Below are 72089 nucleotides of genomic sequence, written 5' to 3' on the forward strand. Positions count from 1 at the left end.
CACCCTCTGTAATTGTCTGCTCCCCTTCTCGCGAGACTAATAATAGTCTTCTCCCGTGGTATACCCTAAACAACACTTTCGGTAGTAAAAAAAGATGGCTAAACACAATTATACACATTTTCTTAATAATTTGGATATGAAATTTTGTTAAAAATCTCAATGGATTCGGTTATTCTCAGCCAATGAATTTTTGTCATACAGGAATGAAACTTTTTGTGTTTTATTTTCTTAACAAGTACAAAAATTTTCTAAATATTTAAGTACTGGGATCGGACGAACGTGTAAAATGTTAGATTTAAGAATACAAAAACGCGAATATTAGCAACATTTAAAACATTTTTGTAACCCAGAGTATATGTGTACGAGTAACGGTTAAGAAAATAAAGGCCTGGGTATGGACTTTTGTGGAAAAGTTGTATAATTCTTCTATTTATATGTTTTTATTAACATACTATTTCAAATTTAACTACATAGTGAAATCTGCTCAAAATAATAATGCATGGTTGCTGACAAACTTGATTTCCTGTTGAAGTGGTCACCTTAGACAATATGACTATCCACAAAGTTCAGTAGTTTCTGAGAACGTTTACTGTCACCCAAGAAATTATGATCACTTTCAGGAGCGGATAGGTCATTATGAGAAGTTTTTCCATTTGAAACTATTAATGTTATCCTAGATATAAAATGTTCATCTTGCTTAAAATTGTCATTCTGAACTGTGTAATATAAATTGTTCTGTAAATAACTATTGCATATAAAAACTTCTGTTCTAAAACTTAGGGAACTATTGTGATTTTATTTTAATAGTTAATATAATAGACAAGTCAAGAAATTATTTGGTAGGCAAGTGAATGTCTTAAATTTTCTATTATGAAATTGCTATTTATGCAAACTGTGATATTTTAATAAGCTTCAAGTGTTAAATACTTGTGACTGAATATTATGTCTAGTTAAAGAAATTTTTAGCACCTCAAAAGTTTTATTCAGCTTATCTGATGCTTCTACACCCTGGTATCCTATGTCTTGATAATTTTGTAGCCTCCTAAATTCAGCCATATTGGCTGCCCTAGCTTTGGCACTAGCCTGAGCATAACAAAGAAGTCATTATTTATTGTATTATATGACGTGACTGCAGAAAAATGTTTAATACCCACATGAAGTATGTAAATACAAAATTTATTTCAACTAGCTCACCAGCTAATGATCACGCAGTAAGACCAGTGAACTCAAAATTTTGAATACATTCAACTGTAAGAGTTAGTCTGGCATTTATGACAGGGTGGTTTTTTCCCCTTTCTCATATGAATATAAATACAAGAGAATCTCTCTTAGAAAACAGTCCATGGCACATTTGTGTGATTTGCTAAAAACAGTTACATTCAGATAAAATGTAGCTGGAATTAATCAGTATACGCTGTTTAAAAACTATGATGATTAATTTACATAATTCACTTGTGATTATCTTCAGTTTGATGTATAAATGATGTTTTTGAATTATCATAATAATAAATTTTTAAAAAAATCAGTCCATGTTTTCAGTTCAATTTTAAAATAATATACTCAGAAATGAACTGTTCTAAAAATTAGGCATTAAATTATAAGTAAATGAATATGCCATAATATATACTTATAAATCAACAATGTTACTAGGCAGACTGAAGATAAACCACATATCTAAGTCATTCAAGTAATACACAAGTTTTATTTATAATAGAATTTTAATGATATATCATGGACTAGCCCATAACACATTCAAGAAACATATCAACATTTATTATTAAAAGAAATATTTTTAAAAATTTCATATAGAAATTAAAATATTAAAACTAAAATAAATAACAATTCTCAGTATTAAACATACCAGACCAGCTGGCTTAAAATCAAAATGCATTAAAATTAAAAAATGTACATACACTACAATTTTTAACACATTGTTGCTCATGCCTCTAGCCACAGTTAAATGCAAACACATTATGTATAAGCTAATGTTACAATTCTCATAAATAAAAAATAATTTCAAAACCTCTACTAATTATATTATACTTTTTTCCAGAGAAGCAAATCATCTAAACATTTTAACTATCTATGCAACTCAAAATTTACAAAAATGAAAAAAGAGGGATAAAGAATAAAGCTATATTTCTAATACAAGGTTTGAGCAACAAGAGTTAAAAAAAATTCTTATTGTACTTTTCAGCAAAAATAATGTAAAAAATAATGTAATGCATAGTTCTTAAATAAAAATTGTATTAATATAATTTACAATACATAATTATTTATTACACAAAACATTTTTTAAATAAAATCTATTAAAATATTAAAACATACAATTCTTTCTCGTACATATTTTGCTTAAATAAAAGTGCATCAATTAAATTCATACCTACAGAGAGTGCAAGATGTTAAGTACAGTATAAAGGATAGTAAATGCTTTTATTAAATATTTGAATAATTCTCTAAAGAATATGATTTCATAATCTGGACAGTTCTCTTAGTGCAGACATTAATTACTTTCTCCAGATGTGTGACATATGGTTTATATAATATAATAATACATTTAAAAAATATGTCTTACATACATAAATTTATGCATTCAAGACCACATTACATGCAAGACACAATAAATATCTTTAATTCCCTAAAATATTGATAATACAAATGCAAATAATATATTATAGCCTACTAATATACATCAAAAATTCAAAAAGGACTTATTTGATAAAAATATTAAAGATCATCACCCAGCTATGAGGTTTTCATATAAATAATTTTATTTCTAAAATATTAATCTTCACAAAGCAAAATGCATAAAAAATATTTTGGAAGCATCACAGGATAAAATTTTTTTAAATCCTTTTATATTACAGGTTGCATTACACAGTGTCTTTCTTTAATATTACAAAATTATCAACATATAATGGACACTAGTTATTGCATCAACAATTGCCAATTATGAAAATACCAACACAGATCTCAAACTATTAACTCCTATTCAAAATCTAAACATTACAATCATATTCATTCTTCAGGCTTGTTCTTCAAGAATTTAATGTTTATTAATGTGAAATCTTCTGGTAAACACAGTATTACAACTTACAACCCTTAGCCAGCCATCAGCTGTTCAGGATAGCAAGTTAAATGCTTCTTTACAACGTAACAGTACTTCAACAATTACAACAATACCATAATTTTGTGATAATTTAAATTTTACATTACCATCAGTTACAATGAATTGGAACATAAATGAGGCTATAATAATTCAGCTTAATCAAGTGAGTTTTACCTATTATCCAAAGTTTGAATTCTAAAATATAAAGAGATCAAAAATCAATCTAGCAGTTTTTAAAGCTATGAATTATTTAAATGAATGCTATAACACACAAAAGCATATAGTTAAAAAATTTAAATACCTTGCGTTAAAGTAATTCCACTTTCCTTTTGATAATCAGAATACATTTCAGCCTTTTTAGCCTTTAAATACATTTAATCATGTGTCCTTACATAAAATAGTTACAATTTTATGTAACAAATATACACACATTTCTCTAAAGTTACTTCTAAAGAGAAATTCTTTTAGAAGATTATATAGAATACTTAATCTCCATGGCATTTTGATAAATTGCAATATCATAGACCAATACAGACATCTACTGTACAAAAAAGGGAGAATGGCTTTCAAAATTTCTTATGCATGAAATACAGTCATAACAACATGAAATATAGTCACAACAAATAAAGTCCCTCACACAAATTTTAATACATCAGCAAAATTTCCTGATGAAATACTAAACAGCAGCATTTGAAGAATTTCTAAAGCAGTTGAAAATAACAAAGTCCAAAATATACTTTTTTAATGTTTATAAATATAAAAATAAATGTATGTTATCTGGTTTTACGTATTGTAATTTTTTAAAAACTGAAAATGCACTTAACTGGAATGAAGCTTATTCTAAAGTGATGAAACTCCAATTAAATAGCATATTGTCCCAAATAAAGAAAATATAGATGATTTAACAGGCTTCCATGTCTTTAAAATTTATACAATAGGTGCTTTATAAACTGGAATCAGAAGTATTTAATAATAACTTCACACTTAACAAACATCTCTTTATAGAACATTCATTTTCCAGCACCAACAGCAACTCAATGCAAAAATTATGATTGATATTATGCAATACAAAATATAAAAATTAATTAATTAATTAATTAAAATAAAAATAAATCTATCCCTAATTTATGAAATATTCAAAGACCAACACTTCAAAATAATTTTAACTCAATAAAGAAGATAATCTAAATTGCATTTCAAAATATTTTAACTAAAAAAGAAGATTCAAACATAATTAAAATGTATAATAATTAAGTTTTAGCAATTTTGGGGGATATTCATAAACTGATTATATTACATTTTGTTTCTGATAAATTATTATGTAATACATGGTGGATAATAAATAATATTATTTAATTACTAAAGCAAAGTATCAAAAAACAATTATTATGCCAAACAAGAAATTCCTGTTCCCTACTATACAACATTCAGCATTTATATTCTCTCAAGTTAAAAATTATGATTCATAAAATCACATTTGTTAATAAAATGCTGGCTATTTGAGTAGATGTCACTTAACAATGAATGAAAATGATATAATAGAAAGATCTCCCATTTTCCACTTGAATTGATAAAGAGTGAATACTGTGAAATGACTTGCTTGTGCAAAAAAACATATTACAGTAAACCACTGCCAAATGTGCTTTCGCATGTACATATGATCTTAATTGTCTTCAATTGTCAAATGCAAGGATTTCAACTATACATGGTAGACTGCAGAGCATCGGCTGCATTGTGATAGTCCTCTTTAATGACTGACTTTGTGACTTCACTCATTAAGGAAGTTAGACATTACTTAGAACAGCAAAAACTAAGCTTTAAAGTTCTAATTCTCAGTAACGCTCCAGGATACTGTACTGAAGCCCTCACCACATTGCCTTGAAATAAAGAGGTTTCATTCCTTCCACCAAACACTTGATCCAATCTACATATCAAGCAATCATAAAAACATTCAAAGCCTATTATGTCAGGCATGTTTACTGCAAATAAAGCACTACACATTAATGTCATCTGGGAAGCAATTCAACATAAGCCACTGCACAGAAGTGATTAAACTCTCATAAGACTAAGTGAATTCATCAACAATGAATGCTTGTTGACATCAGGCCAGTTGTCTACAATTTTAAATGATCTCCATCAACTGAAAATGAAGCGAAAGAAATTGTACATATTGCAAAAGCAATAGGCAGCAAAGGACTTTCAGGTATGGATGGAAGAAAAATAAGGAATTAATCAAGACTGACAATTGCAAAATGAGAAATGAAGAATTGGATAATCTTATAACACCAGCCGATGGTGAAAGGAACAATAGTGAAGAAGATCAAGAGCCTTTAGTGTAAATTACACATTATTTGCTTAATTTGAACTATAAATCCTTTTTTTTTTTTTTTCCCCATAGAAAGTTAATGTTGCAGAAAGCAATTTTGCTGTACATGCAAAAATCAGAGGCTATTTAAAAAAATTATTCTATCATGTACCTACTTATTAGGCAGTAATAGAAATCCTTTCAATTAACATTTGTTTCCTTTTCCTCTTTCAATTACAATAATATTTAGTGAAATTTTCTATTAAATCAGTATAAATTACACATAATAGCTTAATCCGAACTATACCTAACCATAGAAAGTTAACTTTGCGGAATGTATTTTTGCTGTACATGCAATGTGTTAATGATGTAACCCTCCGACATTCAGCAAGGGTTTACTATACAGTGAAATTCTAACTGAATGATATCAAAAACAGATAACAAGTGCAGCATGCATACATCTTTACGCAAACTGATTGTACAAAACTCAAAATTTATATCCGAAATTCCTGATAAAATTGCTTTGTAAAATCCTCTATTAGTGAAAAGTTAGAATCACCCATGACAATATGGTCCCACTAAAATGAGATCTTGTAAACATATGATTTTCCACATTACTATACCGCATTAATCAATTTTAAGTTACACATAAAAAATATTAAATTATAAATAACAAACATAAAAAATTGGTTGTTAATGAAATAACACATATAAAAATTAATTTGCTTATTAGATTCCTCTAAGATATTCCCATCAATGACATCAATTTTAGTGAAATACTATACAAATCATATAAATTTATTTTTAATTAATGAATGAGCTTCAATCAAACCAATAATGATTTGCACCATGCTCAGGAATACTAAGGAGTAAATGGAAACTGAACAGATAAATAAAATAGAATAGTAATTTAAGAAATCCAAAAAAATAATTTAATTACCATTACAAAATCTTTAAGGGATGTTTTAGGGATATAAATATAAATAGTTCATTCATTCATTAATTTCATCTGAAGTGCAACTTCAAAACTATTTTTAAAATGTCCCTTATCTAAAATAAATATGTGAAAATTAATATTCTTTTCAATATTCAACTCGCAGTAAGATTTAAGAAATAAAACAATTTTCTAAAGAGTCCTCTTTCGAAAATTTAGTTAAATAAGCATCCTAAGTGCTCTTTGCTCAGAATATTATATATGAAGTTTTAAGTCCCTATTATGTAAAATGTAACTAAGAGATAATGAAAAACTTTACATAAAGCTTCATATTCATTCCAATAAATAAATACTATATTTCACTTAAATAGCGTAGCATACAATTTTCTTGATGTCCATCTGCAATAAATGACAAATAAAATCATTATGAGCTAGAATTATGCAAATTCTTCAATTATTCAAAGGTATGGCACAAAAATTTTGCTTTCCATACATTCATGATCACCATCTGTTTTACAAAGCTTATAAATTTTTTGAACTAAATATGCATTTAAAACATAAATATGCAATTATTACTGAAAGTAAGCATCATAATCTTGCGATAAAAAATGGTATATGTTTCTCTTTACAAACTTTTGAATCTTAAATAATTAATAATCAAAAATTTATTTCAAAGATTTCACATTCTTTTAAATAAATGAGTTATTAGGTCCAAAAATAAGTATTTTCTCTGATTTATACATGCAGGCATTTAAGTAAAAAAAAAAAAAAAAAAAAAATCAATAACATCTACAGCAATATGAAAAAAATAAAAACACACCATTTGATATGGAATGTTGCAACAGCATTTTAGCTTTTATAAAAAATAAACTAAATTTTCAATGAAAAAGATGTAACACAAGATATAAAAAAGAAAAAAGCACTGAATAATCAGCATATCACATAATAAACAAGTAGTAAATACAAATGGAACTATTATACAATCAGCAATATCTATTAGCTTTAAGTAATATGCAAATACACAATTACAATATATATATAATAACAAATTACTGTGAAATCTTGATTAAACGTACTATACAAAAATAGCTGAATTTCACGAACATTAAAATAGGAAGTAGTGGCAGGCTGCAAGTAAATAAATAAATAAATAATAATAATAATTTTCAGATGTATTGAAAATTAACATATAAACATAAAACATTTTTCTAAACTAGTGTTTAAACATCTAACTGTGCAGCTCTAATTCCAAGAAAAAAATTTTAACTGCATTCCAAACTTGACTTTTCATACTATATTTTATATATAAATGTCTACATATTATTGATTATTTTAATTTAATTAAACAGACAAGCTTAATACACTGATAAAGTCTGCATTTAATTGATAGCAAGATATTTTTATCACATATGCTCAATGTGGAAACAATATTGTAATCCATATAGATTTTTTCCAATACAATTTGATATTATCATTTTTTACATAACAATTTTATTAGCCTAAAACTATATTAATTGTCGTTAAAATATTCATTACTCATTTCCAAAAATATTCATTAGCTGATTTTTTTTAATTTAAAGAATACTTTCACATTAATAAAAAATTTAACAAATATAAATTTACATAAAAAAATAGTTTGAAGAACAAAAATAGTACAAATAAATTTTATGTTTGGCAGTATCTTCATTCAAAAGATTACTTCACAAGAAAAAATTCAAAAAAATTTGAAAAGCACTGCTAGAAAAATATAATTTTCTATTAAATCAGTAAATATTAAAAAAAAAACATTTTCTTAATTAATAATATAATCATTCAACCAGGATTTCACAGGATTAATCTTCACACAACCTATTCCTTTTTACTAGCTTCAATTGCTCTTTCGTTGGTGTCAATAATGCTTATATTAATGCTCGCAATAACCATTTGTAAAAGGCTTATGAAAGTCTTGACAATAGCAATCGGTGTGGAAATATACAATATCAGGTAGAAAAGTCCAGTTCCAAGTACTGTAATAAAAATTTGAAATATAATGCATGAGAATTATGAAATAATGACAATTGCATGTTATAATGGTCACCATGAAAGAAAATTACCACCTTTATGATTAATTAATCACCAAAATTGACCACTGACTCAAAATGAACCTTAATTATCAGTCACCTTAAACAAAAACCTATATTTTCAAGAAAAGGATTTTACATACCAGACACACTGAAAATGCATATTCATCATTCTTTTACATGTGAATACATTATAATTTTTTATTTACTATGAAGTAAGAAAATAATGCAGTATTCTTTTTTTTAAAATTTTTTTACCTTGTTATACAGTACAAAGTCCATAATCCGGACTCATTGGGACTTTGGTGATTCCGGATTAAGGTTTTTTCCGGATTATAGATCATCAATTTAAATCTGGTAAGATGGTATGCAGAAATTATACAATTAAAAATATGAAACCGTAATTTATGAAATAAAGAGCAATTATGATCTAAAGAGTATCAAATTTTACAAAAAAAAAAGCTTAATATTTCTTCTATTTTGTGAAGCTTGACTTTCCTTCGGTGCCATGTGCTCCTACGCATGCACAACAAACTTTCTTCTTTTTATTTAATTACAGATGCATTTCCTCCACTCCATAGAGAAAATATTTGTTTACTTTATTAAACATTTCTTTCAATGCACACATGCATAAAGTGCACATAATGTATGCACATTCTTTACACGCATGCATAAAAAAAAAGTTTGTGGCTTTGAGGTCCAGATTATAGATCATTTCGGATAATGGAGGTCTGGATTATGGACTTTGTACTGTACAATATATACAAAATTGTCATGAAATGCATCTATATCAATGATTCTCAACCTGTTTTGCTCCATATACCCCTTTCACCACTGCTAGAAGATAACTTCCCTTCTCCTTTCCAAAATTTGAAAAATGCATATATTTACTTAGATTTAGATTATTTTTAAAGTATTTTATAAATTAACCCTCCCCCAAAAAAGTATAGAAAATGTTGATACATACTAAAACTTGGATATATATAATTTTTTATATTCATAAAACTAAAACTAAATACATTTTCTTACTACTTTCAGGAAGAAACCATCCATTAAATGGAATAAAAAAAAAAGGTTAAAAATGTGCTAAGTGACAACTAGTGATAGGGATAATTACATAAGTGAGGTTTGCTCACATCACTTAATAAAACAATCCAAAGATAAGCAGATGCTAAAGGCAAAACTGTAGCAACAGACCTTTCATTCAAGTCTTTTCATTCAGTGTGAAAGGAATACTAAGAGAATTTTCAGCAGGATTTGCTGAGAAACTTACGAATGTTTTTTTTTGTTGAAGTACTAAACAAAGATATAAGAATTCTCATGGAAAGATCATGCAATACATGCAGGATGAATCAACTAGTATCTATGCAGATTATTGGTAGCATAGAATACACAGCCTATTTGTCACAGCTCAAATATTTTGCTATTGCTATTATTTCGTATTTTTGCCATACCATTATTATTTTGATATAAATGTTTATATTTACCAGACAAATGTGAATTATTTGTAAGCTTAATATTTCTGAAAGGTTAACAGAAGTAGCAACATTGTACTTCAGATGTAATTGGGGCTACAGTAAAAATGTTGCTTTAGAATTTCTTCAATGGCTATGTGAATAATTAACCACTCAAAAACAAAAGTAAAGAAAAAGTTTTGTTATCAGATGAAATGTAAATAATAAATTGCCTAATGTCAAATAGTATCCCTTTTTATTATTAAGAAAACTTAATGCTGTTAATAACAAATACAGTAAGTATAAGAATAATTTTCTTACACTTCTTTCCGTAATGGCTTTTATTATTTCAGTGAATTTTCTATTCACTGAATTATTTTCTATTCAATTAATTTCATATGTCATGAAATTAACATGAAATGAAAATAAATTAAACACAATATTATTAAACATTACTATGCAAATTTTCAATATAAATCCATAATGCTAATTCTAACTTCATGAGTAATTTTTGCTAAGCTTTAATATAAATACTTTTTTAAACTTTAATATTAAAACACCTCAAGAAATAACTATGCCAACATCAACATCCAATATATGTTGTTAACAAATTGGGTCCATGACCTCACACCAGAAGTTAATCCTATAACTCAGACTTACTAAAATATCAGTTATTAAGGGTTCATAATAACTGATACCATAACCTTTTCTAATCAGGCTTCTATTTTTTCATTTTTATAAAGCTCAATAAATCTGCTCACAAAAAAATGTCAAAAGATGTTTCCAACGACCTGCTGCTCACAATGCCATTCTGATGGGCTTTCTGCCACAGGGCTGACTCCAAGCATAAGCAATATAAGCACTCACCTAGGGCAGTGGTCTCAAACTGAAACTGTGCCGACTACACAATCTAAAAACAGCTAACTGGCTAGATTTTTTTTTCAACAAAATGAAAAAAAATTATTAACACATAAATAAATTAATTAATTTTAAATTTGACTTACTAAATATTTATTAAAAATATATAAACAATAATAATAATAGCATAAATGAAAAAATTCAAATTTAGTTTTATTTTCTATCTGAGATCTAAAATGTGGTACCTACAAAATATTTTTGTTAGTAATACTTTTGTAATTCAAACACATTCACAACTAAGTATTAAATTTTTAGAATGATGTTTATTTTAAATAATTTTAATATGATTCATTAATCATTAAATAACCTACTTTAAACTAAAAACAAAAACTTCCTAAATTTTCAAAGAAAACCTCCCAAGTGGGGCAAAACTTGGCAGTAAATAGTTACAACCTAGTCAACTTCTCTTATTCATTAAACTTTTTTCAATGCATAAATAAAAATACATATATTTGTATGCAAATAATTATATATATATTTTTTTTCATACTACAGCTTGACACTTGAGGATACTTTGATTCTGATAAAGTTTCTAGCCTTCATCAGTCAACAGGTTTCTTTTCTTATTAATGTTCAAAACTTCATAACTGAGTGTATTTACATTTTGACAAGTACAAATGAAAGTTAATAAAACTTATATATTCAAAACTTTGAATAATATATAAACCACACTGTAAATTAATTAGCTCTATTTATAAATTGTACTGATTGCAATAAATATGTAACTGAAATGTATTTGTGGGCCACATAAAATTGTTCTAGGGGCTCCTGACAGTCGGCAGTTTGAGTCCACTGGCCTAGGGCATCAGTTTTTGAAGGATGCTAGTTAAGTTCCTTTCCCAAGTCACAGTTAATTAAAGCTATTTCCACTTATTATTATTTCCACATATTATTAATATGTTTAATCTACATGAAATCTTAATTGTGATACCAGATAAAAGTGCAGGAGCCTGCATATTTAGCTGGTGCAGGAGAGCTGTTCTGCCACATTCTAGTAAAATTCAGTAACTTTATCAGGACTTGTTTTTCTCTTTATTTGCTTTGGAAACATGAATGGTCCTGAATAGGAACAGGGAGCTTACTCAAGCTATGTTCAGGAAGGTGTGAAGTAGACAACACAAGCAGGAAGGGTATACGAAACGCTTTATTTTCAATACTTTACAGGTATATCCGAAACTTCGGAATACAGAGACCAACCACTTGTGGTCTGAATGTAAGAATATAAAAACTACTAACTAAAACTCTAACTAAAAGCTAACTTTGAATTAGTATACAAATGTCTAGCATTAAGACTGGCCCTTATTTAAAAAAGTTACATATGTAGTACGCCGAGCTGCTAAAACTACGATACGTCTGCAAATATCAAGAGGGCTAAACCTCTGGCCTTAAAGGCAACCGGCAACAGAGTGAAAACTCTAAAACTACAGTGGCAAGCGGCTTGCTTCCTATAACTCCTTCCCTCTCTCTTGGCAAAAAGCCACAACTTAAGTACTTGGTGTTAGCAAGACAATTTGCATAAACAAGTTAAAGCATTTAATTCTGGCCGGAAGTAGAAAATAAGAAGTGATAGTACAGTTTTAAAATAAAATAAATGTTAGTACAACTTAGGATCCTTACAACTTCAAAGTTATTTTAGTACCTCTAAATATACAAGGTTCATACACATTTCTGCACACGGAAATTAAGTACTTTTAAGGACCATTAATGAAAAAAATTAAGGACCTATGAGCAAATGGGAACTGAATAAATTCAATTAAAAATATTATTCATGCTGAATTTCACTTTTGTAATACCATCCTAAAAATGAAATAGATCCCTTAGTATGCATTATTACTAAACATGAATTAATTAACATAATTATTAATAAGTTTGAGAATAAAATAAACTTTATGCAATTTATCAAGTAGCTTTAAAAATTTTACACTTATAACAGTTGGACATATTTGAAAGAAGATAAGTGACATTTACGTTTTACTAACAGTTAGCTTTATGTTGATTTTTTTTATATTTCATTTTGTCACATACTTGGTCAGTCTAGACGTTTATAAATAGCAGGTAAATTTTATGTCAAACGGCATAGTTTAAAATGAGAAGAAAGATCATAATCAGCATGATTCATAACAAAAGACTGAATGTTGTCACCACTGCTGCTTGTTTAGAGAGAGAGACCTGCTCATTAGAACAAACCTGAAAGGCCTGACGTAGGCACGGTTGGCAAGTGTTGAAAGTTAGTCAGGCTCTGTTTGATGCAGTTAGTGTCATAGCTTCATGTACAGTTCCAGGGATTGTAACCCTGTTGATATACTTTAAGGTTCCAATAAGCCATTAAAGCACCAGAGGTGATGAACTGTTTTGTATTATTTTAAGTCTCACTTGATGCAAAGAAATACTTTTACTTCAATTTTTACATTTTTGTATTTTATCTTGCGACCACAGTGAGTATTAATGAAAGGCAATAACTCGCTTTTATATGTACAGATAATTTTTAAGGGTAAGCAGTTATAAATAATTAAATTAGGTAGTTTGATAATCTTAGTCATTATGGATTTACATGGCCACTATTAAATTTTATTTTTTTAACAATATTTGTTAAAAAAAGCCCTATTAAAATCAAAATCTAATAACATTTTACAGTTTAAAATACATGTAATTTATGACATTAGGATAATTACGCATTAAAAGATACAAAACATTATCCATCATTTCAATTTGAAGCCTTCGCAAACATTTTGGTTACTTTATATCGATTTCTTTCTCTTTAAGCATCTTTTCTAACAATTAAAGATTTGTCTCAATATGCAAACCAATACTCTCGCTGGTTTCTGTATGCTTTATGTATTAACTTGTCAACCTCTCCACAATGTACCTATGAGAGTTTACTTGATCTGGTAAAAGTTAAATAGCCCAAAACCCCTGACAGACGTGAAGCATATTATCGCTTATAAGGTTTAAATAATAAGCTTCTTATTTAAAAAGAACATAAACTTAGAACATAAAGATATTTTTTGAACATAAAGTTAGAATAAAACTTAGAACATAAAGGCATTTTCTGATGCTAACAAAATCAATTACAGCTCACGATGACGTAATTAAACAAGAACAGTCTAATTCAAACTAAAAATGTGGACTAGTGGTCAAAGATTATACAATTTAATTTGGCTCAGTAACTCTATCATATGAGGAAATAGAAGTGGGAAATTATAGTAAAGGCTCATTTCATAAATAATTGGGTAATTTACATAATAATAACTGCACATATCTTTGAAGAATAATTTTCTTTATGTATTCAGTTTCTTTCTTCAACATATTTCCTTTTTATTTTAGAATTTTTGGATTTAATTAAACATCTCTATTATTCTGAAAAATCTGATGTGTACACCACATGACTTCCTTGTACGGAATATTAAATTGTACGCATTTTTTCTTGCATTTCATTTAAACTTATTGCATTGAATTAAATCTACTTTGCCGACAGCGCATAAACCACAATAGAATAAATGCATTCTTTAAAATTCACTCTAGTATTTGTTTACAATAGCGACACTCTGGCGCTAGATTCACTTAACAGTAGACTAGAAGAGAAACATGCTAATGTGACAATCAAAATCGTAAAAACAACCTTGTATTTAGCGTAAGTATATTGAAACACTCAATCGATTTCGAGGGCAGCTAAAGGTCCCTCCTCATCAGGAGAAAGAAATACCTAGAAAGAAGAAAATAAAGGGTAAAGGGAAATTCTAGGTATTTCTTTCTCCTGATGAGGAGGGACCTTTAGCTGCCCTCGAAATCGATTGAGTGTTTCAATATACTTACGCTAAATACAAGGTTGTTTTTACGATTTTGATCACTTAACAGTATTATATTTTGTTCATATTATAACTCATAATGCACAAAATTTATATCATTTAAAGAATAGAATTATCTAATCGTTGCCACATGTTCTATTCAAATACTATAATAAAGCTAGAATGATGTATAAAAGAAATTAAGCAAACAAAACAAAAAAGAAACAGTTTTTCACAGACGATTGAGTATTTCTCATTCAATTAATTCAGTTCTCACTTCGCAAGAAGGCAAAAATACATAAAAACTCAAAATATCTCTATTAAAAATTACGAAGTAAATCTTAAACACTTATTTCTCGAAAAAATTCCAGAAAGGATTAAGCATGATTTAATTGGCAATAATAAATGACGACGTTGTCTTTGTTGTTGCGAAGCTAAGTTTCTCTAGATTGGCAAAAAATCCACTAGTCTCCTGTTTCAAATGTAAACATCAATGGCCGCCATAAAAAAAAAGGCTTAGCGGCACTTAGACAACTTTAAAATTGTTGATAATTCTAAAAATATTGCACACAGATTTACTAAAGGCATAAAAAACCTTAACCGGAAGATAAAAACAACATAATCCAATCATTTTTAAAGCAAAAAATGTACGATTTACAAACACATAAGAGTAAAGAAACTGATATCACTGAGCCGGGTAACAGAGTGGATATATATATAAATATATTTATATACGTTTGGTGCGGCTGATTGCAACCAAAATATGAGGTGCACATCTACATTTTATAGCAGACCTATATACAAAATTTCAAGGTTTAGAGACTACTCGTTTTTGAGTTATGTGAGATACGTTCGTACAGACGCCACAAAAAATTCTCTTCAGAATTAATTTTAAAGCAGTTTTATAATTTTTGGAGAAAACGAGTCTTTTATTCTGTTCTTACATACAGATATCACACGAAAACATCATTAAATTGCATTCGATAGAGGTCAAAATGGATATTTTCGTTGAAATATGCTGCCTGAAACTTTTCGCGATTACAATACTTCCTTTTTACTTCGTACAAGGAAGTAAAAACACTAAATGCATTTAGAATTTATACAAAAAGTGGCTAATTTTATTTCTTTAGTAATATGAACATTCAGAAGAAACATGAAATATATATAGTAAAGGCCGGTTACAGAGATGGATGGCGTGGCAGAATTTTTAGAATTTAGTGACACACCGAACAACAAAATCTAGAAATGACAAAACTTTTAGAATTTAGAGCAGGCATTGGAAGCAGAATTTAGGATCCACAGAGATTGCATCAGGTAGGAAAATGTGTACCAGCTCTGTGTAAGATGCATTAAGACATATTAGATGAATCTTTTAAATAGAAAGTTTACAATTTATTTATTAATAAAAACATTCCTATCTATAATGCCTGCCCATGTGATAAGACTGGAAGTAAAGAGACTGCATCAGGTGGGAAAATGTGTACCAGCTCTGTGTAAGATGCATTAAGACATATTAGATGAATCTTTTAAATTGAAAGTTTTCAATTTATTTATTAATAAAAACATCCTTATCTATAATGCCTGCCCATGTGATAAGACTGGAAGTGTTTTTGATATTTTCCATGCTTGTATCTAGTGAAAAGTAGAGAAAATAAAGAGAAGATAAACATGTTAAGATTCTAGTATCAGAAGTAAAACATTCAAATATTATGTTTTCATTGTTCTTCCAGACATTCTCCAAAAAGTAAGAAATTCATTGCAAACTTTCTGTAAAATACATCCATTACGTGTTGATACCATGGAAACATTTTTTATTTTGTCACATATTTCTCGAATCTTCTAGAATCATGGGTCTATAAATCTTGCCTTCAAATCCTTCTAAATTTTCCAAGCTGCAGTGTCTAAAATCCTAAAGAAAAACTATCCCTACGAATTCTGCAACAGCAAAAAGCCAGAAATATTTTGGAAAAAGAAAAGGGGGGGAGGGAAAAAGTGTAAAATTAATTTTATAGAGAAAAACTGCACATAAATAGCAGGTAAATGCATAGTCTGAGAATTAAATTAAATGCATAGTCTGAGAATTTTGAATATTCTGAGACAATCACATGGGAAATATTCTTACTATAAAAAAATTAAAAAGAAGACATTTTTAATTATTTACATAGCTAATTTTGCTTTTGCTAAGAGCTGTTTCATAAATTGTGCTTTATAGCATATACCTCATTTATTTTTCAAATTAAAAATATTGTATAATAAATTGTAATAATTTGTAATATTGTATAATAAGATTAAAAATATTGCCAAAATGAAACTTTATAATATGACAGCAAAAAATAATAATGTTTTATTTTAATGTTATTTTTTAAATATAATTTTAATATATTACCATTATTTTAATGAAATTTATCAATGTTACGATGTTTTAAAAAAAATCGTCGAAAAATTCTCAGATCTCGGAGTTAAAAATTTTCTATAGAAACCAATCTTAAAATCGCAGAAATGTTGATAAGTCGCCAAATTTAGAACCATTTCATAAAAAAATTCACATCCCCAAAGCGAAAAGTTGTTTAAGAGCTCTTTATTAGAAAAAATGAATCTTGAAATGCTTATGTTTCACTTCTTGCTTAGAAATTCGAGTATCCCATCATTTTATTAGAAACAGAAACAAATTATAAACCATGAACCCATTCAAAAGATAACCATATATGCCAGTGAATCGCCAAAAATATTCCTCCAAAATGCTAATTCACACTCAAAATGGCAGTCGTAAAAACAGACAGAAATTTCAGATGATTAAAATTAAGGACCTTCTGCCGGTTTTGGTCAAAATTAGACTTTTAAGGACCAAAAATTGATTCCAAAAAACCTAAGGACTTTTAAAGACCGTACAAACCTTGATATAAAATTCAGTTTTTGTTCTTTTGCCGGTTAGAAAGGACAATTCTTGTTAAAGGTCATTGGTCATGATCATAAAGTATCTATGGTAGGCCATAATGTGTGGTCATTTCTTCCATTAGGTATTTTTTATAATCCATGACACTGTGAATCAAAGAACACTGAATGCCCCACCCCATAAAAAAATTTTCAGAAAATTAATTACATGTGTATCTAGTTTCAACCATCATTCTGCATTCAAAAGATAATTCCCATTAGCTGTCATACTCAGGTCTGCAGCTAGTTCATAAGACTCAGAAGATTACAGCTTTTGGCATTAATGAAGCTTTTGCATCCCTATGCATCATTTGAAACTACTAATTTTGACACTGCACTTGAAATTTCCATACAAAAGTCACGATTTTTGGCATTTAAATGCATATTATTCACTAAAGTGCATGACTTAAGTAGCAAACCAAAGACTATTTCTTACTTGAGTATTTTACCTTATACTATTTATATTGATAAGATAAAACTAGATTCAAATATTTAAAAAAAACATATGCTTAAATTATTAATAAATAAGCAGCAGTTTTGTCAACAGAGGAATCACTGAAGAATCATGCCACTCACATTGGCATATGAAAACCTGAACAGTTAAAACATTTTATTAATGATTAACATATAATCATTAAATACAAATGGTTAACTAACTAGTTATGATGTATATTTATAATGATACAATTAAACAATATAAAATTGAATGGATGTAAAACTTTTTGATTAAATATAAGGTAAGTAAAAAATTCGTCCATACTTGGCTATAACACACCGTTAGGTTTGTTACACTGCCTCGAATGCATGCATGCATATGAATTGGTACAATAGTGATCATGTGACCAAAACTTGATCTCAGTTGCATCATTTTCCTTGCAGCTGTAGTAGTGTAAATAAGGCCTCTTTGCTACTAATATGTGCACCATGGCGGAGCACAAAACAGAGATCTGATTTCTCTGGTCAGGTGTGTCAGGAATAGAAATCCATTATACAGTTTCAACACAATATGGAGACAGTGTTCTAGTATATAGTAACATATATGAGGGAATCGAGAAGTTTTAAAATGACCACATAAGTATGAAATGCAAAAAAGGAGCATGACCTTCTCCACATATCAAGAGATTCAAGAAGCTTGGAAGATGATACTGGTGAAGTGGCAAATTACCATCAATGAGACAACATGTACCGTATATACCCGCGTATAAGTCTTCGACATGAAAAATTCGTATAAAATAAGAAACCCGTGTATAAGTCGACCCCCCACTTCCGAAATCGATCAAGAAACTTCGGAAAAAAATTTTTTAAGTACTACATTTATTCAAAATCATCTGAGAAAAAAAAAAGTAAATATACGATAAAAAATACCTTGGTAAATAAAGAAAATCAAAATCCTTCAACATCCGATTCATGGTCAGATTCGCCAAACATTTCATAGAACTCTTCTGTCATCATTGGATCATCATCATACTTTCAGTCTCGAACTCTGTATTGTTACAATCACTACTAGAGCCTTCGTCGTCATTTTCACTTTCAAAAACAGCATCATCTTCCGTGTCATCTAATTCGTTGCTAATACAACATTTTTTAAATGATTCTATAATCATTTCAGAGGGTATTTTGTTCCAAGCATCTTTAACCCACTCAGCAATTAATGTAATATTGGGCTTTTTACTGTTGCCTCCCTTTGTAAATGTTGGTCGACCGGAACTAATCCACTCTGCCCAATATTTTCTAACATTTACTTTGAAGGGCTTATTGAGGCAGACATCTAGGGGTTCAATGACGGATGCCAATCCTCTCGGAATTACGGCCACAGTCGTTTTTAGGTGTTTTATCACTTCTTCAGAAAAGTGTCCACAAAAAGAATCGCATACTAAAAGAGAAGGTTTTTTTGAAAGCTGCTCCCGGTCTTTTATCACACACATTTTTAAGCCAATCGACTGTTCCATCAGCATCCATCCATTCCTTTTCATGGGTGCAAACCAGCACACCTGATGGAAACCCAATGTTTTTCGGTAAAGTTTTTCTTTTAAAAATGATCAACGGACGAAGCTTTCTGCCGTCAGCCAAGCACGAAATAACGACCGTAAAATGGGTTTTTTCATGCCCGGTAGTTTTTATCAAAATGCTTTTTCCCCCTTGCAGTCAATTGTTTTATTTTCTGGTAGATCGAAACACATGGGGGTTTTGTCCATATTCCCTATTTGGGAAAGTTCAAAAGAAGTCCTTTTTCTTACATCGATAATGTATTTTTGAAACTCCATAACCTTTGCTTCCATATCAGATGGTAACTTTTGCGCCAGTTTGGTGCGTTGGCGTAAACACAAACCATGGCGATTCATAAATTTAGTGCACCAATGTGTTGATGCACGAAACGTGTTTGGAACACCATACTTTTCTTCTTTTGCAAGCTTCATTGCTCGTAAACGTAGGCCAATTATTGTGTGGGCTATTTTTTTAAATTTTGATGTGTACGCCTGTTAACAAAAGTATTTCATGAATGAACAATAACTATTATAAAGACTTATACGTACGTAAAAATTATCTGCATTTCTCTTTTCTTGGCATGTTGGCGAAACTTTTTTATTGCTCGATATTAATCGGTTGTTCGGGGGCCGAAAATTCTTTGGTTTAATTGAAACTTACTCTAGTTAAAGTATGAAACTATGATTAGTTCGTCACATAATTTAAGTCATGAAATTACTTCAAGTAAGTTACTTATTTGATAAGTCGTCCAATTTGAGTGCAGGAAGAAAACAACTGCATTATATAAAGAAATTTTTGAACTTCCGATTCTTTTAATTTTTTATGGCCCCGTGTATAAGTCGACCCCCCCCCACTTTGAAGTCTTTTTTTTTTTTTTTTTTTTTTGTCTTTTTTTCGGCCCTTCCTCTGTGTGAAATTTTAGAAAATCACAATGACAAAAGGTGATATCGCAAATGCATTATATTTCCTTGAAGAAATATTAGAAGGAAAGTCATCTGTGTACAATTTTTTAAAAGTACATGAGTATTTGACCTTCTTTGCAGATATAATTGATACAAAATATCGCAATTTCTTAAACTATTTCTCGAAAGCACGTATGTTCACACAGCAACAAAATGAACAAAATAACAACCTTGATCTTATTTGTACTCATTGGGTAATATGCGTCAGATAACATGCAGTGGCACTCGATGCTCATTGGAGAAATGGAACATTATGTTTTCGGACATGCGTTCTCATTCACAAAGCAGAAGCACGTCATAATTTCTCGCTAATGAAACTACTTTGGCTTTCTATGTAGTCTAGAGAAAAACCAGGTGCTTCCACACACCCTAAATCACTTTTTTGACAATGTAAATAAGGAAGTATTAATACAAGCCACATAAAAATCGTGAGAAATTTTAAGAATAAGAGAACATCGGGAGAAATATGTTGTAAATCGGGTTGATGGGAGAATGGTCGAAAATCGAGAGTCTCCCACCTAAATCGGGGGAGTTGGCAACTCTGTTCAGGCATCACTCATTGAGTCATTAGGAATTTTTTAAGAAGGAGACATGAAAAATGAGCAGTGTTACCTCTTGAAGAATACGCATCGAGTATTATTCCAGTTACACCAGGAAGGCATACAGAAAGGAGGGAGAAAATACCTAATATCATTTTATGAAGGGAAACTTTTAAGAAGGGACTGTATAGCATTAGGCAATAAAGGTACTACACACTCCTATTACCAATCTATAATTCTGATCTATCACACAAATAAGTAAAACAAACTACTTTAAATAAAAAACGAATAAATTATTTTCTCATGGTGTTAATGAATTCACATTTGATAAATTAACTTTTTATTAATTATATTATTTTTCTTTCATATGACCCATAAGCAATAAGCATATTCCAAAATAATTTCACTCATTTTTAAAAGAATGTATGTAAAATTTATATTTTGAATAAATTTAAAACAAATTTTACTTACATTCTGGAATAAAAACTTGCTTATCATCTCAAAAAAGATAATTTTAGACATATTTCTAACACAATAGAATTTTTATATTTGGAAACACATGCCAATTACAATTTTTGTACTAATTTTTTGCATACACATATGGTATGAAAACTCTCCACCAAAAAGAAGAAAAGCTTTTTGACATGAATAAATAAATATAGAATTACTTTGTTTATAATATCTTTGAATTCATTTTAAGCTGAATTAAAAGAAACAAATAAAAACGAAAAGGTTTTAAATAACAGTGGTTACCTGTTGGTCCAGCACTAAAATGAACTAAATACAGCGTACTATAGAAAAGCTCATTTCCAGCACACATGACAAATAATACAGGCTGCAATAAAATTATTAACAGATTAATATGTTGAATTGAATTACACTGTTGATGAAGCTGAAAAAAACTGATCTTGTAAAATAACAAATAATAAATTTCAAATTTTGTTAGTTACATACAAAATCTTGTTTTATTAATAACTTGATAATTTAAACCAGCATTTCCCAACCTTTTCACTCTTATGGAACCCTTCTAACAATTTTCAAGTACTAAAAAACCCCAGTGCCCTCACAAGAATATTTTTCCATAACAATTTATTAATGGTCATTAATGGAAACAAAAATAATGACTACAGTTTAGTCATTTATTTAAAAATATATATAATTGCATGCAATTGGTATAATTCTGAATACACTAATGTTCATGAAAATTGCAACACCATGAAGGAATTATGCAAATTGAACTTAACTTACAGGAAATATAAAGTGAGATCAGACATGCAAATGATTAGATTTACAAAGTGATTGTAGATGCACAGAATGAGAACCAGTCGCTTGTTTCATGTACATCAAGGACTGTATAGTTGTACTAAAATCTGTTTATTTTCCTCTGTCTGCGGTGGGCATTTAATTAGTGGTCAACATGCCTCGTCAACAGCGGAGGGTGACATATCAACAACTAATACAGTTCGAATGAGGCCGCATTGTTGGTATGTGAGAGGGTGGACTTTTGCAGCCCTCATGCAGGGTAATGCCACAACAGTGATGTTTGTTTGGAAGAAATGGACAGAGGATGACAGAAACCTTATCCGCATCACTGTGACAGATTATATAGCATCCTCTCACGTGTTAGCACAATGTTGGAACACAGCTACAGGTGTTATGTTGTTTATCTCCATGCTTTGTCGCAATTATCCAGGATTCCCCAGTCGCTGAATTACAGACACCTCTGACTTCAATGAGCATGGCAACACAGTGCGTGATATGCTCTGTGGCAACAAGCTGTTTTCTCTGATGAATCTCATTGCAATCTGCAGTATGATGATGGAAGAGCAGGCATTATACGTTACACATGGGTAACGTCTGCTCTCATAGTGTTATACTGCACAAGTTATACTGCATATACAAGTTATACCCAGTGTTATACTGCACAAATGAATGGCATCATGGTGTGAGGGGCTACTGGGTATAATTATCGATTCCATCTAGTGCAGACTTGGGACAACCTAAACACTAATCACTATATAAGGGAAGGTGTGGAGCCCGAGGTTCTTCTCATTCATCAGTGCATTCCGAGTGCTGTATTTCAGCACGATAATGCTCGTGCACATGTTTCTCAGACTGCACAGGCCTTCTTTAGGGCACAGCAGGTTTCTCTTCTTCCATGGCCTGCTTATTCCCTAGATATGTTGTCCATTGAGCATGTCTGAGATTTCACTGGTCGGCAACTTGCTTGTACAGCTGCTGAGGCACACATTAAGACTGAACTTTGTGTTAATTCGACAGCATATGGAATGCCATTCCCCAGGATTACATTCAGAACTTGTATGATTCAATGCCATGATGTGCACAGGTTCTTAGTGCTCCACAAGCAGACACACAAAGTACTGATTTCTGACATTAATTTTTTGTTCCTAGTAAATATGATTCTTTATTTGCACCACTATTAGTATTATGTGGAACACATTTCATTCACTTCCAACAATTCCTTCACGGTGTTGCATTTTTCACAAACATTAGTGCATAATTAGGTATAGATAAATAATAAATTTCTTTAGTGCAACAATTTATAACAAACAGTAATGTAAAATCTGCACCTGCTTTTCAGAATATGAATGTTGAATTCAGGTTCTGATTTTTTAATTACACTAATGTTTGTGAAAATTACACCACCATGATGAAATTATGCAAATTGAACCAAACTTACAGGAAATGTAAAGTAAGGTAAGACATGGAAAAGATTAGAATTATAAAGCAATTGCATATGCATGGAATGAGAAATGGCAGCTTGTTCCATGTACATAAAGGATTCTAAAATTGCATTGAAATCTGTTTATCATCCTCTGTCTGTAATGAATATTTAATTAGTGGTCAATATACCTTGTCAACAAGTAGAGGGTGCCATACCTACAACTCTAATAGAGTTTGAACTAGACCGCATCTTTAGTATGGGAGAAGGTGGACTTTTGTGTTGAGCAATTACAGCCCTCATGCAGCATAATATCACAACAATGATATGTGTTTGGAAGAAATGGATAGAGGAGAACCAAAGAAGGTGAAATCCCGGCAGTGGGGCACCGCAAAAGCACAACGGCACTGGACGACAGACACCTCATCTGAAGGCTGTGACAGATTGTATAGTGTCCTCTGGTATGTTAGCACAAGGTTGGAGCACAGCTACAGGTGTTGTATTGTTTATCTCCACAGTTCCTTGCCGTCTGCTGTAGCATGAACTACATGCAATCTATGTTGAATTTCTCTGTCACTCAATCACAGATGCTTCCATCCTCAATTTTACATGGCAACATAGTGTGTGGCATGACCTGAGGCAACGAGTTGTTTTCTCCAATAAATCTCGCTACAATCTGGAGGCAGGCCTCGCAGATATCTCTAAATGGAATAAGCTGGCTGCATATATCAATAGTGGACTTATCTGTGATGTCTGCTATCTTGTTTCTTTTTACCCCACGTGTTCAGGTACCTAACAATACAAAACCTGATATCCACGCTTCCACAAGTTTAAATTTAGCTTAAGAACTTCCACAGCAACAGGGCTGTGAGTGTTGAAGTATGATTCTAATGCTTACAGTGCACTATGAGAGTCAGTATATAGGATGAACTTTTTCTAGTGCAGGTTAAATATGTATGATAAGGCATAATACAGGGCAGTTAATTTACATGTTAGCACTGAGCAAGCCTTATGCAAACGTCTACTTTCCATGCATCTTCCAATAACAATGGAGGCTCCGACATGATTGGCTGCTTTGGAACCGTCCTTGAATGGAAGAATTCCCATTTTTCAGTTCATACTACAACATCATGTGGCATATCACTGATTCGTCCACTTATTGTATTGCTTGAAAGTGGGATATCTTCAGTTTTTCTTCTTCTTCTTCTTTTTTTTTTTTTTTTACAGCATCTTCTATGGTTTTACCCACTATATTTTTACATGCAGGCATTATCAGATTCTCAACAACTCTGTCACTTTTTCTTTTCAGTGCAATAAGCTATGCTACCAAATAACTTGCTTCCTCAGCCTTTTCAGTAACTGTGAATGTATTTAAAAAAGCAGTACTCTGTTTATTTTGAGATTTTTAAGAGAGTTTTAAAATAATCAACAGTTTTATTTTCACATTAGTATGATTTACTATGAAATGTTTTATTCAATTTTGTTACAGCCATTGTTGTATCTAAAAGTTTTTACTGAAAACAAGACACAATGAAAGAGGACATTCCAGATCAGTAGACCATGTAAAACTCATTGATAAATAACTTTCACTGTAACAATGAACCATTTGGGCATGTCTTTTTTTATCAGTCTTTTTAAATTACAAACTCTAAATCTTCAGAATTATCTGTTTCTTTATCTTTAAATACTGAAGCATTTAAAGTATTAAAATCTATAAAGGAATTAAAAATGAGAAATAAAACCAAATAAAATGCTAATAAAACAGTAGAAAAAATAATACTGAAATGAAATAAATAATAGTAAAATAAAAGATACACACTAATACTCTACTCAACCAACCACATGATTACCACTTCCTGCATTACTAATGCACATACAATCACATTAGATTCTAGTCTGTGGCAAATGAAAATCTGCCTTTGGTTGTGCAACTAGGCTCGGTTAGACTCATTTTGTATGCACAGCCTTGCAATGCAAAGAAATTTATACAACTTTTGATGATGTATGATAAGTTTAACTGAGCAAAGCTGAACAGTGAAAGGCAGCTTTTCAATTTTCATCAGCTAGATTGTTAGAATCAGATCTGTTTGCCCCATGAAGTTACTTGAGTACAATTCCAAATCGGGAAAAAAATTATTTTCTCTTTTAATGACGCACATATTATTTTCTCATTTCTTGCAGAACTTTAACAATGTTTCACAGAACCCTGGCTGGGAAATGATGATTTAAACTAGAATTAGTTAAAAGAATTACCACAAAACATAACACTGATATTACACAATTTTAAGTGAAATAAAAATTTCATCAGAGTACATATTTCTTAAATTCCTTATGGTAAAATTTTCAGCCTTTGTATATCAATAAAAAAGTTTTGTAAAACATATGAACATTACTTAAAGAGTAATAAACATATACAATGTGAAACTTACTCTTGATGTGTAATATATTCTAATAATAGGATTAGCAGATGCATCAATAAACTTGTGGCTAGTTTTTCCTTGCATTAGGGACCTAAAGAAAAGCAATATTTTAAAGCAAATTATATAATATATATCATTTTTGGGCTCAATAAATACTAATAGTAATCAGTAATAAGATATTAATTTTTTTTAATTGAACAGTTACGAATTACAGAATTTTTCACAGCTGAAACAAATTGGCCATCATGTGGAAATTGGAATTATTACAAATAGTAAATTAAAAGAAAAATTCCTGAAGCATTTAAACTTTATTACAGTACTTTTCAATCAAACACAAGGCAAGGTATATTATAATACCAATTTTGCAATAACGATAAGCTTAATTAAGTCTCAAAACTTTATCCAGAAATTGGCTGTCACCTTGATGGGTAGAGTGGTTAACATTGCCGGCTGCTATATTGAAGGGCCCAGCTTTGCATCTAAGAGATGGTTTGGATGTTTATAAGTGTATAATGGCTTTGTGGCATGGGGGCACATAAAACATATGGTGAGTCAAAAGTGCTTCAGTGGTAATGGAAAAGAGGTAGAAGGCCACTGAACTCACCCCCCCCAGGGAGATTTTCCTTCAAAACTCAAACAGAACTGGGCCCTGTACTGTCACCTGTAAGGTGCTCAAGACCTCTGACAATGACACAGACAGTACTGCATCAACTTCTTTTGACATTACTGTTCGACAAATGAGATAAATCACAAAAAGTAAAAGTTGGCTAAAATTAAAGATCTCCAAATTGAAGGCAATCCTTACTCCATTCACAGTTCGTGCATGTGTTAATATAAACTTAACAGATAGAAATAAACATATTAGCATAACACAAATAGCATTATGTATAATTGTTTCAATCTCAGAAACTAGCTGTTATGAATAGACCTCAAATCTCTTGTCAGAATTTGGAATATTTTGGAATTTTAGGGATCAGAAATACACTCTAGTTACTTGTGCACTCCCTCTTGAAGACTTTTTGCCTAGTATTTTCAACACAGCGTCTGATTTATGCTAGCAGTGTATATCGATAGATATCAAAATATACTATGCAAGTAAAAGAACTATTTTTGGATAGAGTAACTACAACTACAACAGAGAATGCAGTAATATCTATACTTATAGTCCCATAAGTTTTTTTAGTCTGTCAAGTTTTTCTTTTAACTATTCACCTGAGGACATGGTAACACATGGTGCATAGCTTCCCTCTTCATTTTCAGAAAGTAAAATTAATTTTAAAAACAGGTAGAAAATATGCAAATAAATATGATAATTAGATCAGAAACACATTTTTTGACTCATAAATACAGATTGAAATAGGTCAGAAATCTGATACAGGGAGAGAATCACAAGCCTCAGAATCTAAATCTTAGATTCAAATATACAACACATCAGTTGAAATATTTTCTTTATTACAAACTACTGGCATATCTTCTACATTGAAAATTATTGATACTATATATAAAAATTAAACACTGTCATATTACTAATTCAAGAATGCAAAAACATGGCCCAGAAATTTATATTTCTACTGAAACAGACTATATTTTTAAGCAAGTTGAATGAGCTTTTTTCTTAAATGAGTAATTTTTTCTTAAATGAATTTAAGCAAGCTGAATGAGAAAATTTTTCTTAAATGCAAATACTAAAATACAGAATAAAACATATAAATCAATTAATTAATATACTGCATAATGTAATACTATACAGTACTACAATATGCAGTAATGTGGAATGTAATTTTGAAATGCTGCATATTGTAGTACTTTTTAAACAATTTTCTCTCTTTCAAAACAAAATTCCAATGTTTAAGATACCCTCCTTTCCTGAACATGTTGATGCCAATGACCATTCATACAGGTTTGGCATCAGCCAAAAATTTTTAATTGTGATTAGGACAGCAACTATATTTGATTTCTAATGTAACAGAAGGAATGCAAGAAAAACAAATTTTGAATAATTATCACTTTATTCTCGACAAAAAGGGCAAATATGAATTATAACATGAAAAATTAAATATAGTAGACCCTCCTATAACATAGGTCCATATAAGACAGATTCACATAACACAGCAGAAAAATTGTGAATGTGTACATATAACACGCTGAAAGAGGTTCACAAAACACAGTAACAGAATGAGACAGATGTGATTTTAATATGTTTTAGCTCCAATAATTAATATAACTTTTGGCTGGCAATTCAGAGTTACCTTGACAAGCACATAACCCTGGAGATCAGCTTGTGAAGACAGACAGAATATTTTATTTTTAGATAGAATATGAAAACAAGAGAACACAAGAAATTGACTTGAGGAGCAAAGACTTACTGAAGTGGCTAATGGATAAATAAAGATCATTCTCAATTTGTCTATGCCTGCCATGGACAAGAATTCTCAGAAGAGCAGAAAATGTATATCCCTTGAAGAAAAAATTAAAAATTTTGGATAGGTTAAAACTGGTGAAAAAGTAATAGTCATTGCTAAGATTTAAAATTAAACAAGGCAACAATTTGAAGAATATAAAGAAATGTAAACAAAGTAAGAGCTAGAATTTCCTCTGGATCTTTAGTAAGTTTAAATAAATAATGCTCATATAAAAGACACTTTAATAACTAAAATGGAAAAGTGCTTGATGTTAGGAATATAAGATTACTCTTCAACGAATTTTCCTTTGAAGAGTAATATGATAAAGTAAAAGGTCACAAAGGTTTACCAGCTTGTAAAAGAGCTTGAATACGTTTCTTCACATTAACATGAATTTAAAGACAGTAAAGGTTGGTTTAACAGATTTAGGAAATGATTTTCCTTGCACAATGTTGAAATTGTGGGAGAAAGTGCATCAGCCGACACAGAAGCTGCGTACCGGCTTCTGTGTTGGGATTCGGAGAGAATTTTCCCAAATAGTAGTAGACAATGTAAATTATATTGCAAATCAGGTATATGATGCTGAAAAAACCATATTATATTAGAAAAAATACCTGGATTACTTGAATCTAAAAAAAATGAAAAGTCAGCTTTGGAATTTAAGGTTTCCAAGGATAGGATTACTTTACTTTTTTGTTCAAATGCATCTGGAGATAATGTTACAAAGCCCTAGTAAATTAACCTTTCATTAAATGAAAGGCACAAGCAATGAAAGAAGTTGATAAGTCAGTGCTTTCCGTTTTCTGGTGAGCAAATAGAAAAGCATGGGTAACAAGTGTTTTATTTCGCTGTTGGTTTTACAATTGCTTTGTGCTGGAAGTGGAAGATTACTCAAAGGGGGGAGGAATCAGTTTCAAGGCTTTGTAACTGATTGAGAATGTGCAGAACTAAGTTTTAAATCAGCTAGTTGTTAAATCAATATTTTTACTACTCAATATGACATCAGTCCTATAACCAGAAGAGCAGGGAATAATTAAATCATTTAAATCGTTGTACACATTTGAACAAATTTGAACACATTTGACAAAATATTGATTGTAATCCAAATACTACTACAGTATCGGACTTGTGAGAAGATTTTTCAATTTTAAATAGCATTGAAATTATTTCATTATCTCTAAAGGAACTAAAATCTTTGAATGCCTGTTGGAAAAAATTATGACCTGATGTTCTTATTAGGGGAAACTGTTTAGCTTCCACAACAACAGAAGTAATGAATATTGCCTACACATTAGGTGGAGAGAGATTCGTTGACATGAATGAGGAAGATAGGTTAGTCTATATTTTAGTAACCCCTTAGATTATCGCCAAGCTGTTGTTTCATTTATGGTAACCTGAGTAGTTGAATGTTATGGAAACCCTATTGTGACGTGATTGGTTGCATGATTGCGGCAAATTTGACCGATGGGAAAATATTCTGTAAGGGCTTTTTTCTGCACTGCATGTGAGTTTGGAAGTACGTTGCTTATTTTGTGGTTTACACCATATGCTGTGTACATGGTATTCTTTGAAATTTATTGTTGTTAATTTATTAAAGCGAGGTGTGTGTTGTTCGTAGATTCCTTCGCTGCCTATATTGTGCAATTTGTAGATTTTTTTTAAGTTAAAATATATCGCTGTGTACACGGATTCTTGTCAAACATTTTTGGTTAGAAACTTTACGTTTTTGCTATCTAAATTTTTTGTTTTTGTTTCGGATTTTTAGCTTAAATTGTGTATTTAAAACGTGGTTTTTCCAAGTGCAAAAACCACATTTTTGGAGACTAGGCTTAAAGTTTGAAATGTAGAGAAAAAATTTAGATAGTAATATAGCGCCGTGGAGTTTCTCGTCAAAAATGTTTGGCGAAAAATTTGGCAACCCGAGAGCACATATAAAAGTAGTTCCAAACTGAAAGATTGTTTAGCTCCATATTTTGAAGTAAAAGAAGATTCAGAAAGTAACAGTAATAAATTGTTGATATCACAAGAAGATACCCCTTTAACAAAGAAAAAAAAAAAAATAATAATAATAATAATAAAAATAACAGAAAAGAAACAAGTAAATCTTCAAGCCATGAAACAGAACAACTAACATTTAAAAGAGGATATTGTTAGAATCTAATTATGGATACCTCCAACAGTGAATAAATATCAAAAAAAGTGTAACTGCCTTTTTTTTATTATTTAACACAAAATGAATTTTAAAAAATTTAATTTCAGTATTTGTTTGTTTTGAAGAGAAATAAAAAATATTTTAACACTTACATATTAAATATTTATTTTACATCTTTGTTAACTCTTACCATGCCATTTACCTTGATGAAACTTAAGCCCAAGTGTTATGGGTCAACGCATAGTAAACAAGCCAGACTAATGCTTGAGAACAGTCACAATATGAGCCAAAAAGTAAATGCCTGTGTTATAATCAGTTTTGTGCGATACTGCTGACGCGATAGTAAACTTTAATCCTTCTGTCTTTAATAGATATTATAAATATATTTTGTAATAAATTACAATTTCAAAATTATATTTCATAAATAAACAACACTTCAAGTAAGTAAACTTTAATCTTTAGTGGAAGTTAACTTTAATTCTTCCTGCTTTTTGCATATATTATAAATATATTATATTTTGGAGGGGTTTATTAAATTTTACTAATTAAACTGCTTTGTAACAGCAATTATGAGAATCGTGACTAACTCTTGTGGTGTACTGATAGGAACTAACGTTCGATTATGACCGTGAATTTATGATGTTAATTTTCACGAGCGCAGCTCATTATGTTTATGTTTGGCCCAGCTTTCTTTTCAAGAGCCTGGCTCATGATGTTTATGTTTGGCCTGGCTTTCTGTTCATGAGCTTGGCTCGTGATGCTTATGTTTGGGACAAAATCTTCATCACAAGTCAGACTCGTTACAGCACAGGAAGGTGTTAAGTAGTACCTGTATATGTTTATGCAAAAGTAAACTATATGTGAACTGCTCAGTTGCCAAAATGGTTTAAGTTCATAAAAGAAAAGGTAGAAAATATGTATTGATAAATTTTTATACATTTCTAATGAAAAAAACAGCCATAAAAAATGTTGCCATATAATACCTTAAGCATGATCATTAAAGAAAATTATTTTAGGGGGGGCTACTGTAAACAGTTTCCAGAAATTCTTAGATGTAATTCGATATATAATCACACTGGTTTTATTTAGAATTTAATTCTCCAGAGTAGAATACATTCTTCAAACTCTAAATAAGCACATCATAAAGCACGCCTTGTGATATGCATGTATGAGTTAGGGATCACATTCCCCTTTGGCATTTTATCCAAGAATTTTTTTTGGGAGGGGGGTTCAACTTTCATTGTCACATACTATTTATTTCATAATACAGTTTTGTATCATATGCATTGATATCTGATGTTTTAAGTTTGTATTGTTACAAAATGTCAAGGCACGGTAAGATAGCTTCTGTGCAAAACAGGTTTAGGGTTGCCAGAAAATGGCAAGGGAAGGCAGGGTTGCCACATTTAGCGGCAAAACTGACGATATGCCATAGATCAGTGGTGCCCAAACTTTGGCCTATTGCGAGCACATTTCCAAAACATCGACATTTTTGTTAAACATATTTCCAATCTTATGTGATACATCTTAAATATTAATTTCGGCAAATGGTTTTGAGATGAATAATACTATTGCTTGAACTTTACGGAAATCAGAGAAGCAGATTTCAAAATTATTTTTCAGTGCATTGAGATTTTTCAAATATTTCTCTGTTTCAATTACCTTGTGGTTATTAATATGGCTTGATAAATTCTGAAAATGGGTGAAATTTTTTTCTTTCATCTGATTTATCGACAAATTTTACTTTATCTGAAAAGCAGTTACAGTCCCACTCAATTGAAAAAGGTTTTTTTTTTTTCCTTTTCCCTGGAGATCTTCATTCAGTTTGTTCAGTTTAGCTGTTATATCCATGAGAAAATATGAGAAAACACAGATCGGATAACCAATTATTATCGTCCAATTCTTTATAACTTTCATTTCCGGATTCCCAAAACAGCTTTACTGGTGAAAGAAGTTCTACAAATCGTTGAAGTACTTTTTCCCTGCTGAGCCATCTAACATCGGAATGAAGCAATAAGATTCTATGTTCGCTATAAAGTTCATCCAACAGCAATTAATTATTTTATAATGTCTTGCAAGATATCTCTTATGACTATAAATGCTTACTATATTTTAACAATTAAGAAATATAAAAGAATGGTTATTTTTAAAATCTTTTTTGTTCATAGTAGCTAATCGGGCTGGCGAACACATAGAAAACAATCGGCGAGCACATGGTTGGGCACCACTGCCATAGACGTATGGAGAACCATCTGGAACGAATTCTTACCAGTTTAGCCCAGAAAGCTCTCGAATACAAGCCGAAAGCTATATAAACCCTCCTGGTACGCGGAGAGTTAGTTAGTGCAGAGTCAATCAAGTTGATAGTCAGTCAGTGACTGTTTAGTGCCAAGTTGGTTGTCGAGTGCACCGAAAGAGTCTCTTAGTGTATCACGAGTTAGTGCATCATTGAGTTTTATCTTAGAGTGTGTTGAACGACCAAGTCCAAGAACGACCGAACTAAGTCGGGAGTTGTACTCTAGTGTATCGTTGAGTGCATCACGAGTTGTAGCATGGAGAGTTTCGAGAGTACGTAGAGTTCCGACAACAACCGAGGAGAGTCGGGAGCTGTACTTTGGTGCTTTGCCGTGAAGCTGTCTCCAACATTAATGCCTGATAGTCTGAAGGCTGTGTTGCTGATTGTTTCAGCGTGCTTATAGTAGTTCGTCGACGACTGCAAACATGATTGTGGAGCTGTCTGGAATAATACTGGCCAATAAAGTGCATTTTGTTGCTTCATCAAGTGTTGTTGTTATTCACTCCAAATCCATGAACTCGCACAAAACGTAAAGGAAGAAAATAACGCAACAGTATTTATGTATGGCATCCCAAATAAAAGCCTTCAACTCCTCCCCCCCAACATTAGATAAAATTTGTATAAACATTAGGTAAAATACTGGTTTATAGAAAATACATATTTGGCCATAAAGTTTTTATTATTACAATTCTGATGACCAAAAATTGCAATATTTGTAACAGATTAAGCAATACACAAAAATTAATACACTAAAAATATATAAAATGCAAATGACTACATACGCTTGTTGATGAATCCAGTGACTAGCTATATCAATGGTCATACTCAGTTGGAAAAGAATCATCCATTTTGGATAAAAACACGAAAGGGTTACAAGTAAACACATTGTAGCACAACGGTCAGTTAGCTGGTCAAGCATAGCTCCAAATTTTGTTCCTGCAAATAAAAATTGAAAATAATCAATATATTTTGCTACACACAAGTTTTTGAATTCATGAATAATATATGCATAATTTAATGAAATAAATTATAATGAAAAACTTTGGTTGATATTTAGTTATGAGTAAAACAACTTTTGTCCCTTTACAAACAATGTTATTTAATTTGGAGAGGAAAGGCAATGCATGATACACATCAGCCATTAATACTCACATTTCTTAGTGGATAGCTTGATTTCTTTCTTTTCTAAGACATGTAATGAAGATGTGAAATAGCTTTCAACCCTTATTGATTTCTTTACCACTGGTCAAATATGATGAAAATACAGACAGAAATAATGTGATAAAATTATATAACTATTGACAAAATCTGTTAGACCATTACTGAAAAGATGGAAAACAGAATATTTGCTAAACTTTAAATCTGCAAACTGTACACTGAAGTGACAATAGCCATGGGATACCTCCTAATATTTTATCGGTCCTCCTTTTGCCCGGCGAAGTGCAGCAACTCGACGTGGCATGGACTCAACAAGTCGCTAGAAGTCCCCTGCAGGAATATTGAACCATGCTGCCTCTATAGACATCCATAATTGTGAAAGTGTTGACAGTGCAGGGTTTTGGGTACGAACTGACCTCTCGATGATGTCTCATAAATGTTTGATGGGATTCATGTCAGGCGATCTAGGTGGCCAGATCATTCGCTGGAATTGTTCAGAATGTTCTTCTAACCAATCGCGAACAATTGTGGCCTGGTGACATGGCGCATTGTCATCCATAAAAATCCCATCATTGTTTGAGTACGTGAAGTCCATAAATGGCTGTAAGTGATCTCCAAGTAGCTGAAGGTATCCATTCCCAGTCAATGATCGGTTCAGTTGCACTAGAGGACCGAGTCCATGCCATGTAAAAACAGCCCAGACCATTATGGAACCACCACCAGCTTGAACAGTGCCTTGTTGACAACTTGGGTCCATGGCTTTGTGAGGTCTGCGCCACACTCGAACCCTACCATCAGCTCTTACCAACTGAAATCGTGACTCATCTGACCGTTTAGGAACCAACCGATATGCTCACGAGCCCACGAGAGTTGCTGCAGGCGATGTCGTGCTGTCAGTAAAGGCACTCGAGTCGGTCTTCTGCTGGCATAGCCCAAGGAAGACAAATTTTGCCGCACTGTCCTATCGGACACGTCCCACATTGATTTCTGCGGTTATTTGACGCAGTGTTCAGTGTTGCTTGTCTGTGAACATTGACATCTGACCAAGCTACAGTTTTCCATTTGTTTAGGGACCAACCGATATGCTCACGAGCCCACGAGAGTCGCTGCAGGCGATGTCGTGCTGTCAGTAAAGGCACTCAAGTCAGTCTTCTGCTGGCATAGCCCAAGGAAAACAAATTTCGCCGCACTGTCCTATCGGACACATCCCTCATACATCCCACATTGATTTCTGCGGTTATTTGGCGCAGTGTTGCTTGTCTGTGAACATTGACAACTCTACGCAGACGTCGCTGGTCTCAGTCATTAAGTGCAGGTGATTGGCCACTGCCCTGTCCATGGTAGGATGTTATGCCTGAAATTAGATACTCTCGGCACACTCTTGACACTGTGGATCTCAGAATGTTGAATTCCCTAATGATATCCGAAATGGAATGACCCATGCGTCTAGCTCCAACTACCATTCCGCGTTCAAAGCATGTTAATTCTCGTCGTGCGGCCATAAACACGCCAAAGCCTCTTCACATGAATAACTTGTACACAAATGAAAGCCCTGCCAAAGCACTTCGCATTTATACATTTTCTATGTGATACTACTGCCATCCATATATTTGCATATTGCTATCCCATGACTTTTGTCACTTCAGTGTATAACACCAACAAAGATCAAAGGAGACTTTCAGATGAATGATGTGGTCTTGATTTGAGACAACAGATTGCCTAGAAATATGTGGAACTTGAGCAAAATTGTGAAAATTACGATTGTGCAGTATAAAACGTAAATCTGGTACAGTGAAAAGAGCAATACAACTTTTGTATTTGATGGAACTTTCAGAATAGACTATATGCTGATAAAATAGGATAATTTGAACTTGAAAATTTCATTTAGAATTATATATATTATTCTTATTATATTATTAGTTGTTATTGTTCTGTTATCTATTATTGTATTATTTTCCTTATGTAGTTTTGATATTAATTGCAGTAGTGATAATTAATCATTAGTGTTAACTAAATATTGTATGATATTCATTAATTAGATTTAACTGATAAATTTACAGTTCATGGGGTGGAGAGGATGTTATGAATTGATAGCTCTTGCCATTAGGTGGTGTTCTGAACATTTTGTCTCTAACCTTATTCAATAACTTAACTTTAGTTTTTGAAAGAATAAAAATTTAACACCTTCTTTGATAATATGTGTCTAATAATTATGCTTGTAAATAATGTATTACATGTAAACAGTTATCACAGAACTCTGAGCACCACCTAATGGTGGAAGGTAACAATTCATAACAAGGTACAAAGCGAGTCATTTTTTAATTATAATCAAGAAAATAACCGTTTATTCATGACATTTTTAAGAATTTTGAAACTTCAGGGCTAAGCCCATAACACTTAGAGGATTAAGGACCAAAAATACTTTCCAAAAAGACCTAAGGCCTTTTAAGTACTTTTACGGACTGTACACCCTGCATGATTGAAGTGTTTAATTATGGCTCTGTTTACTAAATTAAATTTGTATTTCTTTAGGTATACTTTGAAAAGCTGAATTTTTAAATCCTTCATTAAATGCAAGTTTCAATTTTTGCTTCAGTTAAAAACTTTTACTATTAAATTTTCTCTTCACTTATTATTATTCTTATTTGAAAAGATCGAGAGATTCAAAAAACTTTTAGTGTTCAGGTTTGAGAAAATTTAGCTTTCATCGAATTTCTACTCAAGACTATTACTCAGAAATACTGCTCATTTTCAAATGTGGTCATCATTCCACTGTAATTAATATACATTTTATTATATATAATAAATAATTTTTATTACTTCCATAAAAATGCAAAATGAAACACATAAAAACATGATAATTCAGGAAGGAGAAAAATATATCAGCACAATGAAATATCATTACCAAAAGATAAACTAGCATTTAAGAATTAAGCATATAATTAAAATTTCAAACCTTGATTTAGCCATCTAGCAGCATAACCATCAATGGCATCCAAAAATCCACTTAACAAATAACACATTGTTGCTTTCACATGATCAAATGGCATAAAATAGAAAGAAATAATAGCAAGCAATATTCTTCCATAGCCTGAAAATTTATTATACATAAATGAAAAATTCATAAAATGAGAAAGCACATATGATTGTTAATAAAATTAGAATGATCAAGCAATATTACTAAAATCATTGATTATTTTTATTTATTCATAATTTTCTTAGCAAAACAAAAATAAATAATAAAAATATAGTTTCACTTACTGATAAGGAAAAATTTATAATTTATCACAGTTAAAATACAATCATATCTAAAGCTTTGACTTGAGGAATATATAATCATTTAGTTAGATATTAATATTAATAACTATGACATTAAATATAAAACAAACGTTTCTAAATTTGAAACAACTGACAACTATACATGATTAATATTATATTTTACATGCATGACAAGATGTTATAAAAGAGCATGGGTCAGAGTGGTACTTTTTGATTACCAGGACCACATTGAGAAATGTGTGGGTGTGTATACGTATGCATGTATACATGCATACATATGTTCATGCAAATATACATTTCTGAATCCAGTGCCAACAACAGAAAAGTACTGTCAAAATCAACAAATCGTTATATTTTTTTTTCTTTAATATCAACACTTAGGCAACATAAATTTCATATAAATTCTGCTTCTTTTAAATATCAGTACTTCTCTTTTCAACATGCTAGATATGAGACACTGTATACCAGAAGAATTTATTCAATAAATAAATGAATTTGACCTTATCACACTTTTTTGAAATTACTATATTTTTAAAAGGATGATATAATCTATGCAAAATTCATAACACAGTGGAACAACATTAATACATCTTTCAAGGGACCACTCACAAATGACATATAAATGAGAAAGATTTATAATCGAAATAAATGGTTGATCTTTACATTATGGTAACTTGGCGTATTTTTGGCGAAAATTTGGCGACTAACTCTCCTACAGCAACCCTCTATTTTTTTTTTCCCCGCCGCCATTTTGTCTTCACGAAGTAAAGACATGTTTCTTTTCTTTTTATCTACTGAACACTTCTTCCAACAATCTACTAGCCGAATTACACTTATGCTAGAAATTTTATCTAACAAAACTGCTTAATCATGACAAATATTCACTGCAAAATTGGGAAAAAGTGCACAATACCATACTCCTTACGCGTTTTTGAAAATAACACATACACATAAACCATGTACACGCCGACTTATTTTTACTTAAAAAAACATCCCAGGGTTGATCTTTACAATATGGTAACTGGTAGTTTGGCGACATTTTGGAGGCGATAAAGGTTACTACCTGGGACTTTGGTAATAATGTGAGCAGTACTCAGTTCCGATTACGCATTATTTTGCGTGAGGGAAATGAGAGATCATGGGATATGTCATGTGATATTAATGGACGAATTACGGTTCTTTAATCGGAAAAGGGGGGAAATCAGGAAAAAATGTGGAAATTTTGTATTTAGCTTTATACTGTGCTGTGTGAAACAGTGTTGTTTAATTTTTGGATCCCATGGCCCTAACTAAAGTTAATTCGAAATGGGTATTTAGGCATTGTGATAAAGAGAAGTTTGCTTTTTATTTAGTGGAGGAAGTATGGAAGAAAAATTCGCAGAAAAAATCTTTCAATAATTTTATTGAATGAATTAGAAAAGTGTATCCGCCACGTAATCAAGATTCTGAAGAAGATTAGGTAAGTTAGTATTTTTAATTATTTGAGGATATTATTTTTATGCATTGTTCTAAATGTAAGGTGGAAAGGAATTTGGTATTATTGGGAAAATTGTTATTAGCAATGATTTAGTTTAAAGTAATTAGGATTGTAAGGTAATTTTTATTAATTTAATGTATGTGCTCATTTATATTTTAAGTAGTGGTTTTGAATTTAATTATATTTTAATGAAATGATAGTTATTTTGTGAATTTTATGTTTGTAGGAATTTGGTATACGTTTAAGTTGAAATAAACGTGCATGGAAATAATTTAAATATTTGATACTAAGTATTTGTAATGCTTGCGGTATGAATTCGTTGGTGACGTGTATAATGTAATAGATGATTTAGAGGTAAAAGTTTTGGGATATTTTATTTATTTTATATGTGGAAATGTTCATATTTGGAAAGGGTAAATACTTTTTCGCGATCAGGTAATTTCATATATGTTCTTTTTACCAGGTTTAAAGATTGAGAAAATTGTCATGTATTTTCGTGAAATTTTTCTAATTTATGAGAAAAAAGCAGTGTACATGGATATAGTGAAGAGTGTGCGCAATGCCATTTTTGTGCAATTCTGGGATGTTTTTTTAAGTAAAAATAAGTCGGCGTGTACATGGTTTATGTGTATGTGTTATTTTGAAAAACGCGTAAGGAGTATGGTATTGTGCACTTTTTCCCAATTTTGCAGTGAATATTTGTCATGATTAAGCAGTTTTGTTTGATAAAATTTCTAGCATAAGTGTAATTCGGCTAGTAGATTGTTGGAAGAAGTGTTCAGTAGATAAGAAGAAAAGAAACATGTCTTTACTTCGTGAAGACAAAATGGCGATGGGGAAAAAAAATAGAGGGTTGCTGTAGGAGAGTTGGTTGCCAAATTTTCGCCAAGTTACCATAATGTAAAGATCAACCCATCCCAGAATTGTACAAAAATGGCATTGCACACACTCTTCACTATATCCATGTACACTGCTTTTTTCTCATAAATTAGAAAAATTTCACGAAAATACATGACAATTTTCTCAATCTTTAAACTCGGTAAAAAGAACATATATGAAATTACGTGATCGCGAAAAAGTATTTACCCTTTCCAAATATGAACATTTCCACATATAAAATAAATAAAATATCCAAAAACTTTTACCTGTAAATCATCTATTACATTATACACGTCACCAACGAATTTATACCGCAAGCATTACAAATACTTAGTATCAAATATTTAAATTATTTCCATGCACGTTTACTTCAACTTAAACGTATACCAAATTCCTACAAACATAAAATTCACAAAATAACTACATTTAATTAAAATATCACTAAACCATGTACACGTCGACTTTTTTTTACTTAAAAAAACATCCCAGAATTGCACAAAAATGGCATTGCGCACACTCTTCACTATATCCACGTACACTGCTTTTTTCTCATAAATTAAAAAAATTTCACGAAAATACATGACAATTTTTTCAATCTTTAAACCCGGTAAAAAGAACATATATGAAATTACCTGATCGCGAAAAAGTATTTACCCTTTCCAAATATGAACATTTCCACATATAAAATAAATAAAATATCCAAAAACTTTTACCTCTAAATCATCTATTATATTATAAACGTCACCAACGAATTCATACCGCAACCATTACAAATACTTAGTGTCAGATATTTAAATTATTTCCATGCACGTTTACTTCAACTAAAACGTATACCAAATTCCTACAAACATAAAATTCACAAAATAACTATCATTTAATTAAAATATAATTAAATTCAAAACCACTACTTAAAATATAAATGAACACATACATTAAATTAATAAAAATTACCTTACAATCCTAATTACTTTAAACTAAATCATTGCTAATAACAATTTTCCCAATAATACCAAATTCCTTTACTTCCACCTTACATTTAGAACAATGCATAAAAATAATATCCTCAAATAATTAAAAATACTAACTTACCTAATCTTCTTCAGAATCTTGATTATGTGTCCGATAAACTTTTCTTCCTTCTGTTTCAGGATCTTTAAAATCATACTTATATTTCACAGCAAGGTACCAGGTAAAATAAATAACTTAATAAAACATCTTTATTTCTATCTCGCACAACCTTAAAGAAACATTTATTACTACCCTTTTCAATACCACTAAATACCCATTTCGAATTCACTTTAGTTACGGCCATGGGATCCAAAAATTCATGAACACTGTTTCACACAACACGGAATAAAGCCAAATACAAAATTTCCAGATATTTTCCCGATTTCCCCCCTTTTCCGATTAAAGAACCGTAATTCGTCCATTAATATCCCATGATCTCTCATTTCCCTCACACAAAATAATGCGTAATCGGAACTGAGTACTGCTCACATTATTACCAAAGTCCCAGGTAGTAACCTTTATCGCCTCTAAAGTGTCGCCAAATTACCAGTTACCATATTGTAAAGATCAACTAAATAAATATATGTGAAGCATACATATATTAACTGCCAAATTTAATACTATTGGCATACTACTGATATTACAGAATTTTATTATGGTACTTTCAATTTGTTTAAAATATTAACCTTTTAAGTCGGGGATTAGATGCTTGTAAGATCCTTTAAAAGATGGGGATTCTCTTACTTTATGCTTTCCCCTTTTAAAAAAGTCCCTTGCAGTTTGCAACAATGGCAGTTTGATTCCTCCTGAAAGAGGTGCATTTCCTTTATTAAAGGAAAAGAAATGTAGGGATTATTGTCTACAATGCTAGACAGTTTTCCTTATGGATGAAAAATTTAAAGGTGCAGTTAATTCCAAATCGGACTACTTTGTGACATGCAGAAGAGAATGCATATTTCTATTAAAGAAAATGTCATTCTTTTTCTCCATATTATAAAAAATATTTGGTAAAAATATATTTACGGGTGCCCCTTGGCGATAATTGGTGGTACATGGAAACCGAGTTTCTATAATTCTTTTGGCTTTGTGTAGCAGTGATTTTTGTGCCAAAAATCTAAAATTTCACATCATTGTACACATTTGAACACATTTTACAAAATTGTGATTGTAATCCAAATACTACTACAGTAACGGACTTGTGAGAAGAATTTTCAATTTTAAATAGCATTAAAATTATTTCATTATCTCTAAAGAAAGTAAAATCTTTGACTCAGAATGCCTGTTGGAGAAAATTATGGACTGTAGTTGTTATTAGGGGAAACTGTTTAACTTCCACAACAGGAGTAATAAATATTGCCTACACCTTAGATGAAGAAGAATTCGTCGATATGAATGAAGAAGATGGGTTAGTCTATACTTTAATGTGCCCCTTGGATTATCACCAAGATATTGTTTCATTTATCGCAAATTGTCGTTTCATTTATGGTAACCCGAGTAGTTGAGTGTTATGGAAACCCCATTATGACGTGATTGGTTGCATGATTGCAATGAATTTGACTGATGGGAAAATATTTGTAAGGGATTTTTTTCTGCACTGGATGTGAGTTAAGAAATACTTATTTTGTGATTTACACCGTAAAATGGTTGTATGTGATGAGATCAACCTGAAGTTTCTGTACGATTTGGATTGAAAGGGGAAAAAAACATTAACTGACTGGTGTGTAAATGAAAGTTTACTTAGTAGTCATTATAAGTGTCCTGTTTGTACGAAGGAAATGCGTATGGTTGAACGTAAAGATCATTTAGATGGCTTTGAATGGGTTTCTCGCCAGAAAGATTCAAATGCTCACCATATAAAGTGTTCCATTAGAAAGGGACCATGGTTTGAGGAAAGTTTTTGGATGCTGTTAAGGAATTTTGTGTGCCACATACTGTGTATAGATGAGATAAGATATATTTCCCTTTTTATGTTAGTTCATTGTTTGTTTTAAAATGCAGTTTATTGAAATTATACATATTTTGTTTGGCTCTAGTGTAGAATTCGGCAAGTGAAAATAGATCGATGTATACATGGGCAAAGTCAAGTTTGTGCGCAATGCCGAGTTTGTACAATTGTCTGATTTTTTAAAGCGAAAATAGATTGATGCGTACATGGACACCGAGTTTGTGCAATCCCTTAACTTGTTATTTTAGATTTGTGTAGCAGCCATCTTGAAATTGTGCCTTGCTGGCCAATCGCCAACTGGTGGCAAATGGCACCCTTAAATATATTTTTACCTTTAAAAGTTATGTTTTAATACATTCTGTATTTCAAGTACTTTAAATTAAAATATATATATATGCTCTGACATAATGCAACAATATGTTATGTAATCAATGGAGTATGAACACAATAATGAAAACATTCAAGTGATGAAAAAGTTTTTAGTTATAGTCTCAGTAGTAAATAACAACTGTCAGAAAAACACAAGAAGTAAAGCCTAGTTAATAACAACATATATATATCTTCAGCATTTTTCATCCTTGCAATAGCGGCATATTATTTTCTTAGTGCATGATAATTACTTACACAAATATTTAAAATAAATAAATAAAAAACTGTATATATCTGTATTAAATAATAAGACATGATTTGTTTGAAAAATTGGCATTTCTTTGTTACAGAAGTCAATGCATAAACCTTTAAAGAAAATCAGAAATTTGCAAGTCATATATTAGGAGATTAAGTTGGCATATTTTAGCAGCCAAGCACAGTATCTCCTTTAATGAGGGAGTTTTTGCATTAAATTTTCATCTATGGAAGTCATTTTCTATCTTTTCACATGCATCCTATTTTCCCTCCGACCCTCCTGCATAGATTTTTCAGGAACTTAAACTATCATCCAAAAACTTAACTGGACATCTACTTAAACAGTAAATGGTAGTAAATAAAAAAAAAAAAAAAGCTTAGAAAGATTATTGTTGATTTAAAAAACACTGAATAGTGATTTAACATGGAATAATTAATGAACTTTACATACTGAGAATGATATGCATGGAAATATGAAGAAAAAAGTGAGATACACTGAAATCTAGTTATATTTAAGTGACGGTATTATATACAAACATTTAAATATCATTTAAACAGTAGCTAGTTTTAAAAATAATATAAATATTACAATTTTCTACTTAACTATATCGTATTCATATATAGGATTCTCATTAAAAGAAGACAAATCTAAAACTTCCAAAGTAAATGAAACTAAGTATTTGAAAACATTTGACAGCATTTGACAGAAACAAGGATTACTTTTTACAAAGCATGTCAAATCTACCATGTGAAATAAAAAAGATAGACGTTCCTTGCCGTTTCTAAAAAAAAAGCAATTCAAACATTACATAATCACTTTCACCATCAATAGTCATAAATTTAACTTGGATCAACACAAATTTCATTAAGTGCTACAATGAAAAGAGTACATGTAACATGAAAATTTTAACCAAAAAATAATCCTGGAAAGTAATCAATTAAAACATTTCCAATCTGCACAAGATCTTGAAGAAATTACACAGCGTAAATTGATAAAGCCGGTTTAAATACTGACCTGGAATTTTCGGAAATGAGCTCTAACAGATAAAAATACAGATCGTTAATCTTAAAATATGCATAAATATCATTCAGTGTACGGGGAGATACATTGCTATATTTTTAACTTACCTATTAAATTTGGCACAAAAAGGAAAATATTTTCAGCCATCGTTAAGTTAACGAGATCATAAAACCACTACTTGCTCTTCAATTCGTAAACATAGGAATTGAAGTTAAAGTAAACATATGCGGAAACTATCACATAAAAAAAATGGGCTAAATCGCAGAATAAGCTGCATCAGTCGATGCTGTGTTTACTTCTCTTATGCTTGGACACGACTTTTTATGACGTAATATTGGTTACGCCTCTTCTTAAAAACAAGTTATAAGTATTTAAAGAAAACTTAAATTATATTTTAACTGAGTTGAAATGGTAGGTTTATAATGTTCTGCGCGAGATTTTTTTAATTATAAATCTACTTTTGTGTGTTGTGTGGTAGTGTTAGCATTTAACGCAACGAATTATCTCTCACAAAGGTATTATTAAGATAAGAAACGATTGAAAACGATCATTAGCAAACGACTGAAAATATTGAATGCATGAATTAAAAATTATAACCGTAACTTCTGAAAATACAGAAAAGAATTCTTTTGATTATTGAGATTTCCAGCGGATGGATGGCGCTGCAATTACGAAAGCTGGAGGCAGTGTCTAAACATAGCTCCGAAATTTTTTAAATAACTGTTTCAGTAAATATTTTCAACTCTCTAAAAAAGTTTAATGCACCTTTCCTATGCAATGTCTCTTTCATCAAATTGAAAAAGGAAACTTCGCTTCATCGAAACTTCAGGTCTTTTGTTAGCTGTTTACCATCAACACGAGAAATCCAAAAGAGGCCCTGACACGGAATATTCAGATAAGTAACATTCTGTTCTCTATACAATATATGTTTCTCTATCACTAGAGTGCAATTAAATTTTTTTATTTATTATTTTTCATAAGATTCTAGCATTATACAATAGTTAGTAATAGTAGCAAGTCATGTGGTTCTTTTCTTCGTAACTATTCCGTAGAGACGCCACATTCCTTATCAGTAGTCCGTTCTTATCAGCAATTCACACCCTTCGGAGGCCCCCCTCTTCGTGCTTAGGAATTTCTTGAGAGGGAAAAAAGGGTGATCTCTAACCTCCTTGGTATAGATTGTGATTTTTGTAACTAAGATCCCCGACTTTTTTTTTTTTTTTTTTTTTTTAGGTCTCAAACTTAGAATTATGAGCAAATAAAAATACAGTGTGACGGAATTTGTTAAAGTTGTACTATAATAAATTACAACGGTTAAATTAATAAATTAATTTTATATTTAACTAATATTTAAGAAAAATAAACTGTGTAATTTATTTTTGCTGAAATGCTCTCACACTGTGTATGGATTTATGATTTTGTCAATTACTGTTTTTATGAAATATACATGAATTTTTTGGGAATGGTAATATTTAATGTTACTTTAGTTAAAATATTATGTACATCTCTGTGATGATATATGTCTTTTCTTGTTAGGTCTCAAGATAACGGCATACACATTACCATGTAGGAATTCATTCATTCATTCATTTATTTTTTTTTAACTTAGCTAAAGTTTGCTTCTTAAAGACACGAAAATTTTTGAAGATGAACTCCTTAACTACACTCATGGACACAATCGTATTTTAGGGTATTTTCTACTTCTTTTCCTTTTCTTTCTATAGGCCCTTTTTTTCCCCTCTATTATTTTTGGGCCATTTAATTTAAATTTTATTTTGTCCCATCTTTTCTTTCTGGTCTTTTGAACTCGTACAAAATGTATGAAGTTCCTTTTTACTCTCCTCAAATACGAAATTGCCCCTCTTTCTATATACCTTTCCTTCGCACCTATGCTTGATTTTTCGCCCATCGGTGCAGAAAGACTTAGCGGGTGCAAAACAAGACATCTGTCTACTTTGTCTGTCTGTGTCTGTCTTTTGATTATTGAGGAATTTGGCGCTGCGATCACGAAAGCTGGAGGCAGTGTCTAAACATAGCTCCGAAATTTTTTAAATAACTGTTTCAGTAAATATTTTCAACTCTCTAAAAAAGTTTAATTCACCTTTCCTATGCAATGTCTCATTCATCAAATTGAAAAAGGAAACTTCGCTTCTTCGAAACTTCAGATGTTTTGTTAGCTGTTTACTAACAACACGAGAAATCCAAAAGAGGCCCTGACATGGAATATTCAGATAAGTAACATTCTGTTCTTTATACAATATATGTTTCTCTATCACTAGAGTGCAATTAAATTTCTTTATTTATTATTTTTCATAAGATTCTAGCATTATACAATAGTTAGTAATAGTAGCAAGTCATGTGGTTCTTTTCTTCGTAACTATTCCGTAGAGACGCCACATTCCTTATCAGTAGTCCGTTCTTATCAGCAATTCACACCCTTCGGAGGCCCCCCTCTTCGTGCTTAGGAATTTCTTGAGAGGGAAAAAATGGGGATGTCTTGACCATCGATGAGTATAGATTGTGATTTTTGTAACTAAGATCCCCGACCTTTTTTTTCAGGTATCAAACTTGGAATTATGATCAAATATAAATACAGGGTGACGGAATTTATTAAACTTGTACTATAATAAATTACAACTGTTAAATTAATAAATTAATTTTATATTTAACTAATATTTAAGAAAAATAAACTCTATAATTTATTTTTGTTGATATGCTCTCACACTGTGTATGGATTTACGATTTTGTCAATTACTGTTTTTCTGAAATATACATGAATTTTTTGGGAACGGCAATAGTTAATGTTACTTTAGTTAAAATATTATGTACATCTCTGTGATGATATATGTCTTTTCTAGTTAGGTCTCAAGATAAGGGCATACACATTACCATGTAGGAATTCATTCATTTATTTTTTTTTATTAAACTTAGCTAAAGTTTGCTTCTTAAAGACACTAATTTTTGCAGATGAACTCCTTAACTACACTCATGGACACAATCGTATTTTAGGATATTTTGTACTTCTTTTCCTTTTCTTTCTTTAGGCATTTTTTTTTTTTTTTTTTCCTCTATTATTTTTGGGCCATTTATTTTAAATTTTATTTTGTCCCATCTTTTCTTTCTGGCCTTTTGAACTGGTAAAAAATGTACGAAGTTCCTTTTTACTCTCTTCAAATACGAAATTGCCCCCCTTTCTATATACCTTTCCTTCGCACCTATGCTTGATTTTTCGCCCATCGGTGCAGAAAGACTTAGCGGGTGCAAGACAAGACATCTGTCTACTTTGTCTGTCTGTCTGTCTGTCTTTTGATTATTGATTTTTGGGCCACTTATTTTAGATTTTATTTTGTCCCATCTTTTCTTCCTGGCCTTTTGAACTCGTACAAGATGTACGAAGTTGCTTTTTACTCTCCTCAAATACGAAATTGCTCCTCTTTCTATATACCTTTCCTTCGCACCTATGCTTGATTTTTCGCCCATCGGTGCAGAAAGACTTAGCGGGTGCAAAACAGACTACTTTCTGTACTGTAAAACTGTCTGTCTGTCTGTTTTTTTGATTATTGATGAGTGTGTTAAAATCGGTGCTTACTGCAGAATGGATGAGTATCTGAATCTGGATTTTTTAATCAGTTGGAGCGAACAGGCAAAAAGAGCGTTATTGAGCGGTGTATGGAGAAACGTTTGATTGCAATATCGTATAAGTGCCCAATTTGTGGAACAAATATGAAACTAGTAGAGAGACGGTTTTGAGACGTATAGACGATTTTGAGTGGTGCGCAGTGCCGAGTTTGTGCAACTCTGAGTTGTTTTTAAGTGAAAATTGATCGATGTGCACATGGGCAAAGCCAATGCTGTGCGCGATGCCGAGTTTGTGCAATTCTGAGATTTTTTTAAGTGAAAATAGATCGATGTGTACTTCGCAAAGCCAATGTGGTGCGCAATGCCGAGGTTGTGCAATTCTGGGATTTTTTTAACTGAAAATAGATCGATGTGTACATGGGCAAAGCCAATGTGGTGCGCAAAGCTAATGTGGTGCGCAATGCCGAGGTTGTGCGCGATGCCGAGTTTGTGCACTTCTTGGATGTTTTTTTAAGTGAAAATGAATCGATGTGCACATGGGCAAGCCAATGTGGTGCGCAATGCCGAGTTTGTACAATTCTGGGATTTTTTTAAGTGAAAATAGATCGATGTGCACATGGGCAAAGCCAATGTGGTGCGCAATGCCGAAGTTGTGCGCGATGCCGAGTTTGTGCAATTCTGGGATTTTTATTAAGTGAAAATAGATCGATGTGCACATGGGCACAGCCAGTGGGGTGCGCAAGGCCGAGGTTGTGCGCGATGCCGAGTTTGTGCAATTCTGGGATGTTTTTTTAAGTGAAAATAGATCGATGTGCACATGGGCAAAGCCAATGTGGTGCGCAATGCCGAAGTTGTGCGCGATGCCGAGTTTGTGCAATTCTGGGATTTTTATTAAGTGAAAATATATCGATGTGCACATGCGTAAAGCCAATGTGTTGCGCAATGCCGAGGTTGTGCCCGATGCCGAGTTTGTGCAATTCTGGGATGTTTTTTAAGTGAAAATTGATCGATGTGTACATGGGCAAAGCCAATGTGGTGAGCAATGCTGAGGTTGTGCGCTATGCCGAGTTTGTGCAATTGTAGGATGTTTTTTAAGTGAAAATAGATCGATGTGCACATGGGCAAAGCCAATGGGGTGCGCAAGGCCGAGGTTGTGCGCGATGCCGAGTTTGTGCAATTCTGGGATGTTTTTTTAAGTGAAAATAGATCGATGTGAACATGGGCAAAGCCAATGGGGTGCGCGAGGCCGAGGTTGTGCGCGATGCCGAGTTTGTGCAGTTCTGGGATGTTTTTTGAAGTGAAAATAGATCGATGTGCACATGGGGCAAGCCAATGTGGTGCGCAATGCCGAGTTTGTACAATTCTGGGATTTTTTTAAGTGAAAATAGATCGATGTGCACATGGGCAAAGCCAATGTGGTGCGCAATGCCGAAGTTGTGCGCGATGCCGAGTTTGTGCAATTCTGGGATTTTTATTAAGTGAAAATAGATCGATGTGCACATGGGCACAGCCAATGGGGTGCGCAAGGCCGAGGTTGTGCGCGATGCCGAGTTTGTGCAATTCTGGGATGTTTTTTTAAGTGAAAATAGATCGATGTGCACATGGGCAAAGCCAATGTGGTGCGCAATGCCGAAGTTGTGCGCGATGCCGAGTTTGGCAATTCTGGGATTTTTATTAAGTGAAAATAGATCGATGTGCACATGGGCACAGCCAATGGGGTGCGCAAGGCCGAGGTTGTGCGCGATGCCGAGTTTGTGCAATTCTGGGATGTTTTTTAAGTGAAAATAGATCGATGTGCACATGGGCAAAGCCGATGGGGTGCGCAATGCCGAAGTTGTGCGCGATGCCGAGTTTGTGCAATTCTGGGATTTTTATTAAGTGAAAATATATCGATGTGCACATGCGTAAAGTCAATGTGTTGCGCAATGCCGAGGTTGTGCCCGATGCCGAGTTTGTGCAATTCTGGGATGTTTTTTTAAGTGAAAATTGATCGATGTGTACATGGGCAAAACCAATGTGGTGCGCAATGCTGAGGTTGTGCGCTATGCCGAGTTTGTGCAATTGTAGGATGTTTTTTAAGTGAAAATAAATCGATGTGCACATGGGCAAGACAATGTGGTGCGCAATGCCGAGGTTGTGCGCGATGCCGAGTTTGTGCACTTCTTGGATGTTTTTTTAAGTGAAAATGAATCGATGTGCACATGGGCAAGCCAATGTGGTGCGCAATGCCGAGTTTGTACAATTCTGGGATTTTTTTTAAGTGAAAATAGATCGATGTGCACATGGGCAAAGCCAATGTGGTGCGCAATGCCGAAGTTGTGCGCGATGCCGAGTTTGTGCAATTCTGGGATTTTTATTAAGTGAAAATAGATCGATGTGCACATGGGCACAGCCAATGGGGTGCGCAAGGCCGAGGTTGTGCGCGATGCCGAGTTTGTGCAATTCTGGGATGTTTTTTTAAGTGAAAATAGATCGATGTGCACATGGGCAAAGCCGATGTGGTGCGCAATGCCGAAGTTGTGCGCGATGCCGAGTTTGTGCAATTCTGGGATTTTTATTAAGTGAAAATATATCGATGTGCACATGCGTAAAGCCAATGTGTTGCGCAATGCCGAGGTTGTGCCCGATGCCGAGTTTGTGCAATTCTGGGATGTTTTTTTAAGTGAAAATTGATCGATGTGTACATGGGCAAAGCCAATGTGGTGAGCAATGCTGAGGTTGTGCGCTATGCCGAGTTTGTGCAATTGTAGGATGTTTTTTAAGTGAAAATAGATCGATGTGCACATGGGCAAAGCCAATGGGGTGCGCAAGGCCGAGGTTGTGCGCGATGCCGAGTTTGTGCAATTCTGGGATGTTTTTTTAAGTGAAAATAGATCGATGTGAACATGGGCAAAGCCAATGGGGTGCGCAAGGCCGAGGTTGTGCGCGATGCCGAGTTTGTGCAGTTCTGGGATGTTTTTTGAAGTGAAAATAGATCGATGTGCACATGGGCAAGCCAATGTGGTGCGCAATGCCGAGGTTATGTGCGATGCCTAGTTTGTGCAGTTCTGGGATTTTTTTTAAGTGAAAAATGATCGATGTGCACATGGGCAAAGCCAATGCTGTGCGCGATGCCGAGTTTGTACAATTCTGGGATGTTTTTTAAGTGAAAATAGATCGATGTGTACATGGGCAAAGCCAATGTGATGCATAGTGCCGAGGTTGTGTGTGATGCCGAGTTTGTGCAATTCTGAGATTTTTTTAAGTGAAAATAGATTGATTTGTACATGGGCAAAGCCAATGTGGGGGCGCAATGCCGAGGTTGAGCAATTCTCTGATTTTTCTTTTAGTGAAAATAGATGGATGAGCACATGGACACCGAGTTTGTGGAATTCTTTGATGTTTTTCGGGCGAATACTGATCGTTGTGTAGAAGAGAAAACGAGGTTGTGTGTGATGCCGAGCAGTAATGTAACTTTATTTATGTGCAATGTTTAACATATTGTTAGTGTATTTTAAATTTGTATTGTTGTTTTAATTGTGAATTATATTTAAGACGTCATTTTTCATTTAAATTGTATTTTTAATTTTTTGGCTTTGATACGTTTATAACGCTTTCCGACTTACGACATATATCGATAGCCCGACGATCTACTCAACAGTAGCAAAATTGTTAACTTTAACTCTTGACGTAATGTTTACCTCATATTTTAATACGTAGTGTTTGGTATCGTATTTGCACTTGATAATATGAGTTCATTGATAATATGTGTGTGTGTGCGTATGTGAAGCATTGCTTAGTGTTCCAAGTTTGTAGTATTTATTTTATTACATTATTTTCTTTCATTCTGAGAAATTAGACTTTTTTATTTATTAATGCGTAGAATTCTAGCATGCCTACACAGAATATGGCGTGATTAAGGAATTTTAGAAACTGATATGAAATCTGTGTAATGATGTTCATATGCAATAAAAAATATTCTTTTTTTTATTAATGTAAAGTTTAAAATTTTTAGAAATAATGAAAATTGTCTAATTATTGGTATGTAAGGAATTATGTCGTTACGTAGCAAGAAGGTAATTTGTAAAAATGATAAAATTGAAATGTTCCACAATATGAATTTAAATTTAAAAAGATATTTTATCTGTATAAATAAAAAAAATTTAAAATAATAATAATAATAATAATAATAATAATAATAATAATAATAATTTAATAAAAATCTTTGAAAAATATTGAAGCTCTACAAGTATTAGAGACTCTGACGTTGTTTATCGTTTTAATTATTGGTAGAATTCGCTCACTGTATCATGGTAATTTTAAATATAAACAATTTATTATACTTATTATCAGTAACGCCTATTATCAGTATATCAGCTTAAATGTTATAAATGTAAATTAAAAGTAAAGAATTTGATATTAATTTACAATAATAAACAATTTATTATTGTTATTTTTAAGAGAAAATAGTAGAAAGTACACGTTGTGTAAATGCGAGACTACATTGTGGCGTCATAAGCTTAGTCCCACCCATTTATGGACGTCACACAGCTCCTCCTACTGTGTTGATGCAGCCTATTCTGCGCTTTTACCAAAAAAATGCATAATCATTTCACGGATTGTTCCCACATACAATCAGTGGCGTGGCGTAGCATGGAGGTAGGAAAGGGAGGAGGGGCCATTGCACTAGTCTAGAAGGGCTAGAAGTGAAGCACTGCTTTGAAGCTTGGGTCACCAGACGGGGTGTTCTTTGTTTACATTCAGAAGCTCGCTTGACAAGATTCTGATAGTATTTCGACACACGACAGTTCCATAGAAATCGAAAAAGGGACACTTTCGCATGAAAGAAACATCCATAGTGGGATGGATAATAGCAATTTGTATAGTTTACTGACATTTACGCAAAAATCACATCTTGGTTATTTTTCGATAACTAACAACAGCGATTTTGATTATGAATTTGTTTTATAAAATTCTAAGCTGTTGCACTACAAAAATATAGATTTTAAGAAAATTGCTAAAAAAGATCTGCCAAAATTTATTTTCTAGAAGATTTGAAAAGTTTGAAACTTGATGGCTAAATGTAAATATAAAATTATGTATGTTAAAATATTTGTAATTAGGCACATAGGTCAGATTAAGTTTTTATTAAATAGAGTAACGCATGCAAGGGCTTTCTGCCTAAAGAGAGATATGCCATCGTGGAAGAATTTTGAAGAAAAACTGACCTTTGAGTGGGTATTAAAAATAATACTTATAATTTTCATTCAAATTATATTCATATATATTTTTTATGTAAAACTTTCGGGTGTATGCTAAATCAGTGTAAATTACTTTACACGAAAAATATAGTGAATGCACAGAAATTAAAGATTTGCACATGCCGGAAATGATAAATAGGAAATATGTATGGGTATTTATGCATGTGCTTGCAAAAAGCATGTATCTGCCTTTGACAAAATACTTAAATATTCATTAAATTATTTATAAATGTATTTGAAATGAAGAATTTATTCACTTATAAACAACTGTGAAAGTACTGTGAAGAAATCTAATGATTAAATGTATCTAATTTATAATGATTATAAATGTTATCTAAATATATAATAACCTTAATATTGAATTGTAAACATAAAATGAAATCCTGTTGACAAATACGTTATAAAACTATTTAAGGAAGAATTGTTCGTATTGGAAAGCAATCTGTTAAAAGGTATTGTAACGCAAATGCTATGAGATGCGCACTTAAGAACGTAATAAAGAGTTTTGGAATATGTATTGTTGAAATGAAGGGTAAAAAAAAAATCTGATAAGTATAATTAAAAGAATTATTACCTTTACATTTTATAATAACTCAGTTACAAGTTTTAAATAATACTTTAAAAAAAAAACTTATTTTATTCCCTTTCAGAAATGTTCAGAGAAAGTCAAATGCTATTTAATTCCTAATAATTCTCTAATTTAAAATGAACCGAATAGAGCATTAATTATAAATTGACTTACATTTTTCGATTTAAAAGAAGCCAAAAAATCATGTCATATTTAAGAAAGTATTTTAGGAAGAAGCTCTATAAATAGAAAAGAAATAATGCATAATTTTAATATTAATAATACAATAAACTTTGATCTTAATTTTTGTACCTTAACGGAATAAAATCGAATTACCTTAATTTTTTTTCTAATGTAATTAACGAAAACTTGTGAAAATATTTCGTTCAAATTAAACCATTCTGAGAAAACTGTCCTGTGAAAAGTATAGCATTTAATTCCGTTCAGAATGAAATGTTGCTTAAAAATATGTTGTTTTCACATACTTAGGACTCTGAAGTGTTGTAGAAAAAGAAAATATATACATTTATATGTATATTTGCGACGTAATTGCAAAATATTTACACCCGAACGCGTCAAATCCCATAGAACTCAATGGTAAATGACCCAATGTTTTGGTCACCACGTAGGGATCGCCGGTGCTTCAGAGCAGGCTACGGATAGAGCTACTAGAGATACAGGCTGACTCGTCAGCCATTTTGAATCTAAGCTTTAGGGTTGCAATTTAGGTGTGGAGCGGCAACTTTGGCTCTTTAGCGCTGTCCGCTAAAATTTAACATTCTAGAGAATCCGAATTTTTTTAGAAGTGCAAAATGGCAATTTACATCAGATACTTCGGCAGCAAAATTTATTTCTCCAAAATATGAAGCTGAAGGTTGTGGCAAATGAACCTAAAAGAAATTATAATATATGAAATATGTGGAAGTGAAAGAAATTATAAACTCTGATCGGATAAAAATAAATACAAATAATCATTACCATTTTCAAAGTAACTCAACTTATAAAAAAGCATAAATACATTGGACTGTTCATAGCATTCATACTTCTTAAACATAAGTAAATATTACGTTAATATATTTTTAAATTTTAGAAACAGTGTTAATACTTTTTAGAAAAAGTTTATAATACTAAATATTTAATAACTGTTCAAATGAAGACTTACAACAGATGGTTCAGCAACAGAAATCGCTTCAGTTGATAAAGGTAAACTGTGCAGCAAGCCACCCTGAAGATGCAAAAATTATGAAACACATATAAGTAAGGATACCTGAAAATGCTGATAAATAAAATATACTTAATGTAATTTTAATAATAAATAATATAAATAATCCTAATAAGTTTTGTAAATCTTTAAACAAAAAATAACAACATTCAGACAAGACATATAAGACATTAAAATATACATTTAAATCAATGTATTATAACTATATTATTGTATTACTCAAGATTAAAGTTATTAATTTCAATATTATTTCTTTTACTTACTCCATAAATATTTCTCTCTATTTATCTGGTATTTAAAATTAAGCAAAAAAGCAACTTTAGTTTAATACAAATTTTGATTTAAATTTTTTTGACTTTAAAGGCAATCAGATACCGGTTTCTTTCTTTTAGGAGCAAATTTGAAGAAACCAGACCCATGTATGACCGTCCTCGAAAAACTACAAAAACTTTATCCAAAAACTACATCAAATTGAGGTTTTACGCTTAATTTTCAATATATGATTATAATAACAAAGTACATACTTAATTATATATATAACAACAGCAAAATTTTAATTTTTTAATCTAATCCTAGGGACTGTAATTACAGCTTTATCACATAATGCCTTAATTTCAATATTTTGATTCTTTTATAAAGCAATTTAGTCCATTTGTAATAAAAACATATTTTTTTATGAAAAACCATAAAAATAAAAAACACATACATTACAAAAATTGGATGAAACTGAACGGTGCTTTGGTAAACCAATGCCTTTTAGACGCTGTGGGGTCAACAGTTATGGGGGATTAGGCACATTGAAAAGAGTTGGCACAACATTGGGCTTGAGTTTTTTATGCCCATCTTGCCTAGAGCATTCAAATTGATTTTCTTCAAAATGTACCTGCATATTTAACAAAAGCATGCATGAAATTTAACATTAAAATCAAAAGCACTAGTATTAAATTACAGTTACATATATTATAATAATTTAAGAATGTAATTTTCTGATAAATTAAAATTTTTTTTTATGAAAATAGAACAAAATTTTTAAAAAGTAATCATGTTTGTAAAACTACTTAAAACATATTTCCTGCTCACACACTAAAAATAAATTTAAAGTACCTATAGTTAAAAATACAACATTAAGATTTATTACTACAATAAAGGATAATAATGGGATCAAAACGAATCATCGAATATTTAAATTAATATTTAACTTCTTAAAAATGTCTAAAAATACAGAATATATTTATCTTACTATAAAGAAAAAACAACATCATTTATTATTTGGATCATACCATCCAGTTTTTAACATTGGCGCCAACTATCCGATTTGGCGACAATACATCAGAATCAAAACATAGAATGCTACTTTAAATCACCAATCGTACAGTAAAATTAAAGAAAAGAAAAAGGCACATCACATTTCTAACTGAGCACAAAGTTTACATGAAATGTATGATACAAATTTTACAAACGGTATAAACTTTTCACGATAACAAAAGAAACAACATGAAACAACGATATTTTACTGCACAAACACATACACATTCCGCATTTGATTTTGTACTTATAAAATCAGTTGATCGTCAATAAGTGACAGTTAAATGAAAATAAATATTTTAAAGTACCAAGAAGAGTAATTTTTCTAACATTCTATGGAAAAATACGAAGCTGAACTTACCTCACAAAGATACGCTCCTGGGCCCGGGATCCATTGATCTCGACGAGAATTAACTATCCATTTTCTTCGTCTTTCTTCATTTCTAGGGAAACGAAACATCCTAAAGTTATTTTTAGACTGATTCGAACAATTTGGTGCAGCACAACCACCCATTTTTCTGAAAATTAGGTCGGAATCGATCCACAAATATGTCAAGAAATCAGTGCTAATCCAATAGCGAATACCAACAAGTTAGCTTCAAAATGGGTGATGATTCAGCTCCCCTTTATAGTAGCCTTAGGTACGGAGAGCATGTTCCTAAAACGTACTCGCTGTACCTCCTGCTGTGAGAGCTGCTTCGCTGCTATTGGTTAGAAGAATTTAGACGTAACATAGAGCTTTCGACGTCATTTGTTTTGTCACGTGGTAAAGCTTCTCGTACTCCAGCCATACTTGTTCGGATTAGAGCGGTTATGTTTTAATCCTTTAAAAAAATCAGTTAAGTCAGAGGTGATTTTATGTACAACTGAATTAATTCATATGTTAATATATATTTTCACTTTATGCAATACACATTTGAGAAATACCGGATCATTACAAAGGAAGGAAAATGGGTTATTTGCTTGAAAGGGTTATATCCATATAGCATTTTGCTAATGGTACGTTGGAAAAACAATATTTAACATAGTTTAATAATCTTTTATCGTGATACAACCACATTTTTAAGAACAAGATTACAAAGTTTACAATTATACACCTAAATTTATCTCAGTTTTCACTCTGAGATGGAATCTGTAGCCTTGGCTACTAATGTTTAAAATTAATTTATGACTAGTAACAGCATGAATTATAAACAAATAGCTAAGTTATTGCATTTTATTTTCCAGCTATCGAAATGCGACGCTACGAGCAACGTTTTGAAACCAAAACCTAGCAATCATGAATCAGAACTAGAACTAGTTGCCATTCATGCCATTCAGCATAAAGAAATTTAAATATAAATATGAACTACTTATTGGCATTCAGCATAAAAGAAATATAAATATCAATATTAACAAAATATTAAAGTTAATTTTATAAAATAATTAAACACATGAACAAATATATGAAATAAAAAATAATTATTTCTCATGCAATAACTGGGCCACTACAAATCCCAGGAAAAATATTGTTAATGATGGACTAGATCAAAGTAGTCATATAGAGAAAGCACACGTGGGATCTTTGCCTTTACTGAATAACATTTGCCAGTCAATTTACAGCAAAATATATATGCCTACATTGCCTACTGTCCATTAAATTAAATATAACCTTTGAATCGCTCTTAATATTCTTGTTTTAAAAGTAACTTGTCAGTTAATTTTATCAGTAAGTTTTAGATGCATTAGGTAGTAAGGAATATACTTTTTAGACACATAAACATTGCTTAGATTATCCTAAATTTTCATTTATATTTTAAAATACACAGTGTCATTTCCATTATCTATTTCTACTTCATTACCTTTTTTTTTTTTTTTTTTTTTTTTAAGATGGGGATGATCTAGTGTGACAAATTGCATTTTGAATGTATTTTAAATTTACCATTAATATTTTAAACTACATTTTGCACCAATATTTATGTTTGCTCTCCCATTAAGGGAAACAAATATAATAATATAAGTTATTAAATTAAAATTCCTGTGTTTAATTCCATCTTTAACAACAGCCATAAAATATATGGAATTTACATTCTTACCACAGATGTGGTAAGTCATGAACTCATTGGCAACTTTGAAGAGCATTTGCAAACTTGTTGGTGAGTTAGGAGAGGGATGTTTGTTTGCATATCTTTAAATTTATTTCAACGATGCATCCACCACCACCTATTGTTTTACATTTTTCTTCGTCAATACAAGACACGCACAATTCTAGGCTTTTTTCACCGTTGTTTTCCTTATAAATCTTCTTCATAAAAATAAAAATAAAAAAATAAAAAAAAAAAAAAAAAAAAAAAAAAAAAAAAACAGAAAATTGCAAAATTTTGGCACCAGAATCCTAAAATGAGAAAGGAAAGAGAGGCATGTGATGCCTTTTATGTTGTATGCATGCAGAAAGCAACATCGCCAAAGATTTTACCAGAGACAATAGAAACTGTGGTATATGGTCCACCTGAATGCTGAAGTACTGAAATTCCCATAGGAGGAATCATAATCTGCAACCACACTGGTGAAAATATCTGGAGAAGTGCTGTCTGGGAGAATGCTACGTGTATACTTGGGTTGCCATATAAATGATTTTTAGTGACATGTGTAGCCACATAAATATTTCTTCGCATCATGGTTTAGACCATCAATACTTTTTCACAGCATTCTGGTGAGGTTCAGAAAATTAGAAAGTACCAAAATTCATCATTTTAGAATTATTTTGAGTAAGTTATACACTTTGTGAACTGTGATGAACAAAAATTAATAAGCTGTGCTTCCCTCAAACCAATTTCCTTTCTTCCACATAATGATTTATTTGCATATATCAGAACTTTACTATTGCAATATGTTTTTGGAATGATTATTATTTCAATCTATGAGATTTTTATTTTACCACCAAAGAAAACACACAGACATCATTGCTGGGAAATAACTACCTCTAAAAATCTGACATGTATTAATAATAAATAGATACCTTTGTCACAATTTGAATTATCATTTTTAAAGCACATATGCTTTATACTTTATATTTAATTATGTTAAAAAAAAAAAAAAACACTATCCTACTTGATCTGGTTTTCCTACCTGAGCTGGTGAATGAACTCACTAGTTTGACTCATTGATTAAGATAACATAATCTGTATGTATGGCTGTTACAGTTATATTATTCTTCAGTTCAGAACTAAGTAAGTGCTACATAGCAAAAAGTTAAAGTAGTTTTTTTTTAAAGTGACCATTGTTTCAGCTAACTTTGGTAGAAAAAATAAGCAGCCCTTAGATGCTTTGCCATGTTCAAGTAACCTAACCAAACCCTCGTTAGAACATTATAAGTGACTACAGCTATAGTTGTGCATAGAACTTTGCAAATAGAAGGATAAATAATATAAATGAATTTTTTCCAGATGAATCTTAATACATCAACACCATCAAGGATCACATCCATGGTCTGCATCAAAAAAATGCCACATTATGTCATGCATTATGCATCCCCATACAGGTCTGAAACCAAGTGTAATCGTATGGTCCATTACATTCCAGTTGCCTTGACGTTTAATGCTAATTTCACGTTAAATGCATTATGTCAATCATTATACATCCCCATACAGGTCTGAAACCAAGTGTAATTGTATGGTCCATTACATTCCAGTTGCCTTCACGTTTAATGCTCATCGGTGGCCAGGGCAACCTGTATGAGTGCAATGGGCAGCAAGACATAGGAGCATCAAAATTTTTAGAATTTTGGCAGGAACTGGAAGGCATAATTTGCAAGCAGCAGTTATTCTATTTAGGTGATAAAATATCTAGCTCTGGCTTCGCTAGCAACCAAGCAGTAAAGTAGTTGAATACTGATAATTCGACCTGGGTTTACATTCTAGCGAACAGGTTGGCTGCACGTGTGTTTTCATAGTTTTCTGCATATATGAAATATGTATAAGCTAACTTCTCTTTGAAAGTACCTTTACCCTTAGCCAAGTTACTATACTGTAATCAAATAAATTAAACAGACCCCCCCCAAAAAAAACAGCCTCCATGTTTAATGTGCAGTTGAACAGGCGCCATTGTTTAGGGCTACTGTAAATGATTTATCGGATTTAAAAATTCTAATATCGAAAATATTATGCATATTATAATGATTGAATCCAAGTAAAGAATGAGAAATTATCCAAATTTTCTTTACGTACAACAAATGTTTTGCTGTGTATGTTATGTGAGCACCAGCTACATTATGTACAAAAATACCATGTGAACACCAGGTGCATTTTGTACATAACATATTAACAGTACATTATGTACAAAAATGCACTCCTTAATGTTTGCCCAATCGAAGACTTCAAATGTGATAGATGATGCAGTATGGAAACTCGTACAAAAAATGTGAAATCAATAGCCATTTGGAAGTGTGCTATGTGATCAATGTTCATAAAATGTATGTAGCATGCGAGGTAATTTTTTAGTTTCTAGTTCATTTCCAAAAATTGATTATTGTATGTATACCATTTATGAAAAGGCAGTGTTTTTAAAATCTGATGAATCATTTATTATTACTCTGAGGTTTTCGAAGCTCACTGCTGTCTATCTTTAGAGGTTGTCTAGAACTAGTGATCAACAAGGAATGTATGGCACATAACAGAGAAAAAATCCTAAATTCCCACCATTTTTTTTATTGATCTATTAATCCCTTGATCTATGATTTCATCAGATCTGTTATCTACTGAATATATCAGGCCTATGATTATAAAAAAACTAACGTACCACAGTCTACCCATGGCTACATCAGCTGAAAACTGGTAATAACTGAAATCTACTTTTCTCACATATTCTAGGTGCACATCCAGTATCTGTTTATCTTCATGCAATGGCTGTACGAGGTGGTATACTCCAAGTTTAACTGTTTTTTAAACCATGTACTTTAAGTCTAACTGATTTGCTTACACATGTACAGTTAAACCATGTATTAAAATTTATTTGTATAATAAATATGGCTTTATCTCCCGTCTTCAATAATGTTATGCTTTTAAGGGCCATCAGTGTTTTAAGATTACAACAGTTATTTATATTAATGTTAACCCCCAAAATATTAAATCATTGTGGAAATCTACAAATTAGATAAACTGCAATTATCATTTTCTTCTAATATTTAATCTAAAGCAACGGTTCTCAACCTTTTGACTAACACGTACCATCTAAACAAAAATTGAAAACTTTTAATATCACCACCACTCCTGAACAAAGCTCAAATCACATAAATTTATGAGTGTTAGAAAAAAAACTCAATCAGGATGTTGGGTTTTAATTTTTTAATTTAATAGTTAAAAATACTTTGCTTCTTTGTATACCATGGTTGAAAACCCCTGATCTAAAGAAATGTTCCTATGTTGTTTAGATTCATGCACACTCATTCTGCAAATAAATTGAGGAAATTTTTATATTTTTGTCTATTAACAGTCAAATGGTAACTGCGTTAAATGATAATATCAGTAGAACATATTCGCTGTACTGATGAGTTTCATACTCTTTCTCAAATGTACACATAACTACTAATAATTTATTCATAGTAAATCATTAATAGAAGATTTTACTCTTTGATGAAACACATTTTACTTAACTTATCTTTTATGCACTTTTGTAACATACATGTTAAACGTCAGTTTACATATTTTCTAATTAATATTTCTTTCACTTAAATCATCATTTCCTAGAAACCGGTATTGCTGTTTGTTATTAATTTTTCATTAAAATGCTTTCAGAAGTTTTTTTTTTCCTTCTCAGAATTTTACTTCATGTATTATTTCCATCATGTATTATTCAAGCATTATTTCCATTCATGTATTATTTCCTTCATGTATTATTCAAGCATTATTTCCATTAAGTTGGAAAATTTGGATCTAGGAAAATATACAGTTTGTCCAGTTTTGTCTGACATTTTGTCATTCTAAATCTCAAAACAAATCTATAGCACATTACTTTAGAGACAATTTTGATTAAAAAAATCTGTGCAAAATAACATTAACAAGAGAAGTTATCCTAGCTGTATCTAAGCAAATGTTCTGAGATACATATTTATGTAGGTATAATATATTTATGATATATTTTATTATAAAGATTAAGAGTTTTACTAAACATACATCACTTAACCTAGCTTCATATTTAAAGACACAAAACATTTGTACACTGATCTCAGGCATGTTGGTCTTTCATGTATTTTCTAATCAGAAAAGCAGGTATGAGACAAATATCATTTAGTAGCTTCCATGAGAGCATCTCTCAAGCAAAATACTTGTCAAAATTAATTAATTAGCTTTTAAAGGTACATTAGAAGCATGATGTTATGAAGAAGAGAAAAGTTTCACAAAGCAGAAAAAAAATCTAAATTATAAATTAGCAGGAAATCCAGCTTACGAAGGAAATCCAGTCCTACGAAGCTTTATTATAGCATTATTATATTTATTGTTTTAAACTCTAATTCATTTACTCAGAAAAACCTTTCTATTAAGAAATTTTATATAACCATCATTAAGAAAAATATATTGTTTTTATATGACTACTTCATTTTAGACAACATATTACTTTATGAAGCCAAATAATAGATATACAAGACTTAGTTGAATATCAATTGTGTAGATCTTTTGAAATTTTTAATATATAATTAGGTGCTTTATTAGTGTTGGAAACATGATTTTGTAAGTAATTATTTTCTTCTCAGAAGACATGCTGTATTTTTGTCTTAAATCTGGCTGGTATTTTCTAGTGAAGATAATCTTTTAGAAGACTTTTGCTTACATTTTTGTTTGATTTATCCCTTAGAAAATTTTATGAATATCATGATGTTGACTGAGCAATGCTACTAAGGCATTAGTTTTATATCATTATGCACAATGGCAAATGGTATGCGAGCGACTGAATGGCTAGTCAATAAGACAGTGATTATTTCTGGTGTTTTTTATTAAACATGATCTGTAGCTTTCATAAGTATAATAAAATCTGAGATAGAGTGAGTAATTCATCAAGAATCAACTTGACTGCTTTATGTAATCTTAAACAATGCCTAAGACCTATCGAAAAGCCACTTTAATAAGGGAGTGTACCAAGTGTCTTTCTAAATTTACAGCTGATATCACTCAAAACAGTTTTATGTATCTTATCATGCACATAAATTATGTCATGATGCAAAATATTTTCCCAACATGATGATAATGTAAGTCAAGCCTCCAGCAATGCACACTTCACATTATCAGATATACCCCATTAAATAGAGAGTTCCTGATTTCGAAGCAGAGAACCACTGTACACATATATAGCAATCCTGTAACTGTCTAGTAGTGGGTGGTTTTACTATACTTTACCTTGTTGTAATGATGCTATTAATTATATATTCAAAGATATTCAAGACACTCTGATATTTATTAGTACAAAGTGTCATGCACATATTATGTGAATATAATTATTTTGGCTTTGTATATATTGTTAATGTTTACTTCAGGACAGTTTGGCTATGTTGTAATTGTAAGTCACTTTGTTTTTTATTTGCAATCTACTGGTGGTTGGGAAAAGTATAAAAGAAAATCATCTAATATGAATGTGTTGTCAACTCCATTGATGGCTGCATGAAGTCTTTAGGTGCTATCTATCCTGCATCAATAATTTTTTATACAGAAATATGCAATAGTTTTATAAACTATGTAAAGTACTTACTCTTGAAGTCTCTTAGATAACTGTTAATCAATAATACACTAATAGATATTAAAATTGCTATAGCATGAAGGAAAGCAAATAAAAAAAATATTTGTTGTGCATAAATAGTATGGCATGAAGACAAAATGATTAAATTTGTAAGCAGCTTGGGGGTTTACAAGGGTCCGAAATCAGTCGAAACAACTGCTCCACCTGGCAGCTAAAAATGGCCCTTATCCAGTTAGGCACTGAGTAGAATTTCACTTGAATGACAGAAATCGGCATCTCATTCCATTCTGATTCAAGTCCATGCCACACTTCATCAATTGTATGAGATGGAAAGGGTTGCTAGGCCAGTCCTCAGCAAACCACGAGCAGGTATTTTCAATAGGTGACAGATCTGGAGACCGTACAGGCCAGGGCAGCAATCAAATGCACTGCATACCGAGGAAGGTCAGAACACAATGTGCAACATGTGGTCTTGAATTATCCTGTTGGAAGATTGCATTTGGCAGGCCTCAAAGATAGGGCACACAACTCCTGGATGTAAGATGTCACAAATGTACCGATCTGGCATTCAAATTACCATCGATCCGAACTAAAGATGTGTGTGCCATGTGCTCAGTGGCTGCCTATACCATCACATTAGGGTTCCTATGCTGATACTGAATGCAACCAGGCGATGTGCGGTCTCCTTGGAGCCTCTAGACACTTATACGACCATCAGAATAATGCACACAGAAACGGGACTCGTCTGAAAAGACGACATTGTACCCCTCATATATCCAGCTTTGTTGTTGGACACACCACAGTAGCCATCTTTCTCTGTGGTGCATTGTTAAGGAAAGCTAAAGTAATGGACACTGTGCTGATAGTCCATGCTGATGCAAACGTTGACACACCATACGAGCAGATACTGGGCATGCTGCAAATATGCCCATTTTCTGACTAATGGTCTGTGATGTGGTTGTAAATTTGGAGGGCTGACCTCACAATATGCCTGTCCTTTCGGGTATTAATCATGGGATGGCAATGAGATCCTGCATGCCGTTCAGTATAATCCTCAGCATTCCATACATGCCATATTCGCTTAACAGTGGTTGGATGTCGACTAGTGCAACGGGTGATATCACAGAACGATGATCCACACACTCTATAGCCAACAATCCTGGCTCTATTGAATTCTGACCCTTGCTGGTAAGCATTTCTTCTTAATATTCAAGGCATACCATGATATTCTGAGCACATTCCAACCTTGCAAAGTGCTTTCCGAATGACAAATCCACTACACAACTTTTTGAAATTATTAATTCACCATAGCAAACTTTGCCTAGAAATACCATAATGACTGTTTCCAAGTTTTTGAATGTTTATTTTTTTTCTTGTTATTCACATAACTTAGTAGTATGCAATTGAATACCCACATCCAAAACTCAAACAATGTTTTTTGGTAAATTATTGGTGACAATGACAAAGTAGTATTCTAGTTTGCCTTTTTGTACCTTTTTAAATGACAGACATCATCAGAAGTTGCTCTACATTTTTAAATAATCGAAAACAATATTCTTTTTCAGAATATCGGTTATTACTGCAAATATTAACAGTCCTCCATTTTTTAATTTTAGTTCCAGAAAATATTAACATACCAATGAAATATTAAAAGATTAAACTGTTCTTCTGTCAAAAATTATCAAAAATACAAAACCAATCTTGTTTTATTGAAAAATAAATAAAAAATCCCTTCATGCCAAGCTCCAACTCCCTCAAAATTGAATCTCTAATGTCAAATCAAAATTCTCTTACATTATATCACAACCTCTGATATTTGAAAATCTAAAGTACAATAATAAATACTTTTATGCTCCGGTAACGAAATTTCTTTTGCATAATTATATATTTTGTTTGCCGAAATTTGTCTTCCTAGTAAACATATCTTATGCCGTCCAAATAAAATACTTCAAGCGTTATGTCTGAAAAGGTTTGTGTTCTATATTCTTTACCAGCTGTACCTTTTAGCGGTTTATTATTAATTCAGAATTGTATATGCATACAAAATTTATTACGTTTTATACAGCAAACTACAAATTACACTTTCAGAACATCAGAATCCATGCAATCGGCTTGTCATGTGACCAAACAAGTGACGTTTTTTACGTAGCAAGTCGGTCAGCCAATAGTGATTCAGCATTGTCACAGCAGGGGGTACGGCGAGTACGTTTCAGGAACATCCGTACCCTGCTCTGAAGCACCGGCGATCCCTACGTGGTGACCAAAACCACATTTACCATTGAGTTCTATGGGATTTGACGCGTTCGGGTGTAAATATTTTGTAATTACGTCGCAAATATACATATAGATGTATATATTTTCTTTTTCTACAACACTTCAGAGTCCTAAGTATGTGAAAACAACATTTCATTCTGAACGGAATTAAATGCTGTACTTTTCTCAGAATGGTTTAATTTGAATGAAATATTTTCACAAGTTTTCGTTAATTACATTAGAAAAAAAAATTAAGGTAGTTCGATTTTATTCGGTTAAGGTACAAAAATAAGATCAAAGTTTATTGTATTATTAATATTAAAATTATGCATTATTTCTTTTCTATTTATAGAGCTTCTTCCTAAAATACTTTCTTAAATATGACATGATTTTTTGGCTTCTTTTAAATCGAAAAATGTAAGTCAATTTATAATTGATGCTCTATTCGGTTCATTTTAAATTAGAGAATTATTAGGAAAATAGTATTTGACTTTCTCTGAACATTTCTGAAAGGGAATAAAATAAGTTTTTTTTTTTTTTTTTTTTTTTTTTTTTTTTTTTAAGTATTATTTAAAACTTGTAACTGAGTTATTATAAAATGTAAAGGAAATAATTCTTTTAATTATACTTATCAGATTTTTTTCTTTTTACCCTTCATTTCAACAATACATATTCCAAAACTCTTTATTACGTTCTTAAGTGCGCATCTCATAGCATTTGCTTTACAGTACCTTTTAACAGATTGCTTTCCAATACGAACAATTCTTGCTTAAATAGTTTTATAACTTATTTGTCAACAGGATTTCAATTTATGTTTACAATTCAATATTAAGGTTATTATATATTTAGATAACATTTATAATCATTATAAATTAGATACATTTAATCATTAGATTTCTTCACAGTACTATCACAGTTGTTTATAAGTGAACAAATTCTTCATTTCAAATACATTTATAAATAATTTAATGAATATTTAAGTATTTTGTCAAAGGCAGATACATGCTTTTTGCAAGCACATGCATAAATACCCATACATATTTCCTATTTATCATTTCCGGCATGTGCAAATCTTTAATTTCTGTGCATTCACTATATTTTTCGTGTACTAAGTACTTTACACTAATTTAGCATATACCCGAAAGTTTTACATAAAAAATATATATGAATATAATTTGAATGAAAATTATAAGTATTATTTTTAATACCCACTCAAAGGTCAGTTTTTCTTCAAAATTCCCCCACGATGGCATCTCTCTCTTTAGGCAGATAGCCCTTGCATGCGTTACTCTATTTAAAAACTTAATCTGACCTAATTACAAATTAGGCCTAATTACAAATATTTTAACATACATAATTTTATATTTACATTTAGCCATCAAGTTTCAAACTTTTCAAATCTTCTAGAAAATAAATTTTGGCAGATCTCTTTTAGCAGTTTTCTTAAAATCTATATTTTTGTAGTGCAACAGCTTAGAATTTTATAAAACAAATTCATAATCAAAATCGCTGTTGTTAGTTATCGAAAAATAACCAAGATGTGATTTTTGCGTAAATGTCAGTAAACTATACAAATTGCTATTATCCATCCCACTATGAATGTTTCTTTCATGCGAAAGTGTCCCTTTTTCGATTTCTATGGAACTGTCGTGTGTCGAAATACTATCAGAATTTTATCAAGCGAGCTTCTGAATGTAAACAAAAAACACCCCGTCTGGTGACCCAAGCTTCAAAGCAGTGCTTCACTTCTAGCGCGGAATGGCCCCTCCTCCCTTTCCTACCTCCATGGTGGCGTAGCTAGGGTGGGGCGAGGGGGGACATCTGTCCCCGGGCGCAGCATCCAGGGGGCGCCAAATTGATTCTACAAAATTTTAGAATAAAGTGTTTTCCATTCGTGGCAAACAGAAAGGGGCGCAAAATCTCCAGTTGTTCCCGGGCGCTGAAAACCCTAGCAACGCCTCTGCATACAATATTACTAAAAATAGTTAACTCCAGCTGCTTCCCGTGTCCCAGTGTCATTGAAAATTATGATGTCTATACTATTTTATCAATAAATATATTTATGCTATATTTAGTCCTCGATTAGAAGTCGCCGCTTTTTCAGATGGTCCAGACTTTCCTTTGCCCATCGATGACGAATAGCTGATAGCTTTGTAATCGATTACGAAGTCTCGATATTTTGTTTACGTTTTATGCGGAATTGTGGTAAAGTTGTATGTGCGATTCTTGACAGTATGGGACTTGGATATATTTAGTCCCGTAATTTCAGAATTTTGTTAACAGGAAAAATGCTCTATCGCATTATACACGAAGAATGATAGTTCTAGCGGTCCAGCATACCCATAGCTCCACAGGAAAGAAGTCCCGTCTCTTCTCAGGAAACCACCTTTTATATTTTACTGTGTCGTTACTTACGTTGAACTCCCGTAGGAGAAAAGTTCTTTCACTCGTACAACAAAGGTGTCCATCTCCTGACCCTGATGAAAAGTCCTCCTTTATCTCTTTGTCCATTGGAGTGACCTTCGAGGCTGCAACCTGAATAATTAACGAAGGCACCCAGAAGATAAAAAATCATGTCATATTTGAGAAAGTATTTTAGGAACAAGCTCTATAAATAAAAACGAAATAATGCATAATTTTAATATTAACAATACAATAAACTTTGATCTTAATTTTTGTAATTTTTAACCGAATAAAATAGAATTACCTTAATTTTTTAAGGAAAACTTGTAAAAATATTTCATTTAAATTAAACGGGTCTGAGCAAACTGTTATGTGAAAAGTATAGCTTTTCATGCCGTTTAGAATGAAATGTTGTTCTTTTCACATACTTAGGACTCTGCAATATTGTACAAAAAGATATATGTATTTATATGTATATTTAAGACGTAATTACAAAATATTTACATCCGATCGTGTCAAAACTCATTGAACTTAATGGTAAATGATCCAATGTTTTGGTCACCACGAAGGGATCGCTAGTGCTTCAAAGCATAGTATGGGAGAAAGCGGTTAGGGCCACTTCATTTTACTTCCCACCTCCATGATCCCATCCATCACTGCCTTGGAATCTGGCTGATATCTGAGACCCCGACGAAGGAAGTTTACCCCTCCCGTGACCGCCTCCTGTGTACCGTCTCAGGGCAAGTAATCTCAACACTGCCGAATGAGGGGTTATTGTAATTGTCCATTTACATCCTCATTGCACAGGATGGCATCCTCATTGCATTCCATTTTAATGGAATTTTGATGGAAAAAGAAGGTGCATAAATGACATCCTCATTGCACAGGATTACACCTATGGACTGAAAACTACTGCAATCTGAAATCATTCATCCTAGACAAAGAACCTCTATGGACCTTATCCCAACTCCTCCGCGCACAGAAGAATTTTCCTAGACTACGGGAGGGAAAATTCTAAGTACTTTTCACTTTCTATCCCTTCCTCCTCTTCCGATTTGGAATCTGTCTTCTGCGCCCGCTCTCTCTAAACTCCTGCGAGCATGCGCCTGACTACGAGTTTCCACAGCGTTCAAGAGAACCGGTCGTTCCCTAAATTCCTCTATCAACTGTGCAGTTTTATTTCCCAACAAATAGTACTCTTTATCTAATTCTACTGGAGTAACCGCTGCCTTTGTGGTGACAACACCAAAATCACCTTCAAAGGTAACTTTCGCCAAAGGTAAACATTTGCATTCTGTGTCCAAAGGCTATTTCACACATACAGTCTCCCCTAATAAGTCACTAGTATTAATCCAAGTACTATTACGCAGATCTAGTCCAGCTGCAGTATCTCTCAGATATTCTCTCTCTTTTCCATTAATTACTGCTTTCTTGAAATACGGCTCAAAACATTTTCCTAAACTCTCCGTTCCTAGATTATTCATCAGATTAGCCTTATTCTTTTCCAGTGATGGACAGTTATGTCGGATATGTCCGTCCTTTCCCCATTGGTAACACCTTATTTTCCGTTGTTTCTCGAAACCTGCTTCATTGAAAGCCTGCTCTTTCTTAGAAGCCTCCAATTTTCTAATTTAATTCTTTGATGACCACTACTTTTCTGATTATCACTACCAATGGAATTTACATACCGCTCTCTAACTTTCTCAAACGGTTTCTTAAACACCGCTCTCTGCTCTAACCTCCTCGTATCTCTTCTCGAAGCTTCATACCTGTCGCATTTCTCTGCTAAAATAAAAGCTGTTTTAAATTCTTCCCAATTGTCTAAGTAGTGCTCTCTTATTTCTAGAGGGACTCGCCGCTTAAAATTGCTCGGTAAGCTTAAGTTGCTTAAGACTTTCAAAATCCCGAACTTCCACCGAATCCAACCACCTCTCTAAATAAACTCTCAGCTCATACACTAAATCTAATTTTTCTAATTAATCGAGTATGCTTCTAATTACACCGCGATGGATTACGTAAAGGAGGGGGAAAATACCTTATTAATTAAACTAACTATCATAGTGTCCAAACTGTGCTATTCTATTCTAAGCAAGGCATTGAAGAAAGTTGCTCTGCAGTAAAACTCTTATTCTCGAAGTAAAGGAAAACAAACTACTGAAATATTATGTCTTTTGATTGTAATCAATTTTGAGTTTTCCTCGTTTGAAAATATAGTTATTTTAAAGAATTTTTTTTTCCTTTTATGAAAATAAACGATCTACTGTTTACTGAGATCAATGTACTAGGAAAAAGAAACATAATTTATCATATCAAATATACATGAAAACAATGAACAAATTAGAACTCACTTCAGTTATCTGCAATCAATGCATATACTCTCTAGGAATACATCAAAGATGAATGCGTTGATTATATAATGGAATTCACGGATTTATATAAGATTAAAAGCACTTCCTTCATTAGGGACTTGAAAACGATATCTAACGACGCAGGCGTGGAATTGCAATTAAAAAGCGCATAGGATAAGCGATTTTGTAGAAGAATAGCAAATATCATAAGCTTGAATTATTTTGTCGGTTATGGAACTTAGAATTTCAAAATTGTGAACATTACTGATAAAACAGTAATAATAATAATAATAAAATAATATTTAAATAATAAATTATAAAATATTATATATATTATTAAATACTTATGAATGATTATTTAATAATATATATTATTAAATACTTATTAATAATATATATTATTAAAATAATAAATTATGCAATAAGGGGCGTTTTTTTTTAATGTTTTGTGCGTTACCTTTATTTATTAAATATCATGCTCTTCGCACTTAACCATAAAATTCAACAGCAGCAATATCGCAAAATAATTTAAAAATAAACAGATCTTTAGAATTTCCGATTCAGAGTCTCGCGCGCTGAAGGTAATTTTTTTTTTTTTTTTTTAAATCCCTTACAATGTTGTCATTTCTCGCTTTGAAATTGTTGAGTTTGTTAATCAAAAATTCTTTAATGTCTGACAAAATATGAAATAAATAGTAAACCAAACTCCAAATTAGGGCTTCCAGAAAAGTGAATCAACACAGAAAGTGAATGGACGCAAAATGCCAAAATGAAATTAATATCCTTTCTGGGCTAATGCCCTTTGGGCTAAAATGAAACTACACAAAATGACTTTTTTTTTTTTTTTTTTTATATTTATCCAAGTTATTTACATTTGCAGAATAAAAGAAAAATATGAAAAGTTTCACATTTTAAATTACGTCCAAAGGGACTTTTTTTAACATTTTGTGTGTTTCCTTTATTTATTAAATATCACGTTCTTTGCACTTAAACAATAAAATTCAGTTCAAGAGCAATATCGCAAAGTAGTTTTAAATTGAGCATATCTTTAGAATTTCCGATACACAGTTCCGCGTGCTGGAGATAAAAAGGTTTTTTCTGTACAACATTGCCATTGCTCGCCTTTAAATCGTTTAGTTT

General features: G+C 31.7%; 2 protein-coding genes across 2 annotated transcripts; both read right to left on the minus strand.

The window, feature by feature from the left end:
* Positions 1-1699: 1699 nt before the first annotated feature.
* Pis (phosphatidylinositol synthase) lies at positions 1700-44625 on the minus strand. Its single transcript, XM_035361635.2, has 6 exons — positions 44435-44625; positions 37051-37185; positions 33719-33872; positions 26096-26177; positions 21737-21818; positions 1700-8354 (listed from the first exon to the last, which is right to left on the minus strand). Exons 1-6 carry the CDS (start codon positions 44472-44474, stop codon positions 8197-8199), a joined length of 651 nt encoding a protein of 216 aa, XP_035217526.1. The 5' UTR covers positions 44475-44625; the 3' UTR covers positions 1700-8196.
* Positions 44626-55652: 11027 nt separating this feature from the next.
* Positions 55653-61329, minus strand: LOC146998056 (THAP domain-containing protein 2-like). The gene is made up of 2 exons (XM_085813150.1): positions 56603-61329; positions 55653-55819 (listed from the first exon to the last, which is right to left on the minus strand). The coding sequence occupies exons 1-2, from the start codon at positions 56753-56755 to the stop codon at positions 55715-55717; spliced, it is 258 nt and encodes an 85-aa protein (XP_085669276.1). The 5' UTR covers positions 56756-61329; the 3' UTR covers positions 55653-55714.
* Positions 61330-72089: the final 10760 nt, after the last annotated feature.

Source organism: Stegodyphus dumicola, chromosome 3, assembly GCF_044657685.1.
Source record: "Stegodyphus dumicola isolate Sdum_Otavi_A_Nest chromosome 3, ASM4465768v1".
Lineage (NCBI taxonomy): Eukaryota > Metazoa > Arthropoda > Arachnida > Araneae > Eresidae > Stegodyphus > Stegodyphus dumicola.

Bases quoted from the DNA above. Each gene is read 5' to 3' on its own strand.
- Pis (XM_035361635.2), bottom strand. From the start codon at position 44,474: ATGGCTGAAAATATTTTCCTTTTTGTGCCAAATTTAATAG. The intron at 26,178-33,718 runs GTATGTAGTCAT...GCTTTTCTTTAG, and splicing joins CACTGGATTCATCAACAAGC to GTCCCTAATGCAAGGAAAAA. The intron at 21,819-26,095 runs GTAAGTTTCACA...ATTTTATTGCAG, and splicing joins GAATATATTACACATCAAGA to CCTGTATTATTTGTCATGTG.
- LOC146998056 (XM_085813150.1), bottom strand. From the start codon at position 56,755: ATGGGTGGTTGTGCTGCACCAAATTGTTCGAATCAGTCTAAAAATAAC. The intron at 55,820-56,602 runs GTAAGTTCAGCT...TTAAATATGCAG, and splicing joins CAGGAGCGTATCTTTGTGAG to GTACATTTTGAAGAAAATCA.